Source organism: Oculina patagonica, chromosome 7 (genome assembly GCF_052425735.1).
Source record: "Oculina patagonica isolate OP01 chromosome 7, crgOcupat, whole genome shotgun sequence".
Lineage (NCBI taxonomy): Eukaryota > Metazoa > Cnidaria > Anthozoa > Scleractinia > Oculinidae > Oculina > Oculina patagonica.
In genome coordinates, this window is record NC_135764.1 from 7,554,276 (window position 1) to 7,626,364 (window position 72,089).

The window sequence follows — 72,089 nt, forward strand, 5'->3', positions numbered from 1 at the left end:
TGTGTTTTTAAGAGAATTACATAAGAACCAAGGCATGTCTTGTCTTGCCTTACATTGACATGCAATAATTTGGAAATACTAAGCTCGTAACAGTTTAAGACAGAATCCATCAGGAATTTGAGTAACATTAATTTTAGTTACGCAAAAATTGAGCACCAGAATAATTTAAATCCTTGTGTTCTTTCATACCTTGTTAAAGGCTTGACATGTGATAACACCAACATAACACCAACAACAGTTCTTTATCAGTGGGGATTGAAGAAAAAAATGGAAACATCATCACACAGTTGACCCCCATGCAAAAACACTCCAGGATGTCACGGGACTGTTTGGTGTCCGTCTGCCAATTTCTAACTTCAAATTCCAATGTTAAATTCACATTAAATTTTCAATATTTCTTAGTTGTCTAAATTTTACTAATTCTTTTAAAAAAACTATCACCTGCCAAACATCCCCAAAAATCACTCAAAAAATTACAAAATACCGCAATACATAGATACATGGGATGAGTGAAGTTTCCTTGGATTCCTTGAAACACCAACAAGATATTTCCGTTTAAGGTGGCTGATAATGGGTTTCAGTATTTCCCAGTCCTTATACTTTGGTTCAGGACTAAAAGCCTTCATCAATTGCTATTACAGTAATGGTATGAAACAAATGTTCAATCATTCATCAACAAGTTGTGATCATTTTCTTGACAATAGTAGTTCCCCGGTAAACAGTTGTAGTACTGTCCCATCAAAGTGCAATGCCTGGAAAATACCGAAAAGCACACGACCTTCAGGTGAAACCGCACCTTACAGTATTACCAATACACTGCACTTTGCTAAGTCTTAAAACTTTACATTGTCTAGTCGTCTACTTCAATCGTTTATTTGTATTGTGTGAGATACATTTATAAATTGAAACCATCATGTCATTAAGTAATAATGCAATCTCGACAACGTTCTAGATATTATATTATGCACACTAATACAGCTCATGCAAGCCCTGTGACTTACACAAACACAGTCGGACTGAGTGCTACTTAAGTAACTGCTTCGTGGTTTCTGCTGTACTGAACCCTGCCTTTCAAGGCAAAGCGCCCGATTTTAAGCTTCTCAAGCTTCTCAATGTTCTTGTTGTTACTTATTTTCGCGGGACTTAATTTTCGCGATATTCGCGATTTTCAAAAAGTCGCGAAATTTAAGACCCGCGAAAAAAGGTTCTCGCGAAAAATAACGACGCGAAATTTAATACCCTTCTATATAATTCGTTATGAATATTCAACGTTGCCGTCAGTTTACTACTTAATTACCTTGGTACAGTCGTCAAACTAGCTCTACTTTGTTGCGAGGGAACGCTTTTCGTTCGTTTACGGCGACGCTGTCCAAAGTCTAGTGCCACGACTGCAAGAAAAGCCTCTTGTTTTAGTTTTTTACCCCCGCACACGAGGATCTGGCGGATTATTTGCGCAGTATGTTGGGGACCTCAACATTGAAAAGGGGAGTGAGGAAAAAAGGAATGAATTTGGATATCGTGGCAACACTTTTGACAAGGGCTGTAGGAGGCACAATAAATACAATATACTAAACCCCCCGACTCAAGCCATGTCTGATCGATAAACATAGCATTTTACGCCAAAAATACTAGAATATCTAAAAAATAACCCTTTCCATGATTCACTAGCATTTGAAAAGTGAAGGTGCCCGAAAAAGAAAAAGCTGAGAAAAGCAATACAGAAAAAAAAAATAAAAAAATTATAAATCAGAAAAACGAAAAAAAAAATAAAACAAGCAATTCCTAGAGCCTTAGGCTAGAATCTTCACTCGGGGAGAGGATATTCGGCCCCCAAACCATTGAGAATATCCCCTGTACTGGAAGATTCGAACCCGCGACTTTGAGGTGATGAAGCTACATCAGCCGCCGGCAGCGATGCCACTTCGCCACCTCGGGAATCCCATGACTTGAAAGCAAAAATTGTGCCTGTGTATACTTGTATAATTAATTAACTTCCGCCGGAAACTGGCTGAAATCGAGTGCGCAGTCAGTTAAAATTATTCTGCGGCAGTGAAATTTATTACAAGTCCGGCGAAACGTTTTTGAACCAGGCGGTCGGTTGTCGGTCATTAGAGAAGTTAAGCACGACGCTTATTTTTCCTGCGAACGGCAAAAATTCAACTTCTGCCGTCTGCCGTTCGTGTGCGGAAATGAGTAGTTGTTTGCTTGTTGTGAATGTGGGATTTTTTTCCCTATTTTTATGAGGGATTAATTTTAGAATTCGATATAAACGGTAGGTAGCAAAATGAAAGCAAACTTGCGTTTGACGTTTGCCGTATAACGTCAAGATAAATATCTCTTATATCCTGCGCGTTTCGATGGCCAAATATGACTTATCCTACTTTGATTAAGCAACGGCAAACATCACATAGTTTCCAACAAGCTGTTGACTTTAATGATAGTGTTGTTCAGTTGAGTTTCACATACAAAGAACGAAAGTGCCAAGGGAAAAATGAATGTTTACGTTTTGTCTACATGAGAACACCAAATGTACTGAGAAAATTCATCCAAATTTGCATACCACCTAGTACACAGACTAATGAATAAGCGCCAAACCCTTTGTTAAACTCATTATTATTTGTGAATTTCACAGTTCGATCTATTGTTTATTTTTAGCACTTGTATAATTCAATTTGATATCCGACTTTGACTTGAGAACGACATTAAGCCAACGTCGAAAAGTTCATTGTCGGCTAAACATGTTGGTTTAATTGTAACTTTACGACAAAAACTGGTGACTTAGATGTAATACACACACTATCCGAGGAGGAACACTTTTAAAATTGCAAAAGCCGGTGAAAAATCGCTTGAAGCGCTTGTGCTGTGCTCAAAGTCCTCTAGTGTTATTTTTCTCAACGGTTTTAAAATAATTTTAAGCAGAGCACAGTTGTTGAAAGGCTGCATATAACGCTTTCCACCGGATATATCGCTATCCAGTGGATAAATGTCAAAAATACATACTGCGCTATTTACTGGATAGCGATTTATCCGCAAGCGCGAATAAAAATGGTTGACTCACTTCGCTAATTTCCACTAATTTTTGTTGTGGGTGATAACATTGCAATTTGAGACGTTCGCGGAAAATCTGTGAAATGCGTTTGTCACAACAGGTTTCGTCCAAGATTGTAGTTGATTTTGAAATTAATTTTTAGCTCTTCTTTTACGTTGAAAAGCGCAATTAAAAATTTTTACATGCATAATTGTGCAATATAAATTAATATATCATTATTTATTGTTATAGTTTGTGTAGCGCGCGGATATTTTAAAGGGAGCGCGCGCTTTCTTTTCAAAGGAAACAACTCGATTGTTGCGTCACTTGCAACAACGGACAAAGACTAGAAAGCTTTCCGAGAGCAACGTAGAGGGTGCATAGCTCTTTCTTGCAAAAGAAAATCTAGATTCAGCAGTGAAACTGAAGAAAAAAATGAATTGGACTGCTATTGAAAGGATATGTTACGATGATGAAAGCTGTATCGACAGATTACAAAGACCGCTTCGATATCTTGAGTAAAGAACGGACAAGTATTTTGAAGACTTGGGCGATGTGGAAAAAATGTGCGAGCAAGCAAAAGCGGACGGATGTAAAAAGGTTCCAGCTGAAAGCCAGAATGGAGAAGGAGATAGTGAAGAGAGATGCTGAGATACAAGACAAGCTGTTCTCAGCTGTTAAAGGGATGTTGTGTTTCAAGGCGGCTAAATATGTTCTTGTAGATAGAATAAGCGTGTTTGTTGACGAATGCTGATGCTATATTGATTTTAACGTTATTTTACCGAAGCATCTAAAAGTAAGTGAGCAACAATTGATCACCTAAAAGCGCTAAAAAGAGTCAGACTGTACGGGCATGTGTCGATATCCCGCGTTACCCGCGGGAAGTGAACACTGAAGATCCCGAGATTTTAGAAATATTCTTGACTCCTTTTCAAATCGGAAAGCGATGAATGAATCCTAGAAACAGTCGGTTAACAATCGGTTAACTTTGTATGTTGAAGACAAGCGAAGCGCAAAATTACGGTTTACAACGGTTTACAACGATTTACAGAGGCAATAAAAGATGATCATCAGAGTTCTTTTCTAAATAGCTGTAAACCGTGTAAACCGTTTGTAAACCGTTAAAATAGCCACAAAGCCTCTTGTTAACCGTTTAAAATCACAGTATTTACAGTTATTTAACGTTCTAGCAAGTAACTTGGCAGCACGGATTCCATTTGGAACAAAAAACTGCGATTTAGAATAGGAAAACCGTCGTTTGCAATAGTTTAATATTAACCAGCAGCCCGTCACGAGTCATTTGATTTGTCACGCTTGGGACGTAATCGCGTGACGTTATTCTATACTTCAATCCACAAAAACATTGTTTTTTTTTTCCTGTACAAACTGAATTTGCGTTATCTCATTTTGTCACGTTTGAGACGTGTGACATTATTCTATCCACCGAAAACATCGGTTTTTTTGTTTACAAACTAAATTTGCGTTATCTCATTTTATCACGCTTGAGACGTAATCGCGCGAGAGAACTTTCGTTCCACTCCTTTCAAATGCTAAATTTGTTAAATTTCTTTTCGTTTTCTGCACTGAACGCTTCTTGGTTTTTCTTTACGAAATTCGGGTTCAATTTAATATACTCATTGTACACTCTATTCTTTTCTAAATCAAAAACGGTATCGGAGAAAGCGATAAAAATTGTTCTTATTACAAAAAGTTACGTGCATGAAAATCTCATTTTATTTTTCATCTGAAGTTTTAGAGGCAAATTCTTCAGTTAAAAAACCGTTCAAATCAATATAGCATCAGTACGCGTCTACAAACACACATATTCTACCTGCAAAAGCATCTAGGGCAAAAAGCATCAGTCACTTTTAAGATTTGTCAGAAGAAGTCATTTTACAGCCCCCCTCTCCCATTTCAATGTTGTCAAATGACGGATTATTTTCGCAGTAGGTTTGGGAGCTCAACAGTGAGGAAAAAAGGAATGAATTTGGATATCGCGACATCACTTTTGACAAGGGCTGTAGAAGGCACTGCAAATACAATATACTAAACCCCCCGACTCAAGCCATGTCAGATATAAAAAAGCAATTTACGCCAAAAATACTAGAATATCTAAATAATAACCCTTTCCATGATTTGCTACCGTTTAGAAAGTGATGGTGTCCAAAAAAGAAAAAGCTCGGAACAGGCACATAGGAAGAAAATATATAAATTAATTAATAAATAAAAAAACGGGAAAAAAACAACAAAGCAATTCCTTGAGCCATAGGCAAGAATCTCCACGCGGGGAAGAAAAAAACGTCGAAGGTAGTAATAAATATAAAACAAGCACAAAAAAAATAATCTGAATTTCCAGGTAAGAACTCCCAAAGCGTAAAGCCCGATGGAGAGTATTTCCATGGCCGCTGACTCAAGTCGTTTTAAACTGAAAATATTGGAGCCAGTTTTGCGATTGGTAGTTAAAAATGTTTTTTTTTTTGTTTTGTTCTGTCCACCTTCATCAGGGCGATAGTAGTTCGTTGGAGCTCGCGCTACCAACCCGTGCGTTACTGACGACGTAAACGCGAGGGAACGCTTTTCATTCGTGCCACGACTGCAAGAAAAGCCTCTTGTTTTAGTTTTTTACCCCCGCACACGAGGATCTGGCGGATTATTTGCGCAGTATGTTGGGGACCTCAACATTGAAAAGGGGAGTGAGGAAAAGAGGAATGAATTTGGATATCGTGGCAACACTTTTGACAAGGGCTGTAGGAGGCACAATAAATACAATATACTAAACCCCCCGACTCAAGCCATGTCCGATCGATAAACAAAGCATTTTACGCCAAAAATACTAGAATATCTAAAAAATAACCCTTTCCATGATTCACTAGCATTTGAAAAGTGATGGTGCCCGAAAAAGAAAAAGCTGAGAACAGCAATACAGAAAAAAAAATAATAAATCAGAAAAACGAAAGAAAAAAATAAAACGAGCAATTCCTAGAGCCTTAGGCTAGAATCTTCACTCGGGGAGAGGATATTCGGCCCCCAAACCATTGAGAATATCCCCTGTACTGGAAGATTCGAACCCGCGACTTTGAGGTGATGAAGCTACATCAGCCGCCGGCAGCGATGCCACTTCGCCACCTCGGGAATCCCATGGCATGAAAGCAAAAATTGTGCCTGTGTATACTTGTATAATTAATTAACTTCCGCCGGAAACTGGCTGAAATCGAGTGCGCAGTCAGTTAAAATTATTCTGCGGCAGTGAAATTTATTACAAGTCCGGCGAAACGTTTTTGAACCAGGCGGTCGGTTGTCGGTCATTAGAGAAGTTAAGCACGACGCTTATTTTTCCTGCGAACGGCAAAAATTCAACTTCTGCCGTCTGCCGTTCGTGTGCGGAAATGAGTAGTTGTTTGCTTGTTGTGAATGTGGGATTTTTTTCCCTATTTTTATGAGGGATTAATTTTAGAATTCGATATAAACGGTAGGTAGCAAAATGAAAGCAAACTTGCGTTTGACGTTTGCCGTATAACGTCAAGATAAATATCTCTTATATCCTGCGCGTTTCGATGGCCAAATATGACTTATCCTACTTTGATTAAGCAACGGCAAACATCACATAGTTTCCAACAAGCTGTTGACTTTAATGATAGTGTTGTTCAGTTGAGTTTCACATACAAAGAACGAAAGTGCCAAGGGAAAAATGAATGTTTACGTTTTGTCTACATGAGAACACCAAATGTACTGAGAAAATTCATCCAAATTTGCATACCACCTAGTACACAGACTAATGAATAAGCGCCAAACCCTTTGTTAAACTCATTATTATTTGTGAATTTCACAGTTCGATCTATTGTTTATTTTTAGCACTTGTATATTTCCATTTGATATCCGACTTTGACTTGAGAACGACATTAAGCCAACGTCGAAAAGTTCATTGTCGGCTAAACATGTTGGTTTAATTGTAACTTTACGACAAAAAACTGGTGACTTAGATGTAATACACACACTATCCGAGGAGGAATACTTTTAAAATTGCAAAAGCCGGTGAAAAATCGCTTGAAGCGCTTGTGCTGTGCTCAAAGTCCTCTAGTGTTATTTTTCTCAACGGTTTTAAAACAATTTTAAGCAGAGCACAGTTGTTGAAAGGCTGCATATAACGCTTTCCACCGGATATATCGCTATCCAGTGGATAAATGTCAAAAATACATACTGCGCTATTTACTGGATAGCGATTTATCCGCAAGCGCGAATAAAAATGGTTGACTCACTTCGCTAATTTCCACTAATATTTGTTGTGGGTGATAACATTGCAATTTGAGACGTTCGCGGAAAATCTGTGAAATGCGTTTGTCTCAACAGGTTTCGTCCAAGATTGTAGTTGATTTTGAAATTAATTTTTAGCTCTTCTTTTACATTGAAAAGCGCAATTAAAAATTTTTACATGGATAATTGTGCAATATAAATTAATATATCATTATTTATTGTTATAGTTTGTGTAGCGCGCGGATATTTTAAAGGGAGCGCGCGCTTTCTTTTCAAAGGAAACAACTCGATTGTTGCGTCACTTGCAACAACGGACAAAGACTAGAAAGCTTTCCGAGAGCAACGTAGAGGGTGCATAGCTCTTTCTTGCAAAAGAAAATCTAGATTCAGCAGTGAAACTGAAGAAAAAAAAGGATTGGACTGCTATTGAAAGGATATGTTACGATGATGAAAGCTGTATCGACAGATTACAAAGACCCCTTCGATATCTTGAGTAAAGAACGGACAAGTATTTTGAAGACTTGGGCGATGTGGAAGAAATGTGCGAGCAAGCATAAGCGGACGGATGTAAAAAGGTTCCAGCTGAAAGCCAGAATGGAGAAGGAGATAGTGAAGAGAGATGCTGAGATACAAGACAAGCTGTTCTCAGCTGTTAAAGGGATGTTGTGTTTCAAGGCGGCTATATATGCTCTTGTAGGTAGAATAAGCGCGTTTGTTGACGAATGCTGATGCTATATTTATTTTAACGTTATTTTACCGAAGCATCTAAAAGTAAGTGAGCAACAATTGATCACCTAAAAGCGCTAAAAAGAGTCAGACTTTACGGGCATGTGTCGATATCCCGCGTTACCCGCGGGAAGTGAACGCTGAAGATCCCGAGATTTCAGAAATATTCTTGACTCCTTTTCAAATCGGAAAGCGATGAATGAATCCTAGAAACAGTCGGTTAACAATCGGTTAACTTTGTATGTTGAAGACAACCGAAGCGCAAAATTACGGTTTACAACGGTTTACAACGATTTACAGAGGCAATAAAAGATGATCATCAGAGTTCTTATCTAAATAGCTGTAAACCGTGTAAACCGTTTGTAAACCGTTAAAATAGCCACAAAGCCTCTTGTTAACCGTTTAAAATCACAGTATTTACAGTTATTTAACGTTCTAGCAAGTAACTTGGCAGCACGGGTTCCATTTGGAACAAAAAAACTGCGATTTAGAATAGGAAAACCGTCGTTTGCAATAGTTTAATATTAACCAGCAGCCCGTCACGAGTCATTTGATTTGTCACGCTTGGGACGTAATCGCGTGACGTTATTCTATACTTCAATCCACAAAAAACATTGTTTTTTTTTCTGTACAAACTGAATTTGCGTTATCTCATGTTATCACGCTTCAGACTTAATCCGGCGCGCGAGAGAACTTTCGTTCCACTCCTTTCAAATGCTATATTTGTTAAATTTCTTTTCGTTTTCTGCACTGAACGCTTCTTGTTTTTCTTTTACGAAATTCGGGTTCAATTTAATATACTTATTGTACACTCTATTCTTTTCTTAATTAAAAAACGGTATCGGAGAAAGCGATAAAAATTGTTCTTATTACAAAAAGTTACGTGCATGAAAATCTCATTTTATTTTTCATCTCAAGTTTTAGAGGCAAATTCTTCAGTTAAAAAAACCGTACAAATCAACATAGCATCAGTACGCGTCTACAAACACACCTATTCTACCCGCAAAAGCATCTAGGGCAAAAAGCATCAGTCACTTTTAAGATTTGTCAAAAGAAGTCATTTTACAGCCCCCCTCTCCCATTTCAATGTTGTCAAATGACGGATGTTTTGCGCAGTAGGTTTGGGAGCTCGACATTGAAAAGGAGAGTGAGGAAAGAAGGAATGAATTTGCCTGCAAAAGCGTGCACATTGCTTAGAAAATGTCATTTTACACAGCCCCCTCTTCCATTTCAATGTTGTCAAATGACGGATTATTTTCGCAGTATGTTGGGAAGCTCAACATTGAAAAGGGGAGTGAGGAAAAAAGGAATGAATTTGGATATCGTGACATCACTTTTGACAAGGGCTGTAGGAGACACAATAAATACAATACTAAACCCCCCGACTCAAGCCATGTCCGATTGATAAAGAAAGCATTTTACGCCTAAAATACTAGAATATCTAAAAAATAACCCTTTCCATGATTCACTAGCGTTTGAAAAGTGATGGTGTCCGAAAAAGAAAAAGCTGAGAACAGCAATACAGAAAAAAAAAATAAAAAAAAATAATAAATCAGAAAAACGAAAAAAAAAATAAAACGAGCAATTCCTAGAGCCTTAGGCTAGAATCTTCACTCGGGGAGAAGATATTCGGCCCCCAAAACATTGAGAATATCCCCTGTACTGGAAGATTCGAACCCGCGACTTTGAGGTGATGAAGCTACATCAGCCGCCGGCAGCGATGCCACTTCGCCACCTCGGGAATCCCATGACTTGAAAGCAAAAATTGTGCCTGTGTATACTTGTATAATTAATTAACTTCCGCCGGAAACTGGCTGAAATCGAGTGCGCAGTCAGTTAAAATTATTCTGCGGCAGTGAAATTTATTACAAGTCCGGCGAAACGTTTTTGAACCAGGCGGTCGGTTGTCGGTCATTAGAGAAGTTAAGCACGACGCTTATTTTTCCTGCGAACGGCAAAAATTCAACTTCTGCCGTATGCTGTTCGTGCGCGGAAATGAGTAGTTGTTTGCTTGTTGTGAATGTGGGATTTTTTCCCTATTTTTATGAGGGATTAATTTTAGAATTCGATAAAAACGGTAGGTAGCAAAATGAAAGGCAAACTTGCGTTTGACGTTTGCCGTATAACGTCAAGTTTAATCTCTTTTATATATCCTGTGCGTTTCAATGGCCAAATATGACTTTTATCCTACTTTGATTAAGCAACGGCAAACATCACATAGTTTCCAACAAGCTGTTGACTTTAATGATAGTTTTGTTCAGTTGAGTTTCACATACAAAGAACGAAAGTGCCAAGGGAAAAATGAATGTTTACGTTTTGTCTACATGAGAACACCAAATGTACTGAGAAAATTCATCCAAATTTGCATACAACCTAGTACACAGACTAATGAATAAGCGCCAAACCCTTTGTTAAACTCATTATTATTTGTGAATTTCACAGTTCGATCTATTGTTTATTTTTAGCACTTGTATATTTCCATTTGATATCCGACTTTGACTTGAGAACGACATTAAGCCAATGTCGAAAAGTTCATTGTCGGCTAAACATGTTGGTTTAATTGTAACTTTACGACAAAAACTGTTGACTTAGATGTAATACACACAATATCCGAGGAGAAACACTTTTAAAATTGCAAAAGCCAGTGAAAAATCGCTTGAAGCGCTTGTGCTGTGCTTGTGCTGTTGAAAGGCTGCATATAACGCTTTCCACCGGATATATCGCTATCCAGTGGATAAATGTCAAAAACACATACTGCGCTATTTACAGGATAGCGATTTATCCGCAAGCGCGAATAAAAATGGTTGACTCACTTCGCTAATTTCCACTAATATTTGTTGTGGGTGATAACATTGCAATTTGAGACGTTCGCGGAAAATCTGTGAAATGCGTTTGTCTCAACAGGTTTCGTCCAAGATTGTAGTTGATTTTGAAATTAATTTTTAGCTCTTCTTTTACGTTGAAAAGCGCAATTAAAAATTTTTACATGGATAATTGTGCAATATCACTTAATATATCATTATTTATTGTTATAGTTTGTGTAGCGCGGGGATATTTTAAAGGGAGCGCGCGCTTTCTTTTCAAAGGAAACAACTCGATTGTTGCGTCACTTGCAACAACGGACAAAGACTAGAAAGCTTTCCGAGAGCAACGTAGAGGGTGCATAGCTCTTTGTTGCAAAAGAAAATCTAGATTCAGCAGTGAAACTGAAGAAAAAAAGGATTGGACTGCTATTGAAAGGATATGTTACGATGATGAAAGCTGTATCGACAGATTACAAAGACCGCTTCGATATCTTGAGTAAAGAACGGACAAGTATTTTGAAGACTTGGGCGATGTGGAAAAAATGTGCGAGCAACCACATGCGGACGGATGTAAAAAGGTTCCAGCTGAAAGCCAGAATGGAGAAGGAGATAGTGAAGAGAGATGCTGAGATACAAGACAAGCTGTTCTCAGCTGTTAAAGGGATGTTGTGTTTCAAGGCGGCTATATATGCTCTTGTAGGTAGAATAAGCGTGTTTGTTGACGAATGCTGATGCTATATTGATTTTAACGTTATTTTACCGAAGCATCTAAAAGTAAGTGTGCAACAATTGATCACCTAAAAGCGCTAAAAAGAGTCAGACTGTACGGGCATGTGTCGATATCCCGCGTTACCCGCGGGAAGTGAACACTGAAGATGCCGAGATTTCAGAAATATTCTTGACTCCTTTTTAAATCGGAAAGCGATGAATGAATCCTAGAAACAGTCGGTTAACAATCGGTTAACTTTGTATGTTGAAGACAACCGAAGCGCAAAATTACGGTTTACAACGGTTTACAACGATTTACAGAGGCAATAAAAGATGATCATCAGAGTTCTTTTCTAAATAGCTGTAAACCGTGTAAACCGTTTGTAAACCGTTAAAATAGCCACAAAGCCTCTTGTTAACCGTGCAAAATCACAGTATTTACAGTTATTTAACGTTCTAGCAAGTAACTTGGCAGCACGGATCCCATTTGGAACAAAAAAACTGCGATTTAGAATAGGAAAACCGTCGTTTGCAATAGTTTAATATTAACCAGCAGCCCGTCACGAGTCATTTGATTTGTCACGCTTGGGACGTAATCGCGTGACGTTATTCTATACTTCAATCCACAAAAAACATTGTTTTTTTTTTCTGTACAAACTGAATTTGCGTTATCTCATTTTGTCACGTTTGAGACGTGTGACATTATTCTATCCACAAAAAACATCGTTTTTATTCTTTACAAACTAAATTTGCGTTATCTCATTTTATCACGCTTGAGTAGCTTAATCCGGCGCGCGAGAGAACTTTCGTTCCACTCCTTTCAAATGCTATATTTGTTAAATTTCTTTTCGTTTTCTGCACTGAACGCTTCTTGTTTTTCTTTTACGAAATTCGGGTTCAATTTAATACACTCATTGTACGCTCTATTCTTTTCTTAATTAAAAAACGGTATCGGAGAAAGCGATAAAAATTGTTCTTATTACAAAAAGTTACGTGCATGAAAATCTCATTTTATTTTTCATCTGAAGTTTTAGAGGCAAATTCTTCACTTAAAAAAACCGTTCAAATCAATATAGCATCAGTACGCGTCTACAAACACACCTATTCTACCCGCAAAAGCATCTAGGGCAAAAAAGCATCAGTCACTTTTAAGATTTGTCAAAAGAAGTCATTTTACAGCCCCCCTCTCCCATTTCAATGTTGTCAAATGACGGATGTTTTGCGCAGTAGGTTTGGGAGCTCGACATTGAAAAGGAGAGTGAGGAAAGAAGGAATGAATTTGCCTGCAAAAGCGTGCACATTGCTTAGAAAAAGTCACATTTCACAGCCCCCTCTCCCATTTCAATGTTGTCAAATGACGGATTTTTTGCGCAGTAGGTTTAGAAGCTCGACATTGAAAAGGGGAGTGAGGAAAAAAGGAATGAATTTGCCTGCAAAAGCGTGCACATTGCTTTGAAAATGTCATTTTACACAGCCCCCTCTCCCATTTCAATGTTGTCAAATGACGGATTATTTTCGCAGTATGTTGGGAAGCTCAACATTGAAAAGGGGAGTGAGGAAAAAAGGAATGAATTTGGATATCGTGACATCACTTTTGACAAGGGCTGTAGGAGACACAATAAATACAATACTAAATCCCCCGACTCAAGCCATGTCCGATTGATAAAGAAAGCATTTTACGCCTAAAATACTAGAATATCTAAAAAATAACCCTTTCCATGATTCACTAGCGTTTGAAAAGTGATGGTGTCCGAAAAAGAAAAAGCTGAGAACAGCAATACAGAAAAAAAAATAAAAAAAAAATAAATCAGAAAAACGAAAAAAAAAATAAAACGAGCAATTCCTAGAGCCTTAGGCTAGAATCTTCACTCGGGGAGAAGATATTCGGCCCCCAAACCATTGAGAATATCCCCTGTACTGGAAGATTCGAACCCGCGACTTTGAGGTGATGAAGCTACATCAGCCGCCGGCAGCGATGCCACTTCGCCACCTCGGGAATCCCATGACTTGAAAGCAAAAATTGTGCCTGTGTACACTTGTATAATTAATTAACTTCCGCCGGAAACTGGCTGAAATCGAGTGCGCAGTCAGTTAAAATTATTCTGCGGCAGTGAAATTTATTACAAGTCCGGCGAAACGTTTTTGAACCAGGCGGTCGGTTGTCGGTCATTAGAGAAGTTAAGCACGACGCTTATTTTTCCTGCGAACGGCAAAAATTCAACTTCTGCCGTATGCTGTTCTTGCGCGGAAATGAGTAGTTGTTTGCTTGTTGTGAATGTGGAATTTTTTCCCTATTTTTATGAGGGATTAATTTTAGAATTCGATAAAAACGGTAGGTAGCAAAATGAAAGGCAAACTTGCGTTTGACGTTTGCCGTATAACGTCAAGTTTAATCTCTCTTATATATCCTGTGCGTTTCAATGGCCAAATATGACTTTTATCCTACTTTGATTAAGCAACGGCAAACATCACATAGTTTCCAACAAGCTGTTGACTTTAATGATAGTTTTGTTCAGTTGAGTTTCACATACAAAGAACGAAAGTGCCAAGGGAAAAATGAATGTTTACGTTTTGTCTATATGAGAACACCAAATGTACTGAGAAAATTCATCCAAATTTGCATACAACCTAGTACACAGACTAATGAATAAGCGCCAAACCCTTTGTTAAACTCATTATTATTTGTGAATTTCACAGTTCGATCTATTGTTTATTTTCAACACTTGTATATTTCCATTTGATATCCGACTTTGACTTGAGAACGACATTAAGCCAATGTCGAAAAGTTCATTGTCGGCTAAACATGTTGGTTTAATTGTAACTTTACGACAAAAACTGGTGACTTAGATGTAATACACACAATATCCGAGGAGAAACACTTTTAAAATTGCAAAAGCCAGTGAAAAATCGCTTGAAGCGCTTGTGCTGTGCTTGTGCTGTTGAAAGGCTGCATATAACGCTTTCCACCGGATATATCGCTATCCAGTGGATAAATGTCAAAAACACATACTGCGCTATTTACAGGATAGCGATTTATCCGCAAGCGCGAATAAAAATGGTTGACTCACTTCGCTAATTTCCACTAATATTTGTTGTGGGTGATAACATTGCAATTTGAGACGTTCGCGGAAAATCTGTGAAATGCGTTTGTCTCAACAGGTTTCGTCCAAGATTGTAGTTGATTTTGAAATTAATTTTTAGCTCTTCTTTTACGTTGAAAAGCGCAATTAAAAATTTTTACATGGATAATTGTGCAATATCACTTAATATATCATTATTTATTGTTATAGTTTGTGTAGCGCGGGGATATTTTAAAGGGAGCGCGCGCTTTCTTTTCAAAGGAAACAACTCGATTGTTGCGTCACTTGCAACAACGGACAAAGACTAGAAAGCTTTCCGAGAGCAACGTAGAGGGTGCATAGCTGTTTCTTGCAAAAGAAAATCTAGATTCAGCAGTGAAACTGAAGAAAAAAAAGGATTGGACTGCTATTGAAAGGATATGTTACGATGATGAAAGCTGTATCGACAGATTACAAAGACCGCTTCGATATCTTGAGTAAAGAACGGACAAGTATTTTGAAGACTTGGGCGATGTGGAAAAAATGTGCGAGCAACCACATGCGGACGGATGTAAAAAGGTTCCAGCTGAAAGCCAGAATGGAGAAGGAGATAGTGAAGAGAGATGCTGAGATACAAGACAAGCTGTTCTCAGCTGTTAAAGGGATGTTGTGTTTCAAGGCGGCTATATATGCTCTTGTAGGTAGAATAAGCGTGTTTGTTGACGAATGCTGATGCTATATTGATTTTAACGTTATTTTACCGAAGCATCTAAAAGTAAGTGTGCAACAATTGATCACCTAAAAGCGCTAAAAAGAGTCAGACTGTACGGGCATGTGTCGATATCCCGCGTTACGCGCGGGAAGTGAACACTGAAGATGCCGAGATTTCAGAAATATTCTTGACTCCTTTTTAAATCGGAAAGCGATGAATGAATCCTAGAAACAGTCGGTTAACAATCGGTTAACTTTGTATGTTGAAGATAACCGAAGCGCAAAATTACGGTTTACAACGGTTTACAACGATTTACAGAGGCAATAAAAGATGATCATCAGAGTTCTTTTCTAAATAGCTGTAAACCGTGTAAACCGTTTGTAAACCGTTAAAATAGCCACAAAGCCTCTTGTTAACCGTGCAAAATCACAGTATTTACAGTTATTTAACGTTCTAGCAAGTAACTTGGCAGCACGGATTCCATTTGGAACAAAAAACTGCGATTTAGAATAGGAAAACCGTCGTTTGCAATAGTTTTATATTAACCAGCAGTTAATATTAACCGTACAGTCACGAGTCATTTGATTTGTCACGCTTGGGACGTAATCGCGTGACGTTATTCTATACTTCAATCCACAAAAGCATTGTTTTTTTTTCCTGTACAAACTGAATTTGCGTTATCTCATTTTGTCACGTTTGAGACGTGTGACATTATTCTATCCACAAAAAACATCGGTTTTTTTTTTTACAAACTAAATTTGCGTTATCTCATTTTGTCACGTTTGAGACGTGTGACATTATTCTATCCACAAAAAACATCGGTTTTTTTTTCTTTACAAGCTAAATTTGCGTTATCTCATTTTATCACGCTTGAGACGTAACTTAATCAAAGGGCTCTTCGAGCTAGCTCATTTATGTAATGTTTATATAATTTGCATCGTTTCCTTTGCTTTAATGAAATATTGGTACAATTGAACGCTGCTAAGGTGAACCCTTGAGGAAGACGATACGTTTTATAGAGTTTAACGTATTCAGATGTATATAGATTCATCATAGAGTTTTATTATAGTTTATATTAAATATATATTTTTTTCTTTAATTAGAGGGTCAGCTTTATATGAGGATTAGGATCCTGCTGACAGCCTTTTACATTTGTTTTTTTTTTCTCTCATTGCAATAAAGTTATAATAAATGAAAAAAATAAAAAAATATAAAGACAAGAAACAGTTCAAAATAGCGGGGGTTAAGTTGAAAAGTTCAATAATTAATCATTGAAACATTCTTTGAAGGGAAATGATTTGAGTTTATAAAAGCGGAGTGTTTGAGATAAGTGAGTTCAAAATGGCGAGGTTCAGCTCTTCCTCTGTAAATAATGAGTAATAGATATCATTATGTTTGAGCGCTTGTATCATAAAAATAAGTTTTATTGTTATCTTGGAAAAATATATCTTTTACTTGACGTTCCGTATGCTTGTTGCTAGTTAGTGAGTTTAATTTTGCTACGAACGTCAAGGATGTGACAGACCTTGGTTTCAACAGCAGTTTATTGCTCCTACACTCGCAATCGTCGATGTAATCAAACAAATTTTCCAGTGTCGCTTGCTTATATGCGAAAGTACAAGTTATGTAAACACGCCCACGCGTACAACAAAAAAATCTATATATTCTTTTCAAATGTCAGTGATTCTTAAGCCCAGACCAAACGAGGATAAGGCTTGATGAGAGTAGACTCTCATTAGAATTTTCGTCGACTCTCATCGACCATCATCAACTCGGGTCAAACGAGAACGAGAGTCCGTCAAACTCCTATCGACTCTCACGACAGTTTGAGCGCGTTCAACGTTGATGAGAGCGCATCAGAGTCGATGAGAGTGCATGAGGTGCATGAGAGTTCCATGCCAAACGAGAGCGAGCGTTTGAACTCTCATCCTCTTCCCCCTTGAAATGTTCTGATGCAACACAACTTTCCTTTGAAATCGAAGGATCTGATGCAATATGAATATCAACAAAGATTAGACCTTATTCGTATTCTCGGCAATGGACTGGAACTAGCTTGCAATGGAGGCTAATACGGGTAATCCTTTCAAATGCAAATGACATGAAGCTGTTTTTAATGATATCCCCCCGCATGAACCTTCATTGCAAGCTAGTTCCAGTCAAATACCGAGAATACGAATGTGGTCTATTATCTAATACGCAGCTGTACAAGTACAAAGTTCATCATGTCTAAGCGAAAATTTGCAGTTGTCCAAGTACAAGGTCTAAGTTGAATAAAACAAGAACTATCTTTGTTGAAGTTAAAAGGACTATTTTTTTTAATGGTTTCAAAATGCTGAATAAAGATAAACACAGAAATAATTGAAACGCTGAAGATTCTCTCGTAACAGCCAACAATTAACGGCGGCCATTTTGGCATTGGGTCTATTAATTACAATAATAAAAACCACTACAAACAAGTTCTAAACTCTATAAAATTTACATTATAAAAGTTAATTACATTGTAATTAAGAGTAAGAATTAAAAATTAATTAAAACGTAATTTTTGTTACGTTGCTAAAGAAAAGAAAAAATAGTTCACGTCTTTAAAAAAATGTACAGTATGTGTCTGAAGGGTTCAATTCCTTGACGCGTTTGCCTGAAAACTATTTTCTCCATGTGTAAAAGATTGGAATAATCTAACTCAAGAAAAAGCAGAGACTAATGCTGTAAAGAGGCATGCAGCTGAGAAAGTGAGACAAAAAGGCATATCCCTGAACACTTTACAATTAGAATATGCTTTACCTAGGGAGAAAGGGGACGACTCCAGGCAAGACCTTAGTTTCACTGTTTCTCTATTGTTGCTATGGCAATGTGACGTCACGGAACTGTAAGTGACGAGTCAGTCACAAGTAAGACTTGAAAACAATAGTCATCTCCTCCATCCAAACGAACAAATTGACGCCTTTAATTCTTAGAGGTTTGTCCACAAACCTTTCCTTGACACATCCTATAAATAGTACACTGTGATTCAAGATGCTATCGCTAATGCACTCCCAAAGGGCACGAGAAAATCTGAAATTTTTCAGAATATACCTTATTTGTATTCTCGGTATTGGACTGGAACTAGCTTCCAGTGGAGGCTAATGCGGGTAATCAAATGCAAATGACATGAAGCTGTTTTTAATGGTATTCCCCCGCACGAGCCTCCATTACAAGCTAGTTCCAGTCCAATACCGAGAATACGAATAAGGTCTATTTTCAAAACAGCATTAGATGATTTTATATTCTACGATAAGGATTATGTTTACACAACATTCATGTTATTTTCATTGCTATTATTAACTGGGCCTGGGGCGAGCTCAGTTCATGAAATGGGGAATGGGGTCGACTTGCGGCGAAAGACGCACATTCTTCACATCCACTTTTTCTAGGAAAGATTCAGTCAGTAAAACTTAAAGAACTGGGAGTTAAGCTTCTGAAGTTGTAGTTTTCGAAAATGTTTCGCATTTTTAGGATGAAATACACTCAAGAAATGTACCGAAACCAAAACTATAACTATTTGAAAAGAAAATTCGCTGAGACCTGCAATAAATCACGTAATCATTTGTATGACTTGCATGTGTAACGATAGGTTTTTGGCTCTGAAGTGCACTAAATGCACGGAAACGGATAACCAACTGGGGCGCTGTTTAACGGACGGCTTGGACGGTTTTGACGGGGGAGAAAGCTAGGTAGAGCACAGGCTCGCTGCACGGCACTCGTTACTCAATGTCAGAGGTACAAGGTCGTTAGCTTCTAGATCAGTCGGACAGCGTTCAGCAGCAGTAAGACACTCAAGGATTAGTAACTTCTCTTGACTCTTTATTGCATCTGGACTAAACAACTCTCGACAGCTGTAGGTAACTCGGCGGTAGCTTCAGGTAATTCGTATCTCGTAGATAGCTCGAGGTAATTCGAGGTATTCAAATGTTGTACAGAACAGGGCTACTTATATATGTTTAAAGTGTGATAAATAATGACAGGTGAAAATACAAGTTTGAATGGAGTTCAAGGCTAAATAAACAACCACATAGAGTTTATCAGTGAAGAAGGAAGTTGCTTCTTTCGTTCAGGATGTGCACCAGGATATTGCTTACGATATTTGGTTTATTAGTATAATTTCAGAGGTGATTATAAGAATTGAAGCATTCTGATTGGTCGAGAAGCTCGGCTTATGAGGCTATATTCACCCCGCGCGGGGTGATTATAGCTTTGAAGGCTTGGTTACTTAGCCACGCCAACTTTTGACATCCAGGCAAGTAAACATGGCCGATTTTGCTGAATGAAAATTCCTTTGATTTAAAAGAAACCAGTCCAAGTCCTGGATATTTTAAACATTGGTAATTTTTTAAATTAACTACCAGTCTAGGCCTTTCTCGATTATGCTAGCATTTTTTTCGGCATTTTTTTTTGGGAAAAAGAGCATTTTTTTTCGTTTTTTCTTGAAAAAGAATTGCTAGCATTTTCTGGCATTTTTCATGACTGTGATTCAGATTTCAGCACTCAGAACTCAGAAGGATAAATAATCCTAAAGTTTCACAGTTTTGATTACTTAATTTGATTGTTTTCTGTCTGTTTCGACTGTTTGTGCGTTGTGTTACTTGTGTACTTGTGTTGTGTTACTTACGTGTGTGTTTTTTTATTTTTTTTTTTTAAAAAATTTAATATTTTTTTTATTTCTTATTTTTATAAACAAACAATTATTAAGTATCAACTGTTGTTGATATGAGCATATAATGTAAGAGTTCGTACGTTTTGTTTGAAATAAAACAAAGCATTCTTTGGAATTCAAGTGGCATTTTTTAAAGAAATCAGGCATTATTTCAGCATTTTTTTGGCCTTATGCGAGAATTTCTAGTAGCATTAAATGTCAATTTTACTAGCATATTCGGAAAAGGCCTAGCCCTAACTACCAAGGCTTTTGGACTGAAAATATTTTCAAGAGATGGTTCTCAAGGCATTAGAAATGGTCGTAAACACGGCGGTTTTGGCGATCGATGAGAAACTCAGTCAGATCGATTGAGCAAACATTATTTAGTTCTTCTTCTCACCGAAGCTACTCATTTTCGAGAGGATTCGCACATTCACTTAGAAGTATCAACAATCATACAAAGGTACCGGACATCTATCTTTCTCGTAGTGTTTGTTTTGTTCCGTTTTATTGCTTTATAAACTAAAAAAAATTCTGATTGCAATCGATTAATTAGACTGGTTTACACCGTATGCAAGCGAACACTTTTGTTTGCTGTTTTCTTGTTTGCTATCGTTACTTTTTTAAGTTCTTGATGATCACCTCTAAAAATTATACTAAAACTTCGTCTCGGGGATTATTCAACAATAATCACTTCGCCTTCGGCGAATAATTGTTAAATAATAGTGCTACTTGCGGATGTGCTTACTTCGCATTTTACAGCATTTTACATGCGGTTATTACTGTAATAAGGAATAAATTACTGAACAAAATACAACAGTTACAGTTCTTAACACTTGAAGAGAAATTCCTTTTATGTTATCATTTACGATTCTGTTAATGATTCTGAGCTTAAGATTCTACCAGAAACCCATAACCCTTATGGATTTCTGATTCTACTCAATTAGCGAACACTTATAAATTATACTTGCGCTAACATTCAACGTGATAAAAAACAGAACATATTGGAATAATACATTTGCTGGAGGAATAACGGTTAGCTTGCAATTCTTAGCTAAGAGCGGAACTAAGCTATAGAAAGATAAATGACGATCGGAAATTGCTATCTTAGAGAGTAAATAATTATACTAAATATAACAATTAAAACTTGCACAAGGTCAAGGCTAAATCCACTGATGACATATTAAGATTAAATATATTTTAAAAGCATAATTTTCCTAGTTTCGATGTGTTTTCTAATATTTGAATCACATAGGGGGAGTTTCGCCGTGACACATGACTCTTGTTAAACTTCAGTTGAATGTTTTGTTGAAGATTGATCCATACTACATGCCGACAACTTAGGTCTCCTTTCCCTTTTAATTTTTTGGGGTGCTTTTCCAAGGGTTTCATGGGAACCAAAATATATACAGTTGAACCTCGATAATTCGAACTCGGTTATTTCGAATTCCCCGTTAATTCGAACTAAAACCCGTTTCCCTTGGATTTGCCCTTCAGTCATTTACTATCGGCTTTTTCGAACTCCCGCTATTTCGAACTATTTTTTGTTTCCTCTGACGGTTCGAAATAACGGGGTTCAACTGTATTGGTACAAACAGGAATATGCTGAGACATGCGGTTCCAGTGATTATGTCCGGCAACGCGATACTTGTTGCTGTAAATCACGCAACTGTTTGTATGTATGATGACTACCGTGACTGCTGCTGACGTGACTCCCAATCTGCGCTGATAGCCATTTTAGAGATGAAAAAGCTTTAAAAGTTTCAAATATGGCCCGGGTGCTAAGCAAACCAGGGAATTTGTTCTACAGGGCTCCAAGATCTTGGACAAATCACCCATTTGGAGGGATTTAGGAGCTCGTGTTATGATTTGCACTCGCAGGGCATCCAATCTTAGAGACCTTTTGTACAAACGTAAGGCTATTTCTTTGTCTGTTCCGGGTGAGAGCAAAGGGACACTTCCATGTGGGGTTAAACGATGTTTATCCTGTTATTTAATTAATCCCATCAACACCGTAAATAGTACCACTACAGGGAATTCTTTTCGTATTAATGGCAAATCTTCATGTACTTCTAGATCTTTAGTTTATATGGCAGAATGTATATTTTGTAAAAAACAATATGTAGGTAACACAACCCAAAAGTTGCGTGACCGCATAACTGGGCATAGAAACAGCAAGGAGTCTGCCCTTAAAATTCATTTAGATTTCCATAATTCTACTTTTAACCAAACATTTAAGTTTGTAGTATTAAGCCATTCTTCTCCTGAGAAGTTAAATGAGTTAGAGTCCATTTGGATAAGTAAGTTGCGCACTAGTGAGCCTGATGGCCTTAATAGGGTTGATCCGTGTGCATTACGCACCGGCGTTACTTAATTTTATAAATATCTCGACACACCCTATCTGTACTGTAATATCATGTTACTGGTCGTTGCCATTTCAAATGGTACTACACTGAAGAGGACCGTTACGGTCGAAAGGCCTATGTAGTTTATTAAAATCGTAGCTGTATGGCGATACACAATTTGTTCTTTTTAGTATATCAAATATGCTATGTTATTTTTAGTGCAAAACTGATTTCTTTCACTCTCAGTATATCACAAATTCTGTCTACAGTGCCGGGATGTACGTAGCCTGGCTATGTTTAGTGGAACCGACAAATAATGTCATAACAAAAATTCTAGGACACTAGCTACTGAGGTTCGCTTTTGCCCATGCAACCGTAGACATTTCTGTGACTGGTGTGACTTATGGCCTTTCCAAATGCTTTACTCGTGTTAACTGTCGGCTGCGCCACGCCTTTCATGCAAAAACCAGTTACACTCTTCAAGCTTTATGGCCCGGTTCTAAGCTCTCACTGAGCTTCCTCATGTTATTTATTATAAAAACTAGTGTCTGTAGTTTTTTATGCATTTTTGTGCCTTAAAAGTTTATTCATTTCTTTGTATCATTTAATTTTTAAAAGTATCAGTTGTGGACTCCTGGCATTATATTTTCATAAAACAAGCACCTTTCCTTCAACAGCTACAGCAATGCGTCCCTCAGAAGTCACTGTCATCCCGTTTCTTAAGAATCCAATCCGTTTGTCTTGGATTTGAGTGCTGTGCACAAACTCGCCATCTTTGGTGTATATTTTAACCTGTAACCGATCTTTCCTTTGTTTTTGACGAGGCAAATGAAATGCAAATGGATCATCCCATTCTACTCTACCAACGACGACGACATGTTCACCTGCCCAGTCAAATGCAATTTAAGGAAAGGAATAATTTCCTTGGATTTTCAACCATTTCGTACATTTTTCACTGAACATGAACATGTAAAAATGGGAATAGCAACCGCCCACTGCTGCAACACGGCCATCATTAGCAGCAGCCAAATCCCACCGAAACCAGCCAACCCGTTTCAAGTCGTCACCAAAAACGCAAACAAATTGCCCATCATCAGTCTTGCGAATATCAGCCACCTTTGTCCAGCCTAGGTCCAACACCATGTGGAGACCAAATTCACTGTTGGTGACTTTAAGTTTACCCCTGTGCGAAAAGTCTTCTGTCAAGGTAAACTTGCGTTGCAGATCAGCAGTGTTGTTAAAGTCGTAAACAACGCTCTCAGATCTTTCAGCTCCAGGCTTTTTCAATTCAGCCAGTACATGGATGTTGTCTTTCATATCTGTGGCTACGTCAACAACATATAACTTTGCATCTGTGTCATCATTTGGAAGACTGATAAGCTTCATAAATGTACCATTGCCGTCAAACACCTTTACGTTACCATCCCCACGGTCTCCAACAATGAATTGTCCTCTGGAGTTTGTGGCGATACCCCACGGCTCCTTCAGCTTGTGCTCCTCATCACCCTCCTGACCAAATGACCATGTTACACAACAGTGCTCCATGCCCTGTTTATGCAAAACTTCAGTTATTCTTTCGTCACGCAACGGATCAACTTTGTCTTCACGGTCTTCACTGGCATCAATAGTAGGCCAAATCACGAGATGAACGTCTTTACCGACTGTTTGCGTGACATCGTAGATGACACGATTCACCTGACAGACACTGGAAATGATTTTTCCGCGTTCGTCTTTACCAAACAAACCCCTTACTGCTCCGATGCCTTTCTTGAGCTGAACATCAAAACTATTCTGAACTGCTGAATAAGAGTTAAGTTCTTCAATGCACACTCTGCAGGGTGCTACTGCGTCCTCGGGATTATCTACTGTCTCTAGTATTGTCGCCATAACGCGATATTGCATTGCTAGAATGCGGTCAGATGCTTCTAGAGCTTCATTATTAAAGGCTTCTGTTGCTTTTCTACGAGCGTCTTCGAATCGTAACTTTGCTTTGGAAAGCGCCCTCTTAGCTGATTCATCCAGGCCAGTGAGTTCCAGGTTTTTCACAGTTTCGGCGAGAGAAAATGCTTCAGCGCAAGCTGCTTGTGCAGTTACCGTGCCATAATCGGTTCTGGACCTTGCCTTTCTAAACACTTCGTACAGCAACTCAATTCCTTCCTTAAAAAAGCTGACACTTGCTAGCAAATCTTTTCGTGACAATCCATTCAACTTCTCCTTGATTTCGTCGATTTCGCGTACGATCAAACCACGAAATTTTTGATCTGTTACATCGCCATCTTTTAGCTTCTCCGCTGCCTTATCTCTGCCTTTATTCACAAGCAAGCCTATTGTGGCTCTAAACACGGCTGCTACAACCGAAGACATACTCGTAAAGTAAAGAAGAACTCGATAACTGTTGCGTGTCTAAATGCAAACGATCTTGTGGTGGCGTGTCGTCGCAATCAATAAGAAAACATTTCAGGAATCAGGAATGACCAAAACAAAATAGAATATCAGATTAAAAGGTCAGCATCTTTCGCACTCGACCTGGAATGGACTTCACAGACCGGGAAAGTGAAAGCCCACAATTGTTTCCATATATTAACACGCTTTTAAATAATTCCATTTGCTATTTGATGTAAATTTACCAAAGTTATTTTTGTTAACTTTCATTAGGAAGTAAAACAAAGCAAAAACAAATATGAAATACGCTTCAAAAATCCATCGCAGCTGATCTGACCCGGTCATATCATATTAAGAACAAGTTGTTTCTCCGTTCCCCTCTCCGTAATTGGGGTGCGATTACTGAACCAATTGCACAATCACAGCTGTCAAATTGCAGCTTCTTGCTTTTAACAAAAAGTGTTAGGTTTGTGTTGGAGTCTGTGTTGCGTGTTCGGCCGAAATTACTCCATGATTACGCCAAGATTACTCCAATAATAGTGGTTATAAACTCATTCATTTGATATGAAACTAATGTTTGATATATATATATATAGCCATATAGCCATAAACCATCATTTCGTGAAACTGACTTCTCTGTTTTCGTTTGAGAAATTTAGAACTATTTAAGATTTTCCAGGTCCTTGTTTCAAGTTCGCGTGTTGTTACTTTGAAGTCCAGTCCACTCCAGACTTTATCGGTCCATCTGCTGCCACTGATCTGATTAAAATCTTTGTTGAGTTGATGATTGACAGGCGGACATTCCATCTCTTTGTGTTAAATGAATTGGATATAAAACGATATAAATAGAGCAGCATTTTATAAGGTTACGTGCTTTTTCGTGTGTCATTTCTACTGTCACTGTTTTGTTATCAAGTGCTCCCTTTGCGACAAGCTGTCTGAGACATTTCGCCAAAACAAACACAAATCGCCAAGGCAAACCAAGACGATAGATTGAGATTGCACTTTAATCAAAGTTAAGGATAATACACTTATTAAACCTCCCCTATTTCTTGTAGAAAGGAGCGCACAACTCAAAGGAAAGCAGGAGGTTATGTGCACTGTGTTTTAAAAGCTTCTTTGCCAACCAGTCACACCGAAGAAGAAAAAGTATTTTATATAAACACATCTCTTTGTTCCCTTCCATGGAATTTACACTACATGGGACAAGAAAGATCTTTATTTGTCTCGAAAAAGAAAAACAGACGAAATGTGAGTAAAGTTAATAACCCCGGCCCCCAAGCAGATCTGATGCCCTCTGGGCTATCACGCAATCTTTCTGAGTCTTTCTGAGTGCAATCTTTCGAAGAAATCGAAGACGCGAAAATACCGCGGAAAGATTGAAGCAAAGATCCGAAATTGACCAATTATTAATTGCCAAAATTCGCGAGATCAAATTCAAAACACAGATATAAAACTGTCAAAACTTAAACACTACAGAGAATATCTGTAACTTCTGAATTTTGTCATTTGGCCACATTTCACTGTGATTTCGACAACAGTGGTTTATAGAGTCACTGCTGGGAAACCACATGAAGCCATTACAAGGCTCAAACGTTCAAACCGTTTTAATCCGTAAACGAAGATCTGCTTATAAAAAAGAAGATTTGCAAAAAAAATTGCGAAGTCTGCGAAAGAAAACGAAGATCGGTACCCTTAGAGAGGCTCATTTAGCTTTTTCGTCAACTGTCATAGACAAACGTAAGCCTGCTCGCAGGCTACGACGTTATGCAAAACATCACGCTAGCAGCGTGATGTTTTGCTGTTAACAAGCCTTTGAAGTAACCTCATGGACTATACATATTTTTGTTTTAAAACGGCTTTTATTTCTGCCATAATTCAACAAAACATGCTGCAGAACACAGTGATGATGACGATGACAACGGTTATCTTAACTGAACAAATGGTTGATCTATATTATCTCCTTGCATTCATTTTTATTTCGTTTTTATATGCACGTACACGTTTTAACGAGATTGTAGGAGCTCTTCGGCACGGTGTTAACGTGTCTACATATAGAGGTCCCCTGTTTTATGAGTCAAATGAGTCTATGAGTCATTAGTCATGAGTCAATGAGTCAAACTGATTTTTACACAAAGTAGGATATTATCTATTGAACCATGGTTTCCTTTTATACAAGTAAGCTTACAAGCACTTCACATTGCTTACGGTTAGTTATACTCTGGTTTGCTTGCGGTTAGTTGCACTCCCGTTTGCTTGCGGTTAGTTCCACTCCGGTTTGCTTGCCGATAGTTCCACTCTGGTTTGCTTGCGGTTAGTTCCACTCCGGTTTGCTTGCGGTTGGTTCCACTCTGGTTTGCTTGCGGTTAGCTTTAATTTGTTAGTAAAAAACTTTGCTCTCGTCTAAAATGAATGGTTGAACGGCGCGAGTCGGCGAGAAGTCTGGGGCGAAAGCGCAAAGAAAGTCACTTCTCGCGTCTCGCCTGTTCGCTTCGCTCGCCGGCATTACAAGTACTCTCGGCTTCGCCACTCGCGCCTGTATTCTCTAACGTTGACTTGCTTTCAGGCTAATGAATTCAAGAAATAATTTTAAAATAAGCAATGATTTCAATTTATAATTTTATTTTTTATAAAGCGCCATTGAACCTATGGAAAATGGCGCTATAAAAAGTTTTATATTATAATTAAAGATGTGTTTATTGATCAACGTAGTGTCAACTGTTCGCGATCGCCAGTCAGACATTTTTCACGATTTATGACTTTAGAGAGCAGAAGATTTATTTTTACTCTTACTAAACAAGTTTAACATTCGAGGGCAAAACGGATCAGAAGAGAGAAGATTTTCCTTTGTTTGATTAATAAAACTTACTTACCAGAAGAAAAAAGCGAGAATTTTATATCTTTACAACGCAAATAATTTTTTTTTCCAGAATCAATAACTGAAAACTCCAACCAAGGAGGGCGACATTGCTTGGGTGTTGTAATTTGTCAAAAAATATCTTAAAATCTGTCTACATGTAAATGAATCTTTTCTTCTGCTGTTAGCTGCTGTTAAAAGCGTGCGGATCGTACCATTAGCGATAATTCGTATCCATCAATGGAAAAAACGAGCTATACGGTTTCAAAATGGTTCAGGAATATTAATAAATCACGTGTTTCCAACAACATTTCGAAGTCCATTTAAAATGGAGACGGTAAATGAACAAAGTGACTCAAGTTATAGATTGTGGTTATGAGTTCGTGGCAGTTTAGGAAGAAAGAGGGAAACAATATGTATATCATCCCGTGATTTTACAATAAAAGAGTATAGATGGTCAGTTTAGGGTATGGTGTATTAACTAGGGATGTTTACCTTGGCTTGGTTAACTGACGTTAATATTTTAAACATGGAAAAGCTGTAGTAAACCTCAGTAAACTGATCATGCCGGCAAAATCAAAACTGAAAGCAATCCCACATTTCTCGCATGCACAGTTGAACGCCTCATCAGGCATAATTATCGTTATTTTAAACAATTTCTCCTGACGTATACATTATTTTTGTCTAAAAATGCGAATTTTTCTTTCCTAGTTCTATCATAGGCCGCTTTACGTGTTTTGTTGTGTAAACGCGATAGTGAAATTTTCTCTGATTCGGATACTGTTTTCTGTCGGGCTTTCCCCCCCGAAAAAACTGAAGAAATGCATGTGTGACTCAAAACGCATTTACAAGCGGTTTATTTTATGGTTATTTTTAATGTTTCCGAACACTTTCGTGGGTAGCTTTGATGAGGTATCGTTTTCTTGTTATTTTTCAGTCAAAGAGAAAATTCATGCTTTTATCAGTTTAAAGCCTTTTTCAAAACGTCATTAGTTAATGTGCCGGCCTTTTACGTCTACAAAGACTATAACGTAATGTAGGAGTACATTGTTTTAAAGGGACAGTGTCACCAGTTTCACTTCAAAACCTCAAGAGCCTTAAACATATGGAAACTACGAATAGTGATCTAATTTTGTTAAAAATCACCATGCAAGTGTATACTGAAGCGTTTGTGATGCCATCGGGAACTTTAGATCTCAACTTGAAAAAATCAGGCTGATTTTTCAAGTTTTGTCCTTGCGGACTGGAAAAACACCTAAAAATTATTATGGCTCCCTTCTTTCTTCAACAACAATTTATTTTGTAACTCTGATGTACTAGGTGCATTTAATGTACGAAAAGACCTATTCGTCAGTTTTAGTACTTCTTTCCAAAAAACATTAAAATCGCCGTGACAGTGCCCCTTTAACTAGAGATGTTTACCCAACAATGTAGTAAACCTCAGTAAATGCCTTCAAAATCAAAAGTAAGCCAAGCCAGGTTTGTCGACAGTTCAGCGCCTCATCTGACATGGTTTAGCCCAGTAGCCGACGGTACCCGAGGAATACTATCTTGGCTGCAATCGCTCAGTAAGTAAAACTGGTAAAGTGAATCACAGTTAAGATTTCTCCTTATAAAATACGTTTCGATTCAGCAGGCGAAATGGGCAAAATTTTAAGCAAAGATATTATTACAATCTGGGACTGCCGTTTTGTGCCGTTGCGCGTTCTGCCTTACCCGGCCGGGCCTTACCATCGGCAACTATTAAACTCAGTCAGTTGTCTGCTGCATACTTTATTTATTTATTTGTTAGTTCTATATAAACAGTTGCTCCATTAACTGTAGTTAAGTTGCCAAACCGCGGGTATCAGTAACCGTAGTAAACTGAGTAAACCTCTCTCGTGAAAACGCAGCACTTAAAGACTGCTCCCACGCGAAAACATAATCATCATTATTTCAATAATTTCTCCTGACGTAGTATACATTAGTACTATCTAAAAACATGAAAAGTGTGAATTTTTTCTTCCCTAGTTCTGTCACTGGCCGCTTTGCGTGTTTTGTTGTGTAAAAGCGACGGTGAATTTTTTTTCTCAGCAAAATGTGAGACGGGTGTTCTCTGATTCGGATACTGTTTAATGTCGGACTTCCTCCCTCCCCCCCCCCCCCGAAAAAACTGAGAAATTGTGTGACTGTCAAAACGCATTTACTGTACATCATACGGTCATATTTAATGTTGCCATACACTTTCGCGGGTAGCTTTGATGAGGTATCGTTTTATCACCATTTCTCAGTCACAGACAAAATTCATGCTTTTATCAGAGTTAAAAAGCCTTTTTCAAAACGTCAAAAAGCCTTTCAGTAAAAAGTGAACTAATCACATGTGACTGAAGGCGTTATGGTGTCATTAAGCAAAAGCGGTATGCATGGGCTCAGTTTTGTAGGGATTGCATTTCTTACTTTCAATTTTTAAGTCATCGGTTAATGGGCCGGCCTTTTCGTCTTCAAAGACTATAATGTAATCATTGTAATGTAGGAGTATAGTGCGAAAGTGTGTGGCGCCATTTTGGCTGGTAAAACGATATATAAAGAGACGAAATATATTTACAAAAACAACTTAACAGAAGACAGTTTTCCGAATAACCGAACTACCTACCTCGCTGTTCTGCAGGCATCAAAACAATGAAGAGCAAAGCCATCATTTGTCTTGTTGCATTTCTTCTTCTGGCAACTTTGGTTACCGAAAGTAACTGCATTAGCGAAGGTGGACCTTTTCAGTCAGGCCTGAAAAGAGAACTGAAAGGAAAGGTTAGTTGTTCTTGCAAACGTTGCTTTTTCTGTGTTGAACACGAGTATAAGGACAAGGGCTGGAAGTTTTGTAAGCCTTGCGCTTTAGTTTTCTATTGTTTTTAACCCCCGACCTCGCTACGGACGTTCAGTAATGAAACGCCTTATAACTAGGGCTTTCCACAAGTTGCTCGGCAACTTTTTGGCAACTTTTCATATTTCGAGCAACTTTTTCCCCTTCGAGCAACTTTTTTCCTCTCGAGCAACTCTTTGCATTTTGAGCAATTTCTTGACCGAAGATCTCCGAAGATTATCCGAGTGTTGTTCAAAGGCCACACGAACGTTTCCGAAGATTTACGAAGTTTGCCGATTATTTTCGAGGAACATCTAACGACGCTTCTACTTTTGGCTCATTCTGCATTAAAACCGTTACAAAACTCTTCGGCAACATAACATCATAGATATCTTCACGATTTTTCTCACTTAAAGAAACCCTTGGCAAATAACAAATTTTCCCCTTAATATGTTATTTAGATACTTCTTTTGCTGTAAATTGCATAAAACAGCTTAGAAATGTTACCCTCAAAGGGAAATCAGCATATATTTAGAGAAATTCTTTTGATTAGAAGCAGCGTTTTTTGGAGCAACTTTTGAGCAACTTTTTGAGAAATTACGGGCAACGTTTTGGAAAATCTAGAGCAACTTGTGGAAAGCCCTACTTATAACCCTGATATGACGATAAAGTTTTCCTACATCAAGACATATTATTTCTCGTATCTGATATTCGCGAATGACACTGCTTGCATTGTAACTTGGAAATTGCAGTGAACGCATTAAACTCTCTTTGATTTCCTTGATTTGTTCTTGAATAAGGTATTTTTGGGTTTACAGATGCATTCCTGTATGGATTATGCCCCTGAAACGACTTTCAAAATTAAGGGCCCCTGTGGTCTGTCCTCTTGTAAGCGAGTAGTCAGCGAATCGCATTTTTACACCCAGAAGACCTGTGGTGGTAGTACTTCGCTTTTGCAAGACGTTGGTCTAGTCTTCTTGAGTGCACATTGAACTTTGGGAAAATTTACTAGGTTAAGGTATATCGCAGGATATCTGTTATGTGCGGATGATAGGTAACAAGGTCTTCCTCAGTCATATATTATATGATCATCTTGACAAGCTGTTGAATAATAAAATTGAAAATGTGTAGCTTTTAGTGAAGAACAGAAATGGAGACGCTGTTTTTTCAAACATACGCCCCCTTTTTATGATTTTTTTATGATTTTTTTCTCTCAGCAGCTCAAAAGAGTAGCAAGTGACATGTGTCGTGTGGCAAGAAGTCTTGGATGCGAGGGAATGGAGCAGAGCGCCTATGACGACCGCGGCGAACAACAAGAATAGCGTTGAAAACTCGGAAGATTTAACGTGAATTATAATAACTATAAAATTATAGTAATTATAACACCAACACCACTACTGATGGATTATAACATAAGCTTCTGTTATGATGAATAAAAGTAAATCAACACGTTAAAAGTCTGATATATTTGTAGATTTGGTAATAATGGACACTGTTCTTTGCAACAGAAATTTTTAAAAGAAGGTATCATCTTCCACCTACTTTCCTGACAGCCGTTTCCCTATTTAATCATGTAGTTTTCCTTTTTCGCTTGAAATTCAACATTTCTCAACTGCATGTTATTCCCACAGTTCCTTCAAAGACCTTCAAACGAAAGATTTCTCCTTCTTTTTGCCTACTTAGGGGCTTTATGTCAACAAAAGAAAAAAAATAAGGACATGGCCTCGTATCTAATAAGCGCCCTGTCTCCAATAAGCGCCTTCCCTCCAGCTCTGAAAGTGTCCCGGCGCTTAATGGAATAATTTCCAAAGTGATCATTCGAACTAGTAGACCCAGATTTTATAATAAGTGAATACTAGAATTGATTTTATTTTATGCTTTCTCTCGGATCCGGACATACTAGCACTTATGCGCTACTCTTCAATCCGAGTTGAGATAAACAGCTTACTAGCCACTAAACCGTGCTCTAACAGTGACGGAATACAATGTGAAACGAACTGAAAAGACTGGGTCTGACTGAGTGGGTATCCTGTGGTTGACCTGTGGTTAATAAAGATTATGGGCGCGATCCATTGGACCAAATTTTTCGGAAATTCCGGTACAAAATCAAATGGAACAGAAAGTTTCCGGAAACTCGTTTCGAAAATTTTGGTCAACTCCTGGAGGTTGTCCTCAAATTCCGGAAAATCGGAATTCTCGGAAAATCCTGTTCCATTCGCCAATTTATGCTCGGGCCCAGTTTTTCCCAACCCAGAAATCGACAAAATTCGACATGGCGGTCATTCCAGCTGCTCGACACTGATCAGTGTTCGTCTTGTCTTCTTGCGGCAGACAGCTTATAAACTGCGTTATTGGAACACGTGTGCTTAGCAAGCTTTGGTAGCAGTTCGAAAATACGTGCACACCACGTATAATTGTCTTAAACGAATGCGATAAGAGCACATCTTGTGCATCCAAATGTTTCCGTAGATGTCATAAAAGCAGACGTATGTGTTTCCAGTGTAAACTTTTCGCATTCTTTACGTTTAAAAAAGCGTGGAGCTACGTTTTTGAGCTAAGTGAAAGGATAGATGGCTTCAGAATTTATCAAGAGGGAGTAATATCTTCAGTTTTCTTTACTGTTTGCGGGAATGGAACTAGCCTGGCCGATTCAAGTGGAAAATACCGGGTGTTTACCATTTACAAAAAATTTCCGGAAATTCCGGGCGGAATGTAAATGGAACACGACTTTTCGGTTCGTTCCACTGGAAAATTCCCGAAAAAAACGGACAACCTGAAAAGGTAGTCTCGTTTTCCCGGTGGAAACTTCCCAATGGAAATTCGTGTTCCATTTACAGATTTCTCGTCTTTCTCACCAGTCCCAAGCCTTTTTCACAGCCGGGTCTCACGGCTCCTCAACTAAAATGGCGGGTCAGTCTTATGTATAAATAAAGTTCTTCATGGTTGAGTTTTCAGGGTTTAAACGATTGCTTTACTCAAGTATTTGCATCAGTTCTACAAAATATACTGCATCACGATAAATGGTAGGTAAAATTTGTGCCTGAAGCCAAGCTTTCTTTGGGCAAAGCAAGTATATTTAAAAATTCATCGATCGAACATGCTGACAAAAAACATTCAAAATAGCGTTACTATTGTGGCACAGGTAGCGTCTCATGAAAGTTGCAGCCGCTGCAAGGATACTTTTCCCCATAATCTTTTGAATTTATCAGATTTTCCTTGTCAACTACGAACTTTATGATTTCATTCATCACGGCATTTGAGTATAAACATCTTTCGCGGACGATTCGAGGGAGCAACAACAGAAACTGAACAGAGAGGAGCCTGTGAACGAATGAGACCCGTCTAAATGGAACGCACTCTTCCCAACGGAAATTCCCAACGGAAATTTTCCGAAATTTTTTTCTAAATGGTAAACACCCACCGTTCCATTTGACAGATGAAAATTTCGAAAATTCAAACCGAAAATTTTGGTCCAATGGATCGCGCCCTATAGCTCGATGACAGGCGGTGTTGGACACGACTCGCAAAGCATGCCGGAAGAAATTTCCATTTGCACCTATTATCGTCTGATCGCCGATCTGTAAACATCTCCTCGCGGTGCGAAGATATTCCAATGCTGAAAGAAATATCGGAGGAAATCCATATCAATCTTTCGCGAGCCTAGTAGCACCTATAGATGATCATAGATGCGTATTGCTGGATTCATAAAGGCGGCATTTTATGGCGAAACAACTCATATTTTGGATTCGAAACATCGCGGTTCGTCGTTAATTAATAATTCGATTCTAGCACGTTTGTGATCGAAGTAAACGGGCTAAAATTGAACTTATCTTTGGCGCTTTGTTTTTCAGAAATGTCGAGTTATGTATAAAGTACGTCGATGTACTGCTGGCCAACGCAGTTCGCCCTATCATGGTTTTTGATGGATTTTCGCTCGTTTGTTTTACTTGGAGGGCTTAACGGCCGTTTTGATATATATGCCGAGTATCGGCCAAACAAAATGATGATATAAACACTTAATATTCGTCTTCTTGAATAGATAGATGGAACACATGCATATTTCTCGTTCTTCGAGCGAGTTGCGCGAAGGATAAGTGCAACATATGTATATTTATCGTTCTTAAAGCGTGCTGCGCGAAGGATAAGTCGAGTATATGCATATTTTCATTGTTTAAGCATGTTGCGCGAAGGATATAAGTGGAATGCATGTATATTTCTCGTTCTTAAAGCGGGTGCGCGAAGTATAAGCGGAATACATGGAAATTTCTCGTTCTTACCAAAGGGTGTTGAGCGAAGCCGTTAGTGTAATACAATGTGTATTTATCATTCATAAAGCATGTTGAGCGAAGGATAATCATTCGTCGACTGCGGAAGCACTATAGTTCAACTGCCTGTGGCTAGCAAGCTCCGACTTGCCGAATATCGGCCAAACAAAACGATGATATAAACACTACAATAACAAAAATGGCAAGTGAACATTAAAATATAAATACAACCAACGGGAGTACCAATTTAAGCCCTTGTCCTGTTAGAACATCGACAGAAATCACACCATCAACTCGCGCAAAATGCCGCGAAATGGAAGAGAACTGAGTGACATATCAAGCAAAAAACCCAAACTTCAAGTCCAAATTTGACCGTTGAAACGGCGGGGCCCGCCCGGGCCCACCGTACTTTTCTTAAAGTTCAACTATCGAACTTTCGTTCTATGCATAAATAATCTACAGTACTGATCCTTGTTTGTCAAGAAATGAGCAAATGTTCATTGACGTCGAACGCTTGCGCCAAACAACCCTTTACCATATAGCGTGATTTCAATCGACTAGTTTTGAGAGAAAAATCGCTTCCCTTAATTCAGAACTTGGCAGATGACTGGCCTAGGTATTATTCTTCCAGCTCCAATAAAATAATCCGTATCAACCGTTAAAGTCTAGCTGGAATCGCACGAAAAAGATGAGACCTTCTTATGATCCCGCGACGAAATTGTCCGCCATTGCTTCCACCAAGGTGACAAATGATTGGCTGAAAAATGTCACGTGAACCGTGTCCAACACCGCCTGGCTCGATGAGAATTGTGGGTCCCAGACTAATCACGTGACCAAGGGAAGGCGGTGATGTGATCTTCTCACCAGAAATATTCTTCGCTGTTTTACGCCAAGTAAATACACATTTTCTTCTTTGCCAAGATGTCGTCCCTCTTCAGATCAGAGGAGATGACACTGGCTCAACTTTTTCTTCAAGCTGAAGCAGCTTATTCTTGTGTCAGTGAACTTGGAGAATTGGTAAGAAATCAACTGCCCGCCGCCATCTTTGTTTCGGTGGCACATCGTTCGAGTGCATTTGTCATCGATTTTTTGTCTCAAACGCAACTTTCACGATATGACATTAACGCATTTGGTTTTCCGATTTTTTTTTATCTTTAGGGCCTTGTACAATTTCGAGATGTAAGTATGCTGGTCTTCGTAAGCTGGTCTATAATAAATATAGCTTCCTTCTGTCCTGGCCTGTACAGTTCATGTACGGTGAAATGTACACCCAGAAGATTATTTTACTTTGATCGACTTTGTGATCCTTGGTTCTTCAAGAATTTACCACCATTTTTCTTGCAGATTTTCGTAGTCAAACTTAATTGGAATTTATTTTTCCGTGACAAAATTCAGTATGGAGAGTGTTTTAGCTTTATGATATAAGCTTATATGTGGCCAAATGGTAGTTGTCCACCACCACCCCTTCTGGGTGTCAGTGTTCGAAGATTGTCTGAGGAAAACATATAAAACTTCTGTTTCTATGGCGTAAAGATACTCAGGGATGTCGCTAAGGGCCGGCTGCCGGCTAATTTCACTGGCTGAAAGAAAACTTGAATCCGGCTGAAATACCACATGAAAACAAAGACTTAGGTAAACTTTTAGAGCTGTCAACAGAAACTTTAGCCAGCTGGCCTTGTTGATTAGCCGGCTAAGTGATTTCTTAGCTACATCACTGGATACTGTTTCCTGACTCTGATAGTGAACTTGATGTTTGGGTCTCAGGAGTTACAGTAAAATGAAGCCATCCGCCCTACACATGTATACTCGTGAAGTTTGGAAAATGTGTCATCCAGTATTGAAACCAACATCGTGGTGTCCTTAGCAAGGACAGGAAGATATAGTGTAAATAGTGTTCCATATATAGGTTTGCGATGATTGTAATTTTTTATGTTATTATACATGTCTTTGGTTAAATTGTTTAGTAATTTTTTTTCTCACCAGTTGAATCCAGATGTTAATGCCTTTCAAAGGAAATTTGTAAATGAAGTCAGGCGATGTGAGGAGATGGAAAGAAAACTAAGTAAGTGAAACATTCCAATCATTAACAAAAGTAGAGTCACATTTTCAAAGCCAAACAATGCCAACAAGAGGCTGAAAGTATGACTGCTATTAGTATTCAGGGGGGTTTTGCCTCTTCTCTTAGGCCTGGTTCACACTAGTGACATAACAGCAAGGTCATGCGAATTCAAAAAATACCTCACATTGATGTTTTATGTCATCAGTGGTAACAACATAACATAACTGTCATTACCAACATAGTTGGAACACAATGACATAAGAACAAACAACAACAACAACATAATAATAATAATAATGATAATAATAATAATAATAATAATAATATAATGCTTAATGGAAACTCATTGCAGTAATAACTGAATAACAGAGTAAAATACAAGGTATAAATACATAAGGAAAGAACTGAATTTTTCTATATATCGTTATGCCCATGTCATTATGTCGCTAGTATGAACCAGGCCTCATAACTTGAAGGACCACGATGTGGAATCATTGTACATTTTCCAAAAGATGTTTTGCAGTTCTACAACTACTTGACGTTCAAAATCTTATGTTTTTAGTGTGTTAACTGACATGAGCCTCTCACAGTGCTTTCTCTCCATTTACTCAATATACTAAGAGTTTAAGCCAAAATCCAACAAACTTCTACAATGCTTACACTGGATTGACTATTAAAAAAATGTTTATTTCATTAGGATTTCTAAACAAGGAAATCGAAAAGGCTGATATTCATGTCACCGACACTGGGGAAAATCCAGAAGCTCCGCAGCCACGTGAAATGATTGACCTTGAGGTGGGTAAAAAAATATGAATGTGTAGTCATTTGTCAAATATTGCTTAAATGTGAAATTGCACCAAAAGAGCCTGGAGTTGTGTAAGGAAGGGCAGATAAGTTTTGTTGATCAGCAGAGAATGAGATAGTGCCTCCAAATTAGCATGAATGAATGTTTAGGCCTTCCTTTCAAAATTTTTATTTCAAACCACCCTAGAAAAAAATGTATTTATTCCTTGGAATACAACATAGGATGTACTTTTGTGTGGTAAACACCAAATGTTGCATAGCTACTTTTTACTTTTTCTACTTTTAAAAGTTATTTCACCAGTGAGTGTTTTGGCTATGTTGTGGTTTAAATTTATCTGTGGTTAAATTTTTTTTAACCAGTTTGATTTTTATTTTCATTGTCGCAAATTCATTATCATAATCTTAAACAAAGGAAAATAAAAATTAAACTGGTTTGAAAAGTTTTAAACCAAGGAAAAATTTGAAACACAACAGCTATGTAATTTGACAGTATTATACATACTGGTATATATATTGTCAGATTTTTCCCAAATAGTAAAAGACATGTATATGTTTGCACTTAAGTAAGCTAGGAGAATTTGTATGTTGACAGCAGCTTTCGTTTTTGTTTTTCAGGCTCAGTTTGAGCAGCTTGAAAATGAAATGAAGGATAGCAATGCAAATTACGAAGCGCTCATGAAGAGCTTTTTGGAGCTGACGGAACTTAAACATATTCTACGCAAGACACAGACCTTCTTTGAAGAGGTAGTTAGCCCATTCATCCTGTTTTTGGCTGCAATTAACATTCTCAGAACATGTGTACAATACAATACAGTTGTGCATGTTGGGGCTTGAAAAGTAGTTTGGGGGAATCAGGAGTCCAAGTGTAGAGCGGTTTTCACTTGAGTGTCGAAAGTAAATTGCATTTGCTTTGGTTTTGCATTACTTTGCTTAGTGATTGGTTTAAAAATCTCGTGCCACTTTCTCAGCCAATCAGGAGTAAAACCAAAACCAATTGTGACTAGCTCGCGCACATTTTCCCGCGCTTCATGCCAGCTACATGTATTTGCTTTGAGTTTTGATTGGTTCACTGGATTGTCTGTGTCCTTTGTGATTGGCCAGAGTAATTACTTTGGTTTTGGTTTTACGACACTCAATTGAAAACTGCTATTAAATATTATTCAGGATGATAACTTTAAGTCTGAATAATTGTTTGGTCACAAAGTCACACACTAGGCACATAGCATTTCTCTACCTCTCCTGTTCCCCACATGTGTTGGGTATAACCTGGAAATAAAAGTTGTGGATAACAGGGCTCCAAAAAAGTGCCGTCTGGGTGTCCGGAACAAGTAGATTTTCCTATGGGCATTAACTTGAGCAAGGGCCCAGGCAAATCATTTGCTGACTACATGTACATATAATTCCCAAAAAAGTAAACTAAGAAAAGCGTACAACTGCCCAGGGCTAGCAAAGTTTGCGAGCTACTTGCTTGTCAAAAGAGAAAGCTGGAATTTGAGGGTTTTTTGGAGCCCTGGATAAGCATTGATAGGCTACTGTAGCATCACATCTAAGTCATTTAAATTACAGCAGCTGGGGTTACATTGTAAGTGCTTGTTGTGTGATATTTTCCGTACAAGAAAGAGTTCTCCAGTTACTTCTTTTACATGTTCATTGTATATTGACTGACACATTTTTTCACATTCTTTGTTTCTTTCTATACTAGAAAGAGCAAGAGGCTCATTATCTTCCTGTTAGTATTTTCACTTCTGTTTTCTACTACTTAGTAGTCTTAACATTAACACTTAACATTTAGCTTTTTCTTGTTAATAGTTCACAACAATAAAGAACATATTCACTAATTTTTTAAGATACTGAATTTGAAGTTACCATCTTACCATTATGCATATGATTAACCCCTTGGCATTGTAACACAAAATTTGCTGAAGTATTTGGTTTTGATTTGAACTAAAACAGAAGGCCCTTTACACTTATGAGTTTAGCCAAAAGAATCTTTGTGATAGGTGATTCCAGCTCTTCCAAGAGTGTCCCATTAGTAAACTACATGTATAACTTTTTCATTTATCTTTTTGAATTCAAACTTGTTTAAACAATTCAAAATTCATTTTTTCCTCTTGAAGTCTTGTCACTTATAATTAAACATTTGATGATAATTTTGCTGACTTTTCCTGAATACATCTTGGAGCATGAATGTAAATCATCTAGATAATGAGATAAATGCCTAGCCTTGCTGAAGTAATTTGCTTGTCTATACTGTTATCAAGCAAAGTCTCCCCAGAAAAGATTGGCAGGCTAACAGTTTTCCTATGCATGTTTTTGCATTCTCACTAGAACAGTCTTTTTGAAATATGAACATCCTTCTAGGGAATTCTTCTTATTCTTCTAACATGCAGATAACCATAAAAACAAGCATGCAGCTAATATAGCAATGTATTATTTTGTTTTTAGTTATCAATTAAACAATGCAGGGTGCAAAGAAATTGAATTTTCCAGTACAGTAGCCCCGAAGTCATTTTTACTAGCCCCAGAAAAATTCTCATAAGCACGATGCTTATAATCCTTCACCCGCCTGTCAGGCAAGTGAAGGATTGAGTCCGTTGGATATTGTAAAGTTTGACGCTGTAAGTAAAGTTCAATGTAAAACTAAACAGTAGTGCTGCCTTCATCATTAGAAAGTGAAAATGATGTTGGTGAAGGTCATTTTCACTTTTTACTACTGATGGAGGCTGCACTGCCAAACGTTTAGTTTTACATTGAACTTTACAGCATTGAACTTTACAATATCCAATGTGTTCATTTTAATTAACGTTACACAGGACACTTACATTTTTGTTTGAAGGATTGAATCCACTAGCCTGACCGCAAAATCCACTAGCTCCAGGCTAGCAGACACTAACTTCTTTGCACGCTGCAATGGTATATACAGTTGTAAGCTATATTACTAGGTTAGCATTAGAACATGGTATTGTATTGGTGGTTTTGATTAGGCCGAACTACATGTGCATAATCAACAACAGATCCATGAACCACAGGGAACTGATGATATGCAAGCGTTGTTAGGAGAGGAACCCAAAGGAGTGGCCGCCACAGCAACGGCAACTCAGTTGGGGTATGTTTACTTGGTCTACTTGTTAAAAAAGTTATATTTTGCCAGAGGGTTATAACTTACAGGGTAGATGAATTTCTCCAAACTCCCCTGAGTGACAAGCTGATGTGAGCAACATGCAATCAATGAATACCAATAATGTCAGGGTCCGAAATTGCACCTTCCTGGTCGCCAATGCGACTAAATATTGAGAGCTGGCGACCAGAATTTCACAACTGATCGCCCACTGGCGACTAAGTTGCTTTGTAAGAGTATTCAGAGAAATTGATTAAAAATAAAATTCGGAGCCGTTTTTTAACAATTTATTGACTCACTTTTTATCTTAGTGATGTCCTTGAGATAACACTGAAGTAAATTTCTCGCTACATAATGTATAAACTCCCCAACAGCTCAGCCAACAGCTGCGATCAACACGATTCGAACATTGCAAGCCGCCATGTTGTTTTCCTCAGCGGTTTTCCCCATGACACAATTGCGGGCGCGCCCAGACATGTGCTTTCTTTCGCATGCAATGGTCCATGCAGTGAATATTCATTCTGGCGATGTCATGTCCGCGGACACGCTGAAATATTTCCGTCATTTACTTGAAACTGGTAAGGCTACAGATGCAAAAAACTTTGTGGAAGATTTAGATATTTCCAATTACATGCCAGGCTACTAAGCTACGACGTTCCACGAACGCAACACGTTCTTGTTGTCACTGTGTTGAATGAAAAACTACCTGTCGAAATATGTCAGAAAGTTGGTGGAAATGATGTTTTTTATATCATTAAAGAGCGGAATGTTTGGGTAAGACTGTAAAGTATTTTCCGTTTAAATGTTAGAGAGTTAACATTCGATAAAGAAGACTTTTTAAGACTCTACTTATAGGCGGGTACAGCATTTCTTTGAGTGATTGTCGTCGTTGATTTGTGGTATAAGTAAGCTGTTTTTGAGCATATGAATGGCCAAAAATACACAAGAAGAACAAGTGTTTCGTCTTTTAAGTGTAAAAGGAAAGTCAATCAAAAAACATTGGCGACCAGAAGTTGCCATCTGGCGACTAAAACTTTCGGTCCGGTCGCCAGGTGGCGCCGATGTAAAAAATTTAATTTCGGACCCTGAATGTTGCTGTCATTTGAATGGTCACGCACTGGGTTTCATGTCCAGTCTAAAAAGAGAACCACTTTGCACAGCATTATAAGCAATTACCGTAATCATGAAAAATCTACACAATCATGTACTTGATATTTTCAATTTGAAAACATGCTTGATCAGAGAAGATTCTTCTGAGGGTTGAGCAGTTCACTTACAACAATTTGAATTCTGCTTTTTTTTTACAACAAATGACCTTTATGTAGTCAATTACAAGGGAAAGAGCGCAACTTCCTCTGCGCAACTTCCTCTTATATTCATGCTTTCGTTACTTCAAAACTTGATTACTGCAACAGTATTCTTCTCGGTCTCCCCTCCTATGAGTTAGAGAAACTACAACGGTTGCAGAATACAGCCGCAAGACTAACTGTTAGAGCAAAAAAGTGGGCTGATATCACTCCAGTTTTAAAGAGTTTACACTGGCTTCCGGTGAAAGAAAGAATTATTTTTAAAATTCTCTTGGTAACGTACAAAGTCCTCCATGGCTTTGCACCAGCCTATTTAAATGACCTGCTTTTGAACTACACGCCTCATCGTTTACTACGATCAAGTGGCTTAAACCTACCGTCTATTCCTAAGACTAAAACGGTTACCTATGGTGACAGATCGTTCTCAGTGATTGCACCAAAGCTATGGAATGACTTGCCCATTGTAGTCAAACAGTGCTCCACAGTTGACTCTTTTAAATCGAGACTTAAAACTTTTCTTTTTAACAGCGTTTATATTTGATTTTATTTGATTAATTGTAAAAAGCATTGAGACTCCGTCAGGCTGAAAATTGCGTTTTTAAGTACCTTTTTTATTATTATTATTATTATTATTATTATTATTATTATTATTATTATTATTATTATTATCTGACGTTGCAGTTCAGACTTTTCTGTGTGTTAAGTAGAATCCTGATTTCTTGAACCCTCAGTATCTCAAACTCCCGATTTTTTGACCAATTGTCATGTCCTTAGTACTCTGTAATTTTACTCCTGATTTCTTGAAGCAATTTTTGTTTTCCCTAGAGGTTTGAGAAATTAAAATTCTACAGTATTTGTAATTGTCTTTTATATTTACTACATAGATTTGTGACAGGAGTGATTGCTCGTGAACGAGTGCCTTCATTTGAGCGTCTTCTGTGGCGTGCCTGTCGTGGTAATGTGTTCTTCAAACAAGCTGAGATTGAGACTCCTCTTGAAGACCCAAGCACTGGTGACCAAGTTTATAAGTGTGTCTTCATAATCTTCTTTCAAGGAGATCAGCTCAAAAGCAGGGTGAAGAAGATTTGTGAGGGGTGAGGAACTTTTGCATTTTGATCAAAATGTTTTATTGTCTCTACTTTTTATTTCTTGAAATGTGTACATCATCATTAAAATTCCTTGGAGGAATTACCATACATTTAATCTTAAACTTGATAACAAACAATCTTAGGAATTCAGGGCTCGAGACTAACTTTTTTGCTAACTAGCCAGGTGCCTAGTGACAGCTTAAAAGTGACAGCCAAAACTTATTTTCTACTAGCCACAATTTTTAAGCATAGTTCTTCTTTTAAGGGGGGGGGGGGTTAAAACAATGTGCGATAATGTTTAAACCTTGAGCCGTAAAACGTTCCTTAAATCTTCCTGTTTTTTTTTTCTTACAAAATTGGGCTTTGTTCTTCACTATAAAAATTGTACATGTACATGTATGCGTTTTTGTCCACTAGATTGTTTAAAGCTTTACATTCTATAATGTCAACAGTTTACTTGTTAGTTATATTCTCTGAGAGACAATTTTAATAAATGCGGTTTCTTGCCACTAATGCCTGATTTTTTCACTAACCATTTGGGCTAGTGAAAGGCCAAAACCTACTAGCCAAAACTGCATTTTTACTAGCCTTTGGCTAGTTGGCTACCGTTAGTCTCGAGCACTGGAATTCATTTTTTGCTGCTTATTTTCTTTTCAGATTTCGAGCTACACTCTACCCCTGCCCAGACACTGCAGCAGAAAGAAGGGAAATGGCCATTGGAGTAAACACAAGGATTGTGGATCTGCAAACAGTGAGTGCTTTGATTTGATTGTGGAATGTTTTTTATACTTCATAACCGTAGTGGGTTTGTGCATTTCATTACTAGAATTTTTATATAGCAGTGTTTTGCCCTTGATCTGACCTGACTGTTAATGTGATCATTGATGCAGTGTTCTGCTGAAGTGAATTGAGTTGATGTAGTTTTTCATGTCGTCTCCTGTCAACAATTGTTTTTAGGTATTGAATGAAACACGCGACCATCGCCATCGCCTGTTGGTGACTGTAGCCAAGAATATTAACCAGTGGTTCATTAAGGTAATGTATAATGATCAATGTAACACACAAACAAAGCAGACTTAGGGACCATGACAATCGAATCTCCACTAATAGATGGCATCTCTAAGGAGAAATCTTGTTTTAAGTTTACACTCCTGAAGTCGCAGTCTAGCCACACACAAACACCGCACTTTATTCTAGTTCCCCAGGCCTATTCCCCTCTGGAAGGGAAGGAGTAGGCCAGTCAAGTAAGTCAACTTCAAAGGTAGAGCTTATTCTGATAGATCTGTAACTTTACATCACTAGGTCAAGAAGATCAAGGCCATTTATCACACCATGAACATGTTCAATCTGGACGTGACGCAGAAATGTCTCATTGCCGAGTGCTGGTGTCCAGTTAGTGACTTGGATAAGATCCAGCAGGCATTGCGGCGTGGCACAGAGCGCAGTGGGGCTTCCATACCATCAATCCTGAATCGCATGGCTACTCGTCAAGAACCACCGACTTTTAACAGGACCAACAAGTTTACGCAGGGGTTTCAAGCCATTGTAGATGCTTATGGAGTGGCTAATTATCAAGAGGTTAATCCAGGTAATAGATGGTATTTTGGACTTTTTATTTGCCTGGGTATCAACAGCTACAAGTAAAGTAGAGTATCACCTGAATAATTAATTGTTTCGATATTTGCCCCTAGTTGGTATCAAGGCATCTCTTGTATTTTCTTAATCTTTACAAGTTTCTCAAGAAGTGGTAACCTGGACAGAATTCATTAACTTCAGTTTGGCTCTCTTGCTGCATTAGATGTATTTTTTGGCTCAATTTTACCCCTGGTACAATTTGGTATTTCCCTTTGCTTTTGGTATAATGGTAATATACAATAATGAATCTAATCGTATCTATAACAAAATTCTCGATTTTGATTGGTTCTGCGCGCGCCTATTTGTTGCGTAATCGGCGCGCGATCACGTGGGTGTCCAATTACAGGTATCCAATTTGAGCAACTTCAAATTGGATACCTGTTATTGGACACCTATGCCATTCGCGCGTCAATCATGCGCATTTGAGTGGATTCTTTCTTGCTGTTTTCCTGCTTTTTGCACATCCAATTGCATTTGCCTTTGACTTTTCCTTACAAAAAAAGGTTCTCAAAAACTTCCTAACCTCAAATTTTGTTATTTATACGATTATTAGTAATCGTGCTCGTAATTTCAAATCGGCCTCGCGCTGCGCGCTCTGCCGATTTTGAAATTACTCGCTCGATTACTCTCTGAATTGTACTCCACTCAGTCCAATTACTATTACTAAAACAATGGAAAATGCCAAACTGTACCAAGAGTAAAATGATATTGTACTACAACGTATGTTTTATTTTTTGATGTATTTCCTCCCATCCTCTTACACAAAATGCTCTGTTCTGTTGAAACCCCTGCAGATCTATACATCATGAAAATGTTAAATTCACTTATTTTGTGTGTGTTTCACCAGCTCTGTTTACCATCATCACATTTCCGTTCCTGTTTGCCGTCATGTTTGGTGACTGTGGCCATGGCTTGATCATGTTTCTGTTTGCTTTGTGGTTGGTGCTGAATGAAAAGAAACTGCAGAACTACAAAGAAGGAGGAGAGGTAAAAATTAACCGCCCTGAAGATAGTGTGTCCCTTTAGTAAACCAATCGATCGATTGATCAATCAATCAATCAATCAATCAGTCAATCAATCAATTTATCCAACCACCAAGTGATTTTTTTGAAGAAATATAGCATGATAAATTTTGCATTAACTGAAAAACTGGGAAAATATTTGAGTTTCAGATGGGATTTGAATCCAATGAACAAGGGTGAAATGTGGGTCAGTGGTAGAGCATCTGACTAAAACATGGATGGTAGTGTGTTCAAATCCCAACTGATTTGAACACACAAATCCAAACTGATTTAAGTTAATGCAAAATTCAATCAATCAATCAATCAATCAAAAAAAGCAATAAATAAACAAGCACCGTATTGATTCTTTGCGCCCGGCCTTTTTTTGGGGGGGGTAATGTAAATAAACAAAAGCTTGTTAGAACTCCCAACTTCTTGGAGGCTGGCCAGTAGGCTATTTACAAAGGGTAGAGGACTTGAAGCTGGGTCCACTGAATACAAATTACCCAATGTAGGGCTGCAAATAACAGTCAGACTTTGGACACTGGCCAACCACAATTTGCCAATGTCCGATGAAATTCCATCTGTGGTCGGACAGAATGTCTGGACAACTTTTTTTTGCTTTTCAGTGCAAACACCAATGTTCTGTGTTGACAGCGTATTAGAGAAGCAGGTTCATATGATGTCCGACGGCGCTTTTGTTTTGTCCGATCAAAATGGTGACTAAGTCAGATGTATGTCCTTAAAGGGATAAAATGATTTGCAGCCTTGCAGTGGTAGGGTGAAGGATTTAAAATCAACCACTAGGCTAAGCCCCCTCCACTCTTTCCTTTCACCACCCATGGGTATAACCCTGATTTAATGTTCTTGTTTTACCATTTCAGATGTTTGAAACCATGTTTGATGGGCGGTATATCATTTTGTTGATGGGTCTGTTTGCCATCTATACTGGTCTCATATACAATGACTGCTTTTCAAAGTCATTCAACATCTTTGGTACCGGATGGGACCTAAGTGTCGACTGGGGCACAATCACGTATGTACAGAATGTTTCATATTTATAGATACATTTGTAATTTTGCATTTATAGTGTACATGTGTGGACAGAAAGCTAAAAAGACAAGGACAAGTTTTAAACCTTTGCACAGCATTGTGGGACTTTTGGGGTGTTTCTGATTGCTCCTACCATCGCTTACATATAAGCTTAAACAGGTGCCGCCAAAACATGATCTAATTGGGTATTATTGGGTATTAAACATGGCATGATTGGTTGTCAAACATTTGAAGTTTAGCAGACCATAACAGGCACTTTCGCACTCAAAAGTTAATGCTTACCATAAAAAATACTGAGTATGGGCGAAACTTTACATTAGAAGTGATTCAAGTGAACCTGCTATGGACCTGCAAATGCTTTAATCAACAAAGATCAGGATCAATTTTTTTGTAAGAAGTCTTTATATCCAATCTTTCCGCCATACCAAAACCGGAATGTGTTGTCTTTTTTGCGAAAAAGTTGAAGTTACAGTCTACCAAACTTGCTTTCATCCTCTTACTAATAGACCATTTTACAGTTGCCTGCTTAGTGACCTGGCCTTTGAATGGAATTGAGGCTGGAGGTGACCTCGTTGATACAGACCTCACTGTTTTGTTGTGTGAATCATGAGTGTTAGTTTGCATTTACATGATAAAGCAGGGAGGGAAATGCAAGGTCACCCTCAGCCCACTACCATGCAAAGGCCAGGTCACTGGCAGGCAACTGTAAAATGGACTATTGTTCTGGACCTTTGAATGATTATCTGTGTGATTTTGTATTCAGTAAAGATGCAATGCAGTCCTACAAAGATGACAAGAAAGAAATCATGGTTGATCCAAAGCACACATACCGAGGGGTACCTTACTTCTTTGGTATTGATCCTGTAAGTGCTCAAGTTACACTTACTGTTTCTATATATTTTTAACACTTATCCTACAAAATTATTGTGCAGAATATAGCCTGACACTTAGCTAGCCGACAAGGCCCACAAGATTGGGCAGGATAGTTTTTTTTTTTTTTGCAAAATTGTCTACAAAATGATAAACTGTTGTTATATGTGTTGTGGTTTAATTTTATCTCTGGTTTAAATTTTTTCAAACCAGTTTGATTTTTTTTTTCTTTTTTTTCATTTTATTATAATAAATATGAGAAAATAAAAAATAAAATTAAAACAAATATGCATTGCTATTCAAGGCTTGACATGAATCTTGGCACGCTTCATATATCACAGGATATTTGATATGTACTGATGTCCTGACTTACAGTGTACATGGGCAATGCGACAATTTGTTGCAGTCAAATATTGATAAATGAAACATGACTTGTATAATCACAACATCACTCATTCAAGTTTTACTGGTATTAGATCAGAATAGTTGTATGGATTTAAACTTCAGTTGGTTTCATTTGACTTTGAATCCCGATGGACAAAGATTTTTAAGCCACTGTTTTAAACATGTTTTTTTCTTCCAGATCTGGCAAGTGGCTATAAACAAACTTACATTCACAAACTCATTCAAAATGAAGCTGTCTGTCGTGTTTGGTGTGGCACACATGATGTTTGGTGTTTGCCTGAGTTTCTTTAACCACAGGTTAATGTTTTTTTCTTTTACAAAAGGAAATGAATTTCAGGAAAATGGTGGGGTGAAATACATTAATTAAAATTATGATCATTAGAAAAGATGTTCTAAGATTGAATATTGATTGTTGTTGTTGTTGATGTTTTTCAGACACTTCAAGAAGCCTCTGAACATTATTGCAGAATTCATCCCTCAGGTTAGTAAAGAGAATCTGACAGCTGACAAGCTAAAGACTGAAGCATGATCTTGGGATTTCTGTAACGCTCTTTGTCATGCTGACAGAAGTGGCTTCCTGGCAGTCTGCCAGCTTCTTGCATTCTTTTGCAAACAACAGCCGAGATCACAGATTTGCCCATTCCCGCAAAACAAAAATAAAAAACTCTCTAGATTTTCAAAGTAAATTATTTAGCCTGGTAACCAGGTTAAATGTGAGGCATTTCCTTTATTTTGCTGCTTATAACATGACATGAAACGCAATTTCTGCATGCTTGTGTAAAGCCTTGTCTGTGAACAAATTTAATAGCTCTAAAGAAACTGCTGTGTTGGGTTGGTGGGCAAGGTAAACACTCATTGATTATCAATAGTTACAAACAGAGTTAGGTTAAGTCTGTGTCCGAGCCAAGTGGCAGATACAGCTGGAGCTTATCCCAGTTTCTGTTGCATTAAGCAACTAGGAGTATTGCTACACCCCCCTGGATGGGATGCCAGTCCCTGGCAGGGTTAACCCCAGCAGTAAATTCGCCGGTACCCATTTATACACCTGGGTGGAGAGAGGCAGTATGAGAGTGAAGTGTCTTGCCCAAGAATGCAACGTAGTGACCCCCGGCCAGGTTTTGAACCCGGTCTGCTTGATCCGGAGTCCAGCACACTAACCATTAGGCCACCATGCCTCCCACAAACATACACATACAAAAATAATACATCCTTCATTTACTTTGCTTATTAGCATATTTTCATTTACACATCAGCTTTATATATATATATATATATATATATATATATATATATAATAATAATATAATAATCTTTTAACAGGAGGCCCACCACTAGTGTGGTTTTGGGAGGTCTGAGATTAAAATAATGGAAAAAAATCGAAATTATTACAAGATTTACCCCTAAGGCAGCGCGACAAAATTATAAATTGATTTGCAGTAATTATAAAAATACAATTGATCATTAAGGTTAAAAAGCCTACTAAAATATGTTATCTGCATTAACTTCTTTCTTTCTTTCTTTCTTTCTTTCAGGTTCTGTTCTTGTTTTGCATCTTTGGTTACCTTGTCATTTTGATTTTCTACAAGTGGATTGCTATCAACGTCAATTCACCAAATGTAAGTGTTAAAGCTGTGTTTTCCTATGTCAGGGAAATTCTCAGTTTCATTCCCATCGAGGACATAAAAATTATTGAAAGTTGGTAAACTCGAAAGCTATTCTTTATGCTGACCCATCCTTAATTCCTACAATAATATATATTAATATTGACAATCATTCCATTTTGACAATCATTCCATTGATTTGACTATGTGACGCGGAGCGGCAGTCAAGACCCACATTCACCCTGCCGCCACAGAGTCCCAGAGCCAGTGGAGAGCACCGCCAGAACACGGAGGGTCGGGGCAAATCCCACGGACGTAGGAAATTTATCATGCTACATTCCAGAATTGCTGAAGCAATATCAGGCGAACTGCAGTTATAAGATTCAATTGCTGGAAATAGTTGACTGAATAAGAATACTTTTGATGTGTCAGAGTGGCAAAAATTAAAGGAGCTTTGTCGCGGTATTTTAAGGACGTTCGCGCAAAAATATTTGTTTATAATCTTAATTTTGTTTTCATTTTCTCACAATCATCTTAAACTTTGAAAATTTGATGTTTTTAGCAAGCAAGTTTGCTGTTGGCACTAATCAACATGTTTCTTCAGTTTGGGTCAAAAATTGAAGGCCCTGACTTGCTTTTTGCCGGACAGGTAAGCAGTTATAATAACAACGATTAACAATGAATTAGTCCGTACTGCGCAATCTCGGCTGCATTTTTTTGTCCCGGTTTTTTTAAAATAAAATTATTTTTTTTTTTTTTTTTTTTTTTTTTTTAAAAAATTAATATGAAGAACCCTTTACTTTTTTGTTTTGAAACACCGTAGGCAAAAAATTTTTCTTAATTCAAAAAAAAAAAAAAAAAAAAAAAAAAAACCCCCCCCCCCCCAAAACACAATTATTACCTCCAGACCTACTGTTTACAGTGTGTATGTGCTTGAAAATCATATCATTTCCCCCAAAGAAAATTTTTATAAGTTGTTTTTTTTTTCAAATTGAACATCAGCAATCATGGTAGGGTCGTCACACAGTGCGAGGCAGCGAGGCGTGCGATCCATTCCCGACCGGTTAACACAAAATAAAAAATTAAGGGCCCCCCGCAAAATGGCACTCTACTTAGCCCAGTGGTTTAGGTAGCTTGTGGTTAACCCTTCTATTTAGAGTAGGGAATTCTGCCTTGTATGCCTCTCTGCCTCACACTTTTGTAAGACTCTCATGGTATTTATTTGTGGTATAACAATCCTAAAGTTGAGTTGTGATTTATAATGCAAAAAAATATAGTCTTGTTTAAAAGGAAGCACAAACTTGCAATAAAATTAGAGCCATCTTACCCAAGGACAAAACTCATTGTTGAGGTTTGTACAAAGAATCATGAAGTTTGAACAATAAAATCTGTGATGAGTACTTTACTAGATAGACACCATCGATAAAAGCCTAAATCAGAAGAATTTGTTCATAATAACCATTCAACTCACATGTCAACATTTAAATTTACTATCTCGTATTGACTTTCTCAAAATGCTACCAGTTCCCAGCTTGGTTTAATTCCCCATACAGAAAAAGATGGCAAGTGGTACAATCATCCATAATTCTTAGTGCTTATAAAAATGCACATGAAACAGGGCTGTGCTCTAAGGGTGCCCGGGTGCCTCAGGCAACTAACTTTTGTCTTTGGGCGACCAGATAATCTTATTGCTTTCATATAAGCTTTTTGCTGGGCACCCTGGATCTCATAGTTTGGAACCTTTGGGCTCCTTGTAATTTTTCTTAGAGCACAGCCTTGTGAAAGTGCTAAAAACTTTAAACCTAACATTCACAATGTTGTTAAAGGGACTATGTCACGGAGATTTCGCAAATTTTTGGTCTAAACGGTTCTGAAATTAGTGGAAGGCAACTAAACCCATAAAAAATAATACCTTTGAATATCTAAAGGAAGATAATTTATAATCTTAATTTGCGTATAGAAATCAAGCTAAGGCTACAAATATCGATTTTTTTTAAGAAGCACGGAAAAAATTTGAAACCGTTTGCCTAGCGTTTTCAAATTGCAATGCGTTTCCATCTGCACCATTCGCAGCCAATAATGTTAGTTAACAGTTTTAGTGCTCTAATATGGCAATTTTTAATAAAAATGGGCTATTATTTCTATTATTTCATGTGACACAAATATAAATTTTGGCTGTTCAAAAATCTGGTAAAATCCGTGACATAGTCCTTTTAATACAAAGACACATTTTACGAAAGAAAATATGGCTTTCTGTGCCTATTGGCTGTTAGGTTTACAAGGTGTTGTAGTAAAATGTACAGCCCTCATCTTTTTCCTTATGGTAGATTGCTTTTGTCTTTGCTTACAAAACAGGACATCATACAACCAATAATGGTAGTCATAGCAGTGTTGTGCGTGCCCTGGATGCTCCTACTGAAGCCATTGTACCTTCGACGCCAGCACAAGGCTGCAGAAGAGGAAGTAAGTTGAAGATTTTATTGGTTGCTACTAACACTGTCACTTCCATACCTCCTACTTGCAGGATAAAGTACGTTATTATAGGAAATTTACGATACATGTAGTTAACGCGAATTTCAAAAATTCGCGTTAATTTAATGTACCTTAATTTAAGTCATTGTCAATTAAAAACACTCTATTTTACAGCATTGTTATTTTAAGACACCTTTATTTCCGGGTAAGTTATATTAACACATCATCTACTTCTCCATCAAAGCTGCAGGGATAGCAGAGGCAGTGGAAAGCGCCAGGACGGGATGTATTCCATCCCTGGACCCATGCATTGAATATTAGTCACTTTTTGGTCTGTTTAAATATCTTCGTTGTGTATGGTTTATCGGAATTAAACCTCAAGTTCTAATGTTGGACGTTCTTGTTTTGTCTTTTGAATAGCGCAGCTTGCTATAAAGATTACTACGCAACAAATTCGCGTTAATTAACTGCATGTAAGCACACACCACACGAGAATTCGCGTTAATTATATGCATGTAAACATAAATTGTCGACAATTCGCATTAATTTTATTACGCGTACATTTTGTTCGCGTTGTTAAAATGCTTTGTTATATTCCTATAATAAGGTATTCCCACCTCCCCCACCCCCCCCCCCCCAAAAAAAAACCAAGAAAAACAAAATCTTCGATTAATATGTCCTTCAGCAGTTTCTATTAATTTAAAGTTCCCCACCTGTTTAGTGTTTTTATTGCCAGTAAACACTGTAGTTCATTGATCAAAGTTGTGCGAGTAACGGTATAAGTTTGCTCACACATGTCAAAGTGCCAAGTTCTGACAGTCAGGGTCTTTTAGGGTTTTCAGAGGTTGAGATCAAGCAGCCCCAGCCCTCCCCCAGTGTCAGTTAATGTTGGAGAAGATGGACAGGATGCTGGTGAAATAGTGCATCATGATGGCCCTTCACATGCCGAACCACATGATGACGAACATGAGGAGGTAAGGGTAGTAAAAGTTAAGTCTTTCAAGGACTCTTTGTCAACCGGTATTTTTTTTTTTTTTTTTTTTTGTATTTTGATATTTTTATTTAGTATTGGAAGTTTCTTACATCTTACAAAGTAAAAAGACACAATTACTTACATACACATACAAAAAAACTACGCGCATATTACAAGCACAAGAGACCCTTTCTACATGTAGATTACAACAAATTATTCTAAATTACCTAAAAACGTAAACTTCTTAAACTTCTGCGCAGTTTTAAAGGATTATCATACGTCAACATACTTGCCCCATTTGTTTTCATGGACAGGCCATTTGTTATTAGATTTGGCAATATTAGTTTCAAGTTGGTAAATTTTCTTAACTTGAGCCTTAAATATAATAATAGAAGGTTTTACCTTATTACATCTACACCAATATATATGTTTTTTTGCAATAAATAAAATATGGTTGGTAAACAAGTTCTTTTCATCGGTTATACCTAACATTATATCTTTAAGACTAAGAGATTTGAATATTCTCTGGCCCATCCATTTTATAACTTCTGCCCAAAACTTCACGGTATAGTGGCGAGTTGAAAAAATATGTTTGAGAACCGGTATGCATTACAAGCGTTTGTTATTGTTTTGCTTCTGGTGCTGAAGACAATTGTTCGAAAATCAAAAAAAGATTTAGGGAATTTGGCGGCCTAAAATAAAATATACTGGTAGAACCAGGTATAAAGTGTTTGCTTTTGAGGTCATTTAGCTATTGTAAGAAATACTTTATTTTGACATTATGACCTTGCGTTGTGGGGACAATTACAAGCTCCTGTCGCCAATGATATGCATCTTTTGAAAACAACTCCATAAAATTTCCTTTTTATTTGCTGTTAGAAGCACATATACAGAGTATATTATACAGTACTTCGTAGTGCTCTTAAATTACTGTTAAAATGTAGAACTAGAGCAATGAACGTTTCTTTGCGATTTCCATACCGCGGTTTGTTTCGATAAGCGATCACATACAGATTCTCAAAATGTTTTCAGTTTGATCTTTTTTCAATCAGAAAGGTTGCCATCTGACTTCTGCTTTTGTTTTCTCTTTTACTCTTTTCAGTTTGATTTTGGGGAGATATTTGTACACCAAGCTATTCACACTATTGAGTACTGCCTTGGTTGTATCTCCAACACAGCCTCTTACTTGCGATTGTGGGCACTGAGTCTGGCTCATGCAGGTGAGAACAGTCTAAAACATAACATGACGCGAACATTAAGTGACTCACATTATGTCAATAATTAAGAAAAAATAAGTTTAGTGCCACTGAAGAAGGGAATTATCAATCTAAATGGATGTTGTCGTCAAGTGACTCGAGAACAATAACTCATGCACGTACAAGCATAACCTACTTGTAGACATTAACTGCTCTGTTGTAGCTAATGCCGAGATTTAGTCCCACCCTTGCGTTTTTGTTAATTTTGACGTTATTTTTCAGGTTAATGAAGTAGTTTTTATTTAATTCAAGGGCATGTAAAATAATATTGCGAAGGAAATGTAAATTGTGTCTTACTCTAAAACGCCAAATTATAGTGATTCAAAATACAAAATTTTCGCAAAATCGCGAAATTTAAGTGTCGCGAAATATGCGCACCTCAAAATCGCGAAAATAAACGTGTCGCGAAAATTTCATGTAATAAGCCTCGACTGTACTTATTGACTGTGTATGGATCCAAAGCAGGAAACATCACACCTTGGACACACTGACAAGACATGCTCATTATAGTTTTTTGAAAAAAAAATAATGGAGTAAGGATAAGAACCATTTACAAAATCAACCTGGGCACATAAAATTATGATGCTGGTTCCGGAAATCAAACTCAAGCAACATTAACCAGTGGGAGACGAGCGCTTTCATCACCCCTGCTACCCATCCACGACACATGCTTTCCCCTGAGATTTTGTTCAACCTTGAAGCTAGGATATGTTACAAGTTCATTATTTTTTATGGGTTTGTTCTTGTTGCAGAGCTGTCTGAAGTGTTATGGAACATGGTGCTCCACTTGGCTTTATCAATGAAGGGTGGACTGGGTGTGGTTGCTGCCTTTGCTCTATTTGCATTCTGGGCAGGTGAGTCTTTCTCTCCCTTGCTATATAACTTACTAACTGATATTAGTAGAAACTCAGCTGACGTTCTATTGGAAATCCGCGAAACTGATTGGTTCTCCCACTGTATTCTATTCGACCGATAGAAAACAGTCACAGCGCGCGTAATTTTAGCATAATCTTATCAATAAAGCGGTAAATTATCTTCTTGATTTTTGTCTTCAATAGTGCACAATATTGTAGGTTTTGGACTCGCCTCGTTGACTATTCGCTGATAGAAAACTCGGGCTCGTAGTCTAATTGCTAAATAAAGGGGCTGTCTACTAAGTGGAAGGTCAGGAGTTGAAGTCATGTTGGGACAAACACTGAAGGGTCAGGTGCAGCCTTTGTTATAAAGTGAAGTATGTTTCAACATAGTTAATAGAGGGAAATGGTTAGGAAGCCCGGCAAACATCAAAGGAGCAAACAAAGAGGCCAAGATTGATGTTAGAAGATCCACAACCCTGCACATCTTTTGTTTTGCGCTCATACACTATGCATGAATTACATAATCGCAATGTTTTTATTGGTTAGTTGCGTGAACACACGTAACCATCTTTTGTATTTTGTCAGGTTTTGTGCAGGGTCAACCCCCAAAATAGCGAACAAAAACATACAACAAAGAACTTTGCCAGGCTTCCTAACCATTTCCCTCTATTAACTATGGTTTCAAAGCTGGAACAGAGGATCCATGACCCATGTTCTGTAGCATGAAGCAACCAGAAGAACTGTTAGTTCCCCTGGATTGGATGCTGCTCCATTACATGTTAACCTGTTGCAGCTACCTGGGCAAAGTTATGTTGACAGCCGGTCAATTTTGATTTGTAATGAAAATCGAACCTGCAGGCTTGACCTGGAGCTTAACTTTTAATTTAAATAGCCTACAATGGCATGCAGGTGTTTTAATCCCCCCTTTTTTGCCTTTAAGTCACAAGTGCATGAGTCGTGTACTTTTAGGTACACGACCCCACAAGCTTGTAAGCTTTTAATTTTATCGTGTTTAAATAAAGGCAACTTACTTACATGTTAAAGGTGGAGCTGAGGGAACAAGGTCAGGGAAGGGTAGGTTTTCTTCCCCCCCCCCCCCGTTTTCCCCTCCCTCTCTCGTAATTCAGTCTTGTACTTCTTAGGACACTATTTGTATCTCTCCCCAAGTCCCTACCAAGTTTAATTCCAAGATAGCGCTTACCTCATCAAAATGTGCTCACTTGCCAAAATACCCTAGTTTCCCTGAATTGATGTTGGTTTTTTTTTTCTGCCATTTATTCTATTTTTTAATGCTGTGCTTTATTTTCAGTGCTCACTGTTGCTATCTTGTTGATTATGGAGGGTCTGTCAGCTTTCTTGCATGCTCTTCGTCTTCATTGGTAAGTTTATGTCATCTTGTCTTTTGTACAGTCAATTACAGTATACAGTACGTTATTATGATATCCAACAAGAATCACAATGGGCTTTTGTTTCTTAACAACTAACCAATAAGAAACATGTTACAAAAGCCGCAGTGTAGTGTGAGTGAAAAATAAGTGTAGCAGGGCATGGCCCGGTTTGCTTGGTTTTTCAACCAGCTATGGCCCTAGACTTTCAAACTAATTTTCACAAACTTGACTGGTTAAAGTTGTTTGTTTATTTCCACCAGTGTCCTATTGATTGGATCTTGGGTGGAATGAACTGATTTTTTGCAATCTTTCCTTTTCTTGTAGGGTGGAGTTCCAGAACAAGTTTTATCAAGGGCAAGGATACAAGTTTCAGCCTTTTTCTTTCAAGTTAATAATAAGTGGTCAGCTTGAGGAGTAGTTGGAATAAACAGCTTCTCCAAAACAGCCTAGGCTTCGTAACAAGTTCAAAGATAGTCGGGAAATGGAATTTTGAGTTCAAGTTTAAAAGCAGGATGATAAATAAGTGAATTCATGGGTCTTCAAGTCATTAATGTTACTGGGAAATTAAATTAAATTTTTCATTTTTTAAATCAAGAACGACCTTCAAAAAATACATTTTCGAATCCTTAACTCTGACCACAGAAACTTAAACTGATTAAAGAATATGAAAATTTAACAGATTAAAGGATATGAAATGATTGGTAATAATGGGAGTTTGTTTATTCTTGTTGTGTTTGGATATTGTCAGTTTGTCTGGGTAAATATCAAAGGAAATAAAGATATCAGTATTTTGCAGAATTTGATTTGAAGTGACATGTACTTTATTTCCCTACCTTTATGATAAATAAATCGGCTACTTGTCTTTCCATGGTCTACACTCTTAGAAACCATAGAAATGATGTGATAATTTAACTCATCACCAATAGCTGAGCTTGGGGAATGGTGCCTTAGGTAAGGTGGAGCCACGCATGCTTCTAGCCAATGCGAAGGTATCCATGGCAACCCTGAGAGCGGCAACCACCAGGCATCGTCACACTGATAGTATCAGTGGAATACTTACCAACCAAATACTTACCAAATCCAATGCTTACCCATTGAACCGAGCAGACGGCCACACAAATAACTACACGGTGACGTCTGCATATGGCTGGAACGGCAAGCAGTATCCTGCCACAGACCCAATCCGCATGACTGCTGCAATGCGCGGCTGACCAGCATTGGTTTGAGTCTTACTTAGCCTAAATTTCATAAAAATGTCCAGATCTCTAGTGAAATTCAAGGGCAAAGCGTGCGATTTTCACTCCAAATCTTTGGACATTTAATGGCATCACTAATTTCTGTCAGTAATTGTCGAACATAGGAAAAATATGGTTGATTATGACCTTTACTGGCGGATAAAGGGAAAATCAGTGCAAAATTGTGCATGCGTAAGACAACACGAAAGAGGTATTTTTTCGCTTAAAGCCGACGAGTTCATGAAAAATTTCACCCCATACATCCCGATTTCATGTGAAAACGCGGCAGTTTCCTTTTATTTGGAAATTAAAAGTCGCGACAAATGAATTCTCTCACGTTAAGGAATGCATTAGCCCTTTCTTATTATCTATGCATACAGTGGAACCCTTCTCACGTTATCTTGTGTACACATTCTAAGGGACCTAAGGGGACAAACCATGAACGTAATGGCGCTCCTGAAAATATCTAATTGCCGTAACCGTTCATCAGTAGGATGCCTAAAATGCGTGCAATTCCACAATGTCTACCGACGATAATAACCGGCAAGGACCCTACCTTTCCTATTTCTTCCTTTCCTCTTTGGGCTCTCCCTGGGGGGGGTTATCCCTGACGCAAGGTGCTATAAACCTAGACCAAAAGAAAGATCAAAACGATCTAAAAATTTATCTGCAAATTACATGTAAGAACTGGAGTTTGCCCAAGGCCACCCGGTTTAAATAATGAATACTGAGCCGACTACTGAGCCCATTTGTCCGGTTCATAAAGGAGGCAAAATGAAGACAAGCCATACCGTTTTTAACTTTTTATACATAGCCCGCGAAATGACTGCAAATGCAATCAGGGTGCAAGTTAAATTTTAGGATTAATTTTTTTTAATGTACAAATTTTCCCTGAAAGGACAGGGACCAACCGGTCGACCAACCTCGTTGATGGCGACCATTCTCGTCCCCATAGACCCAATGCAAATATGGCGGCTGTTGACTTTCGGCTCCCAGAAGAATCATTTGTCAACAAAATTAAATTACTCTAACTTAAAGATAAAGTCAAAGTAAATCAGTGTATGAAGTTTAAAGGCTATACTTTCATCTAATGGGAAGTTAAAGGGACATTTATGTTGCCCAAAACATGAAAACGAGGCTAGGCAGGCCAGGGTGACTTTTTCTATACAAATCTCTTAAATTTGAATGAGTCATAACTAGGCACCTATTTAACCCAAAACACTGAAACTTCTCAGAATAGCATAATATTTCATATATATATAAGTGCCACCATCAGCGTTTTAAGAAACATGACCAAACAACAGAAATGAATCGGACAACCATTTTTGCATCCTCGTGCCAAGGCCCAGCCGGCTAAGAGAAACGAAAGGGCTATGGGGACGGGAATGACATGCCGCCATTTTAAAAACTCGTCGCCGAGAAGACCCTGGGGACGAGGTTGTATCTTTGTCGATCCAGCTACGAAACTGCTTTGGGTCTTTCTGGAGGATTTCTTCATTTAGAGGTAAGACTTTTCTTTTAAGTATCCTGTTGAATAATTACTTTAAGCACTAAGTGAAGAATAGATCGCCTTTCCATGCATGTTTTATACCGGCTGAGCGCGTAAAATGGTCGCGACAAAACTTGTACATGTACTTGGCCATCCTAGCTTGGTAAGATCGTAAACCGGTCGCTTATAAATCCACAAGTTAAGCTTAATTCCACCAGGAAAGCAGAGTTGATTTTAGTTTTACTTACTTCCCAGGTGTGAAAGATTTTTGGACTAATTTTTTACAACGTGTTTGGTAGAAATGTTTCAAAACGACTCAATTTAAATTAGGTCTTTTTGTGAGGCCCAGTTAGGGGGGGTCTTTGTGTCCCCGTCACATGTGGGTGGCCTTTGCTTTTGGATCTTGTCCTGGCTGTGGGTACAGGTACTCTGAACATGTGCTGTACTGCGAAAATGGCGCAGCAAGATCGTCATGATTCTCATCATCTGATGAATTGATTTAAACCACTAGTACTATCTGCGGTCTAATTTTTGCTACATCCACGTAAGTCCTAGATAACGAAAGACAAAAATATTGCAATGAAACACTTAGCAATTGGTTCATGCTTTAGCGTGCTCCATATGCATCGAGTTATGGAGCGCGCAGGAAGTTTGGAGAGCATGAAAGAAGCAAAAGAGTTGCCCGAGGCGATAGCCGAGGGCAACTCTAGCTTCTTGAGTGCTCTCCAAACTTTCCAAGTGCTCCATAACTCGATGGAGCACAGCTAAAAGCATGAACCAATTGTTTTATAACATTGCCGGTGAAATTGTGCATCAAAACCGGCCGCGGGAAAAAAAAAAACTGTGTTTATTGTGTGCAGTGTGAGAACATAAACTTAGCGGTCGAGCAATAAATTACACATGTACAAGTTTACACGATTGGAGCAGTTTGTGTCAAATGGCTGATAAATTGACTAAGTTTATACGGTGGCAGAGCGAAGGAAAAAAAATGACAAAACAGCAAATACTGCTGTTGGTTCTGAGGTTAGTTTTCGCTGAATTAAAATTAAAATGTTTACTCCCGAGTGGAAGAAAATTAAAACAAAAGAACCTCGAACAGCCGAACAGATTCCAAGGGTTAAAAGAGTCAAAGAATTCGGTTCCATGCTTAGTTTTAAGTATTTTTGTGGACCGATTTTATTTGTAATTGATGTAAATAAACATTTATTTTTGTAAACGGTAGTTGAATGAAGCGCCCGATGAAGTATTAAGCTTAAATTTTTCCCAAGCGGTAAAATCACAACAGAGCCATAGACGCTTTGGTGTAACAGGTGTAATGCTTAAAACGCGAAAACTTTCGTCAGGCAGCTAGTTTTTAGTGCCTTCGAGCTGTTGTCATTCATGGTTGGCCCATTCTTCCACGTTAGGGCCGTGAAAAAATGATTTTAGTCCCTCGAGACTCGCACGTTAGTTGTTGTTGTTTGAATGAAGAAAAGCACACAAACAACTTTGACAGCAAAATCAAATTTATTTTCTCTTTCGCTCTCCGTCTCGTAGTAAAAAACAGATTACCTTGTAGCTTGTATCCTTGGAAAAATATTGAAAGGATTCACTTTTCATATTCCGAAGATAATATGTCATCGCTTTCGCAAAACACAGCGTATGAGCTTTCAGTGAGATTTTCACTCGTCGATTACGTCATCAGCGTGCTCCATCGGGATTTTGAGCACGTTTACGTATACTGAATTTGATTGCGCGGCTCTGCTAGCTATGTTATAAAGTGCAATAGCCGCTGAAAGCACTGAAAGAAAATGGTTTATTATTCAGAAAATATAGGTCTTAACTTACCGAGTAACACATGCTTCTTCTTAGCCAATATCGCTGACCTAAATGAAACACCGCACATGAATATTAGCCGTGTTAGAAGTTCAACCATTCTTGAGACTAAATATCAGAAAATAAATAATAAGCAACAAGGTATTGTTATGTTAATTTACTTACAATTCAGGGCTGTCACTAATTTTTCAAGTAGGTGGGGAAATGAAAAATGTAGCCGGGGGACAAGATTTTCTGTCGTAGGGTTGTTGAGGGGGAGGGGGGAGGGTTTAGGAGACAACAAAAATTGTTCCTAATACAAATTTTTGTTTTTATGCAGTTTTTACGCCACGGTAACTTACAACTTTCTCTTTCTCTATGGCATTCAACAAGAATCTGACAAGTTTCGAAAGTTATCGTTTATTTTGGGATTTGAAACGGCCTGACTTGTGACTGACGGCGTGACAGAAAGAGAAGTTGAGGAAGACTGGGAATGAGTGAAGGTAACTCGTGACCAAGACCAAGAAAACATGGCGTCGGGAACGTGTTGGGAACGTCAAACTGGTTTGTTTTTGTTTGTTTTTCTTGAACCAAAACTATTGCTTTCAGAAATTCACACAACAGAACTTTCTGCACTTATGTAGAATACTCAGACAAGCCAATGTTTTGTCATACAAAGTACATGTAATAACGCATACAAGCCCTGTTCGACTGATCTGTGTTTATTGACATGTAGCTGATTAAAACAGCATCAAAACAGGCAAGAGGAGAACATATACATAATATTGCAAGTTTAAAGTTAACTTATCGCCGATTTTATTTGGGTGGAAAGTGTTCATAGTTCAACTTCAACTATGGAAAGTCCATGTGTGACTTTTACTGGGCCACATGCGTCTTGTGCAATTTCCTTCATGCATCATCCCGGTCGATTAGAATCGAATTCGAAAGAGAAATGCTGAAGCCCAAACTGTTGTTTCTTCAGTTAAACATAATCTTACCTTGAAGCACAGCCAGAGGATAAGAAGGAATCCAGTTTTATTCGTTTATCCACTTTTGCCTCCCGCTTTTTCTATGACATTTTCACACAGAGCCGACAACAAGAGAATCCGAATGAAACTAAGACGTAAAATCACGCGCTTTCAAAGGAAGATGACATTGTTCAATATTTACGCGTTTTCAATCACAGCCTCGCATGAAATGTCAATCACTCTCTTTAAAAGGTGAATAATAATAAGGGAATAAAATGACTTTTTGAGGGAATATTGTTTATTTGCGCCCGCCTAGTGTCATTTGTGGCCCGAGCACGAAGCGCAAGGGCCACAATATTCCCGAAAAAAGTCATTTTATTATCATTTTTTATCAATAAACAAGGCCAAATAACATCCAAATAGGTAACACATTCGTTTAATGAAGTTAACATCATGGTTTTCAATTCAAATAACACAAGTATACTTCGTCGCAATGAAAATTATACACGATACTACTAAGGCCTATGTCTTATTGTGTAGTTGTAGTATAAAAGAGCTAGTTGCAGTGTCTCTGAAAATAATAATTGAGAATGGGTTGATTCATGGATAATAATACTTTACAAACTTACATTTTCCGATTGAACTTCGACGTAAAATTCCTGCAACTGCTTTAGGTAAATTAGTTCGACCGGAGATTCACAATTCAAGTGAACGATGTTTCGTTTCTCGCAAGACAACAAGGAGTTGCTCTCTTTGTCTCTTCGCCTTGTACATTTGCTTCTAAATCCGATTTTTTTTTGCTGTATTTTGTCTCATTTACAACAAATAGACTTTGATTTTTCCTACCAAACACATTTATCAAAAAAAATTAAATTTATCAAATTATCATTTTTGTTCAATGGCTATTCTACAACCACTTGCAAAAAAAGTTGACTCTCTCCCAGAAAATGGATTTTTGCTGTACACGTACGCACCTGAATGGTTTTCCCTCGTCAGCGACGCTGATTGGTTAAAGTTAATCGGATGATGAACCGAGAACCAATCAGCTGCAGAGCCGCTAATGCATTAACGCCCCGCTAGGAGTCGTTTGCGGCCCGCAAAGCGCGTGTTTTCAGTAGGGCGGTTTTCAATTTGGCCGCGTGTATTGATAATAACTTGTATTAATAAACTATTGCTTTGTTTTTATTCACAATTTTGTTATTTGATGTTATTTTTCACTTTCCATGTTTTGGTTTTGTATCAAAGTAGCCGGGGCTCAAACTCGTTGTAGCCGGGGAAAATCCCCGTCCCCCGGCCCTTAGTGACAGCCCTGCAATTGAAGACGAACTTTCCACGGGCGGGCTTTCCGCCATCTTGGATTGCAGACGAAAGGACATGTTTGCTTTGCATTACCGCTGGCCAAAAGAAGTAACTCAATCTGTTAACTCGAACTCTATATTTAACTTCAAACTCGAACTCAAAACTTCACAGGGCGCCCAGGCTCACACTTTGACAACTCAGTAAAAATGGAGGCGTCAAAATTATAAGGATTTGTGCGACGACACTTTTTTCCCGTAGGGGAGGGAGGCAAACAAGACCTTCGAGGGTGCTCTGTGTTACACATGTACACTGGCCCGATTACCCACAGGGTGATTTTGCCTCACATACAATTCTACACTCACTGGTGTGCTGTGAGGGAGGAATTTTGCAAAACCCTTGCGAATTAAATTCATTGCACTTTACAAAGCATAACAAGCCACTATTGACAGCAACATCATCAACAGTGAAATGAAGCAAAGGACAATACTTGACTTCACACTAGAGCTTGTAAGTTTTATCTGAGTGCAATTGAAACCTACTTTGAGTGCGAAGGGGTAAAACGTACTAACTTGAACTTAACTTGGTAACCATGGAAACTTTCGTAGTTCAAAGAAGCCGAAGTACGCCGCCAAGTATGGTGTACACCATACTTGAGAACCCACTTGACCAATAGGAAATAGAGGCCAAATGAAAGCGGCGTGCAGCGTTGTCATGATTCTGAATATGATTGACAGCTTGTACCTTAAGTAATATACTTTGCCATCAAGTGTGAAGCCAGATTTTGTAAAATGCGACTTGAGATTTTCAAGTACAATTTATTGAGCCAATTGCTTACTTGAAACTAACTTAGCTTCTAGTGTGAAGCCAAGTAATAGCTCTGAACGTTCGTTCAAAGTGGCTTTGCTAAATGAAAAGTCTAAAGATTAGCTTAAACTACACGCACATTAGACACACGTTTAATGAAAAATTCAAGCTTAATTTAACATATCATAAATGTCTCGATTAAATATTTTAAAAATTGAACATTGACTGAAGTATTGAATTGAAAGCAAGTGTACGCGTTTTTTATTTCAATGCAAATGTGATAATTTTTTTAAGTTCTCACATATATTGTGAAGAATGAATTCAGAAAGTAGTCGTCACGTGCATTTTGAATCTTAAGCAAGTTTACATGTATTTATTTCAATGCAAATGTAATTACTTTTTTAAGTTTTCGCATATATTGTGGAGAATGAATCTTGCGTTTTGAATTAATCTTGATACATTCAGTGTCTGTTCCCAGCTGAACAATAACGTGCACGGTACTAGCATAAGCTGTTATTTCCGTAGACTCTTCGCAAGTCCTTTTGAAGCTAAGTTTTGACAGCATTTTTGCTTTGTAGCGTACCTGTGCTTTGAATCTGCGTCCACTCTATCGGAGGCAAGGTGTTGGAGAAAGCCAAAGTGTACAAACCTTGGTTACTTTTTCCGTATTCTTAAATCAAGGACAGAGGCAGCTGGATCAAAAATGTGAGGGTTGTCCAATACACCCAAACTGGGTCGATTCGACTATTTCACTTTACGATTCCACTCAGGAATCACTCGGAGGTCGATTTGAGCGAGACTTAGAAAACTAACAGCATCTTGGCCAACAGGGAGGGTAGAAAATGTTGACGATTCGACTCGATTCGATCGATTTGACTGCCTGAATGTCGAATCGTCGTACCAGTTGTCGATTTGCGCCAGACCTAGAGAACTTACAGTATCTTGGCTAACAGGGTGGGTTGAAAATGTTGACGATTCGACTTGATTCGATCGATTCGTGTCGATTCGACTGCCTGAATGTCGATTCGTCATACCAGTTGTCGATTTGCACAAGACTTAGAGAACTTACAGCATCTTGGCTAACAGGGTGGGTTGAAAATGTTGACGATTTCGACTCGATTCGATCGATTCGATACGATTCAACTGCCTGAATGTCGATTCGTCATACCAGATGTCGATTTGCGCAAGACTTGGAAAACTAACAGCATCTTGGCTAATAGGGTGGGTTGAAAATGTTGACAATTCGACTCGATTCGATCGATTCGTGTCGATTTCGACTGCCTGAATGTCGATTCGTCATACCAGTTGTCGATTTGCGCGAGACTTAGAGAACTTACAGTATCTTGGCTAACAGGGTGGGTTGAAAATGTTGACGATTCGACTTGATTCGATCAATTCGATACGATTCGACTGCCTGAATGTTGATTCATCGTACCAGATGTCGATTTGCGCGAGACTTGGAAAACTAACAGCATCTTGGCTAATAGGGTGGGTTGAAAATGTTGACAATTCGACTCGATTCGATCGATTCGTGTCGATTTGACTGCCTGCATGTCGATTCGTCATACCAGTTGTCGATTTGCGCAAAACTTAGAGAACTTACAGTATCTTGACTAACAGGGTGGGTTGAAAATGTTGACGATTGGACTCGATTCGATACGATTCGACTGCCTGAATGTCGATTCGTCGTACCAGATGTCGATTTGCGTGAGACTTAGAGAACCTACAGCATCTTAGCTAACAGGGTGGGTTGAAAATGTTGACGATTCGACTCGATTCGTTCGATTTGTGTCGATTAGACTGCCTGGATGTCGATTCGTCATACCGAAAGTTGATTGGCGTGAAACTTTGAAAACTAACAGCATCTTGGCCAACAGGGATGGTTGAAAATGTTGACGATTCGACTTGATTCGAGTCGATTCGACTGCCTGGATGTGATTCGTCATACCGAAAGTCGATTTGCGCGAGACTTCTGGTATGTCGGGTCGACATCAAGGCCGCAAATCGTCTCGAATCGATCGAATCGACGAAATAACGACCTTCATTCCCGATATAACGATGAGAATTTAGTGGACTGAACATAAAATCTTCCCCGATATAACGATGTTATCCCTACACAGTCATAATTTAAGCAAAACATTGAATTTAAATCAATAACGTAACAGTAATCGAGTAATCTCTAACGTTTCTGACAATAGCTTTGAACGGTGATGTACGAAAATGACACTGTATTTTAAGCCTCTATCCAGTATAAAGGTATACGTTAGGTTTACCCCGATAAAACAATATTTTCGGTTATTGTACGTCCATATCGTTATATCGGGAGTTTCGATATAACGATACCTCGATATAACAATAATTATAATTTTACTGCTCCCTTGGCATGTCGTTATGTCGGGGTTTCACTGTAGTTTCTAAGTGTCGCGCAAATCGACTTCCGGTATTTCGGATCGACGCCAATGCCGATGAATCGTCTCGAATCGAGTCGAATCGATGAAATTTTCAAGCCACCCTGCTAGCCGAAATGATGTTAGTTTCTAAGTGTCGCGCAAATCGACTACCGGTATTTCGGGTCGACATCAGGGCCCACGAATCGTCTCGAATCGATCGAATCGAGTCGAATCAACGAAATTTTCAAGCCACCCTGTTAGCCAAGATGATGTTAGTTAACAACGAGGAAGGTTTATATTTTCATTTGGTGCTCGCCCTTGACTTCCGGTAATGCGGATCGACGCCGCACGACTCGTGTCGAATGGACAAGTACTCTTGACCAATCGATCCAGTTCGATTGCACGTTTTAAGAACGAGGAAGGTTTATATTTTCATTTGGTGCTCGCCCTTGACTTCCGGTAAGGCAGATCGACGCCGCGTGACTCGTGTCAAATGGACAAGTACTCTTGATGAATCGATCCAGTTCGATTGCACGTTTTAAGAACGAGGAAGGTTTCATTTGGTGCTTGCCCTTGACTTCCAGTAAGGCGGATCGACGCCGCGCGGCTCGTGTTGAATCGACAAGTACTCTTGACAAATCGATCCAGTTTGGGTGTATTGGACATGGGTGAAAAATTTACCGTAGCGAAAGTATGGTCTTTAAACTATATCCATACAAAGTTTTGGAGTGAGCGGATGAAATTAAAGGCAATTTTTGGCTTGTTTTTGTTGAGCAGTGGTGTCTATCGAGCATCAGAAGTTTTCACCCTTGCATACATTTAGGTAAGAGTAAACTAAAATTAAAAATATCGGTTAAATAGGGTTTAAATGCTTTAGAACAGTCAAGAAACAACACATAAACAACATATGATGTAAAATGTGAGCTTTACTAGCCGTTTATTATATTTTCTTCGATGTGAATTTTTGCTTTAAAGTTTCGTACAAATCCTTATAATTTTGACGCCTCCATTTTGACTGAGTTGTCAAAGCGTGAGCCTGGGTGCCCTGTGAATGGACAGACCTGTTTTTCATGAGTATATGTTTTAAGTTTGGTACTGCTGGGTGGTATTACATTACAAAAGGCAAGATGTTTTCCTTTGTTTTAGGTTTTGATTGGCAAGCCTGCTTTCTGTTTTCAAAATTAACTTCCGCGAGAGTACTTTTGACTAGTCTTCCTGGGAAACCTCTATTGATAAATGGGATTTGAAGTGCTTGATTTTTTTTCTCAAATGCGTTTTTAGCTTTTTTAGAGGAATTTGTTCAAAGCAGTGTTTAAGCCTCCCTCTTAATAAAGCCTTTCTTGACTCCTGGTGGGGGCACGTGGAGAAATGAGTGTACTGAAATATTTCAGTGAGCTTGTTATGGGTGCATATGTCAAGCACTGATTTGTATATGAATCATTCGTCATTGTAAACGCTGGTGTTCAGGAAAGCAGTTTCTGTATCAGAAATTTCAGCCGTAAACTTGATAGTGAGATGATGGCTATTTGCTTGATCAGTGAACTGAGTTTTTAAAAACCTCTCTATTGGTACCCCAGAGGGAGAAAATGTTGTTGATATATGGTTTCCAAGCGAGAGGTTTGAATGTGCTTTGGCTACAAATTTGCCCATAAATATAATTATTGGTGAGTAGAATTCATGTACACCGTACTGCGATTCAGTTAGTGTTTTCTGAATCAAAGTTTGGACCCCCCAATCAAAAGTTCCTGGATCTGCCCCTGCAAACGTCACACACCATAGGGTTTGAGATCACCGCAACACCGCAAAATGGGCCGGACCGTATTCACTGGAACCCTTCATAAATAAAATTAGCTCCACCACAACTCTGCAAACCCCCATGTCCCCCTCATAAAGGTACTTTAACAAATTGACAAGGGATCCAAAGGCTCTACAGGGTTGAGTTACCAGAACCAGAAGCATATGCCTCTGCCAGAACTCATAAATATAGGCAGTTTATTGGCAGTTGCTGCTGTCAAAGCAAGTGTTGTCAGATTTTTATGTCACTGCGACTAGCAAATGTAGACACAGAGTTTTCGTTTAGAGATGCCCACAAGGCAAAATGCAACTGATTCATGTATTTCAAATCCAGTAGCAAAAATTGAGGAGTTTATTCTGTAGGATTAACTCGAAACCGGATTTTCTTGGTGGTCTTATGGGTCTTTCAATCATGGAACCTCCAGATCCACCAGCCCAAGGGCCAAATAATTAAAACAGTTTTTCAAATGGAAGTAAATAATGGCAGCTATTTAGACATAAACATTGTAATGATGATGATGATTGTTATTATTAAGATTATTACTGTTGTTTTTATTTTTATTACTTTATATCAAGTTTAATTCAACTGTGTTGAGCTGACCATTGTCTTGCTTGTCGAAATTCATTGCTTGAGTAATCCAAACTCAAAACTGTTGAATGTTCATCTAGAGTTGATACAGTTGCAGAAGAAAATACAGTCCATCAGTTTGAAATAAATTTCTTTTGTTTTTATTCTGTGCATTTCCAAGTTTATTATTTTGTTTAAATGTATGTGGTATGTGGCAACAGAAGATGTGTGGAATTTGTCTAAAAGGCTGGCATGTTATTGGAAAACATCGTATTTAACCCTATTCAGACCAGGCTTTTTTGGATCTTTTCAGACCGCGAGGGGGGACAAATCCGCCACCCCTCTGTAACTTTCAGAATATTTAAGCAATCACAATGAAACTTAGAGGATATATAGTATCTTTTGAAATATGTCAGGTGGGATGATGATATCACATCACGTGACAATTAGATTACGATGTTAAAACAGCCGCCATCTTGGATCCGCCATCTTGAATCAGTAAACCGCCCCAAATTACTCAGAAGTACTCAAAAACAATAAAGCGGTGCAAAAAAACTAATCAAAGGCTCATTGAGCCACGACTGAATTTTTTTTAGCAATATTTGCATTTGATTTCCATTTTTTGAGTATGTATGAGCAGCAGGTGTTTCAAAATACTTCTTTTATGCACTTAAGAGCAGAAACGAGAAAACATGACGATGTGCGACAGTTGAATCGAACATGTTCGTTGCATATTGTTAGCATGGATGAAAACATTTTTCTGGTTCTGGTTGTCCAAGAAAGATTTGGAAATGAATGTGACTAAAACAGTGAAAATCCTTAGTGAATTCAGTATCTAAAACCGGGTTAAAATTGAAAATTGATACCCTTTTTGAACTATTCTGGATGAAACCTATTACTTTGTTAATTCTCAGTTTAGTTTGTTTGGGTTCTGAAAGGTAAAAGAAAAAGGAGTCAATGCAGTGAGCAAAGATGATGGGCCATCTACATATTTTTCAGAATTTTCATTTCATCCTCTATTTATGTGATGAAACATCTGAGGCATTGGAAGGATCATAAGTAGTGGCAGTGTTATTTACAGATTATTGACCTAAATTTTGTTGTTGATGGAAGTATTGATGTTGACCCTGGGAAGAGGGGAAGGGGGAGGAGGAGAACAGGAGATGCCACACTTATCGGTATTTGGTTTCTGCCTTCCTCTCTGGATAAACATTGATGTGAACATACATGCATAATTTTCGATAAGCTTAAACATGTAGACGGTTTCAGAAAGGAGGGGAAAACAGTGGTTTATACAAAAAGGAATGGCAGAGTGCAAGGGAATGTTAACAGATTGCATAGTGCCCAGCACTTCCCTTTCTTTCTGACCCTGTGATGATCAAAATTGGAGACATTGTGTACATTTTAAATGCATTATTTTCTGTAGAATTTGTTCTATATGTATTATATGATTTTTTCAATGTCATTTACAGGTTACGGAATAAAGTATTCATATTCCTGAGTGTTGTGTCACATGTATGACAAATGTTGCCAGTCATGCATTGCATCTACTGTAGAGAACACATTTCTAAGATATTTTGCTATAATTAAAGATCAATACTTCTGTTAATTAGATCAGCTCAATTAAAGTCTTGCCTCTCTAAAACAATGACTTGTATTGTTTTACTGTTGCTTAGATGTTGAATGCAGAGCTTTCACCATTTGAGATTTTTTTAAGTATCTATAATTTATTATTCATAACAGGAAAAGAAGGTTCCCCTTTTTATCAGAAATATAGCAAGGTTGCTTTGTAGGGATGCATTTATCGAAACCATTATGACATAATAACTTGCATTTCATATGGTAATTGGAAGGATATACAGTGTCCCTCTTCATTTTTATGCAAGCTGTGTTTGTTCTCAGTATAGTTTGTTAACAAAAAGCTTTCATCTGTAGTTAAGACATAATGAAGGATGTTGTTCTTTCAAGGAATGGAACTCATTCAGTGATAAATGTGCAGGTGTTTCCTGAGTCAGTGTCAAGCTTTGACCTGATTCACAGAAATACTACTTGCTTGGGTATCAGCAGTTGTGGGTCTCACATAAAAATTAATTATCAATATTCCTTCCATGCAGTAATTGTGGTGTATTTTTATTTTCTTGGTATGTTTGTAGAAAATTCTGTCAATTGGCAGCCACTTGTAGGTTTCACATATATGTACTTGATGTTCCTTCCATACAGTAATTGTGGTGTATTTTTATTTCTTGGTATGTTCGTAGAAAATTCTGTCAATTGGCAGCCACTTGTAGGTTTCACATACAAGTACTTGATGTTCCTTCCATATGGTAGTAGTTGTATATTTCTATTTCTTGGTATTTTTGTAGGCAGTTCTGCCAATTGGCAGCCAGGATTTCAATTTGTTGCAGCCTCCATATACAGTTACATGTACTGATATCTGTAGTAAAACTTCAATTTTGTGTCATTTGCATAATGGTGTTCATCATATTTCTATAGTACCACGATAGTCTTCCACCTACAAATACACATTGAAGGTGATAGGTTAGAGTGTAAAATAACAAAGTGTATAAATTTTTGTACACTGTACTTAAAATGCTTGTAAACAGTTGTATCTATGATCTATGTAATGTAATGCTTCTCACCTTTGCTCCCCACCCTTCCTCCCCCTTCAAACTCCCAAAATAACAACTTACCTGTTTTGTGTATGGAGGCTGGACATGTCCCTTGTATGGAAGGGATTGAGGAAGGGATGTTATTTTAACATCCCTCCATCACCCTCAGGAAATATTGCAATTTCATGATTTTTCATTTGAAAAATTTATCTTTGCACGTATTGTGCAAATTCTGACAGAGTTGATGCAGTTTGCCATTCAAAATGTGGAACGTTTCATTCTGGAATATTCAGACTGGTCATCTATATGAGACTAACATGAATGTTTTTTTTTATTTATTTACCGAAGTGTGCCATGCCAGGTATTACCAACTCAAACTATTGATAACATTCTGCCCCATCATTTACTTAACTAGGCAAACTTGTTTTTGTAATGTGGCAAATAAATAATGATCATTATGATTGATTTAACACCACACTCAGATTGAAGTAAATACAAATTATTACACTCTTTGTCAGTGCAAAAGCAATTGTCTTATTTGCTTGTGATTTAAAAAGCTGTGAAATACATTAAGATTCATTTTTATTTGAATTACTTACTATGTAAAAGT

General features: G+C 38.1%; 2 protein-coding genes and 2 long non-coding RNA genes across 10 annotated transcripts in view; 3 read left to right on the forward strand and 1 right to left on the reverse strand.

The window, feature by feature from the left end:
* Positions 1-4,299: 4,299 nt before the first annotated feature.
* On the reverse strand, positions 4,300-5,458 carry LOC144661436 (uncharacterized). Its single transcript, XR_013572275.1, has 2 exons — positions 4,498-5,458; positions 4,300-4,405 (listed from the first exon to the last, which is right to left on the reverse strand). It is a non-coding gene; the product is annotated as an uncharacterized LOC144661436 (long non-coding RNA).
* Positions 5,459-30,142: 24,684 nt separating this feature from the next.
* LOC144661431 (uncharacterized) lies at positions 30,143-31,834 on the forward strand. Of its 2 annotated transcripts, none has more exons than XR_013572271.1 (2): positions 30,143-30,325; positions 31,595-31,834. It is a non-coding gene; the product is annotated as an uncharacterized LOC144661431 (long non-coding RNA). The 2 variants fall into 2 exon arrangements; XR_013572272.1 differs by having other exon boundaries at positions 31,598-31,834.
* A 3,634-nt stretch (positions 31,835-35,468) lies between these two features.
* Positions 35,469-57,327, forward strand: LOC144661377 (V-type proton ATPase 116 kDa subunit a 1-like). 6 transcript variants are annotated; one of them, XM_078522109.1, is made up of 24 exons: positions 35,469-35,659; positions 35,801-35,821; positions 36,626-36,704; positions 37,399-37,496; positions 38,121-38,249; positions 39,208-39,234; positions 40,490-40,611; positions 42,815-43,024; positions 43,676-43,769; positions 43,976-44,053; positions 44,321-44,606; positions 45,501-45,640; positions 46,539-46,690; positions 47,471-47,570; positions 48,161-48,279; positions 48,418-48,463; positions 49,515-49,598; positions 50,146-50,232; positions 51,939-52,046; positions 52,889-53,029; positions 54,131-54,248; positions 55,037-55,138; positions 56,451-56,520; positions 56,854-57,327. In XM_078522109.1, exons 1-24 carry the CDS (start codon positions 35,564-35,566, stop codon positions 56,945-56,947), a joined length of 2,601 nt encoding a protein of 866 aa, XP_078378235.1. In that variant the 5' UTR covers positions 35,469-35,563; the 3' UTR covers positions 56,948-57,327. The 6 variants fall into 6 exon arrangements, with proteins under 6 accessions (XP_078378235.1, XP_078378237.1, XP_078378238.1 ...); XM_078522111.1 differs by having other exon boundaries at positions 40,520-40,611; XM_078522112.1 differs by having other exon boundaries at positions 40,535-40,611.
* A 4,108-nt stretch (positions 57,328-61,435) lies between these two features.
* Positions 61,436-72,089, forward strand: part of LOC144659142 (uncharacterized) — a 21,893-nt gene continuing 11,239 nt past the window's right edge. The window contains exon 1 of the mRNA XM_078519587.1: positions 61,436-61,611. Within this exon, the coding sequence (XP_078375713.1) occupies positions 61,578-61,611 (34 nt within the window). The 5' untranslated portion in view covers positions 61,436-61,577. The remainder of the gene's footprint in view (positions 61,612-72,089) is intronic.

Bases quoted from the DNA above. Each gene is read 5' to 3' on its own strand.
- LOC144661377 (XM_078522109.1), top strand. From the start codon at position 35,564: ATGTCGTCCCTCTTCAGATCAGAGGAGATGACACTGGCTCAACTTTTT. The intron at 43,025-43,675 runs GTGAGGAACTTT...TTTTCTTTTCAG, and splicing joins GTGAAGAAGATTTGTGAGGG to ATTTCGAGCTACACTCTACC. The intron at 50,233-51,938 runs GTAAGCAGTTAT...CTTACAAAACAG, and splicing joins ACTTGCTTTTTGCCGGACAG to GACATCATACAACCAATAAT.